This window comes from Oncorhynchus keta, chromosome 33, assembly GCF_023373465.1.
Source record: "Oncorhynchus keta strain PuntledgeMale-10-30-2019 chromosome 33, Oket_V2, whole genome shotgun sequence".
NCBI classification, from domain to species: domain Eukaryota; kingdom Metazoa; phylum Chordata; class Actinopteri; order Salmoniformes; family Salmonidae; genus Oncorhynchus; species Oncorhynchus keta.
Window position 1 is genome coordinate 14,862,258 of NC_068453.1, and position 65,000 is coordinate 14,927,257.

General features: G+C 44.6%; 1 long non-coding RNA gene across 18 annotated transcripts; it reads left to right on the forward strand.

The window, feature by feature from the left end:
* The first annotated feature begins 19,266 nt into the window (after window positions 1-19,266).
* Window positions 19,267-28,079, forward strand: LOC127914610 (uncharacterized). Of its 18 annotated transcripts, none has more exons than XR_008089042.1 (7): window positions 21,076-21,737; window positions 23,482-23,771; window positions 23,829-24,611; window positions 24,899-25,130; window positions 25,411-25,526; window positions 25,698-25,739; window positions 27,160-28,079. It is a non-coding gene; the product is annotated as an uncharacterized LOC127914610 (long non-coding RNA). The 18 variants fall into 18 exon arrangements; XR_008089041.1 differs by lacking the exon at window positions 27,160-28,079 and adding an exon at window positions 25,882-26,355; XR_008089029.1 differs by lacking the exon at window positions 27,160-28,079 and adding an exon at window positions 19,267-19,439 and having other exon boundaries at window positions 21,264-21,737; window positions 25,411-26,355.
* Window positions 28,080-65,000: the final 36,921 nt, after the last annotated feature.

Sequence of the window (65,000 nt, forward strand, 5' to 3'; positions counted from 1 at the left end):
TATGTCAGGGGTGAGGGAGTTGTCATCATGGTATGTGTATGTCAGGGGTGAGGAGTTGTCATCATGGTATGTGTATGTCAGGGGTGAGGGAGTTGTCATCATGGTATGTGTATGTCAGGGGTGAGGGAGTTGTCATCATGGTATGTGTATGTCAGGGGTGAGGGAGTGTCATCATGGTATGTGTATGTCAGGGGTGAGGGAGTTGTCATCATGGTATGTGTATGTCAGGGGTGAGGGAGTTGTCATCATGGTATGTGTATGTCAGGGGTGAGGGAGTTGTCATCATGGTATGTGTATGTCAGGGGTGAGGGAGTTGTCATCATGGTATGTGTATGTCAGGGGTGAGGGAGTGTCATCATGGTATGTGTATGTCAGGGGTGAGGGAGTCATCATGGTATGTGTATGTCAGGGGTGAGGGAGTGTCATCATGGTATGTGTATGTCAGGGGAGGGAGTGTCATCATGGTATGTGTATGTCATGTGTAGTTTGTCATCATGGTATGTGTATGTCAGGGGTGAGGGAGTGTCATCATGGTATGTGTATGTCAGGGGTGAGGGAGTTGTCATCATGGTATGTGTATGTCAGGGGTGAGGGAGTTGTCATCATGGTATGTGTATGTCAGGGGTGAGGGAGTTGTCATCATGGTATGTGTATGTCAGGGGTGAGGGAGTGTCATCATGGTATGTGTATGTCAGGGTGAGGGAGTTGTCATCATGGTATGTGTATGTCAGGGGTGAGGGAGTGTCATCATGGTATGTGTATGTCAGGGGTGAGGGAGTTGTCATCATGGTATGTGTATGTCAGGGGTGAGGGAGGTATGAGTCAGGGGTGAGGGAGTCATCATGGTATGTGTATGTCAGGGGTGAGGGAGTTGTCATCATGGTATGTGTATGTCAGGGGTGAGGGAGTGTCATCATGGTATGTGTATGTCAGGGGTGAGGGAGTTGTCATCATGGTATGTGTATGTCAGGGTGAGGGAGTGTCATCATGGTATGTGTATGTCAGGGGTGAGGGAGTTGTCATCATGGTATGTGTATGTCAGGGGTGAGGGAGTGTCATCATGGTATGTGTATGTCAGGGGTGAGGGAGTCATGTCATCATGGTATGTGTATGTAAGGGGTGAGGGAGTTGTCATCATGGTATGTGTATGTCAGGGGTGAGGGAGTGTCATCATGGTATGTGTATGTCAGGGGTGAGGGAGTTGTCATCATGGTATGTGTATGTCAGGGGAGTGAGGTGTAGTTGTCATCATGGTATGTGTATGTAAGGGGTGAGGGAGTTGTCATCATGGTATGTGTATGTAAGGGGTGAGGGAGTGTCATCATGGTATGTGTATGTCAGGGGAGGGAGTGAGGTAGTTGTCATCATGGTATGTGTATGTCAGGGGTGAGGGAGTGTCATCATGGTATGTGTATGTCAGGGGTGAGGGAGTTGTCATCATGGTATGTGTATGTCAGGGGTGAGGGAGTGTCATCATGGTATGTGTATGTCAGGGGTGAGGGAGTTGTCATCATGGTATGTGTATGTCAGGGGTGAGGGAGTTGTCATCATGGTATGTGTATGTCAGGGGTGAGGGAGTTGTCATCATGGTATGTGTATGTCAGGGGTGAGGGAGTTGTCATCATGGTATGTGTATGTCAGGGGTGAGGGAGTTGTCATCATGGTATGTGTATGTCAGGGGTGAGGGAGTGTCATCATGGTATGTGTATGTAAGGGGTGAGGGAGTTGTCATCATGGTATGTGTATGTCAGGGGTGAGGGAGTTGTCATCATGGTATGTGTATGTCAGGGGTGAGGGAGTTGTCATCATGGTATGTGTATGTCAGGGGTGAGGGAGTTGTCATCATGGTATGTGTATGTCAGGGGTGAGGGAGTTGTCATCATGGTATGTGTATGTAAGGGGTGAGGGAGTTGTCATCATGGTATGTGTATGTCAGGGGTGAGGGAGTTGTCATCATGGTATGTGTATGTCAGGGGTGAGGGAGTGTCATCATGGTATGTGTATGTCAGGGGTGAGGGAGTTGTCATCATGGTATGTGTATGTCAGGGGTGAGGGAGTGTCATCATGGTATGTGTATGTCAGGGGTGAGGGAGTTGTCATCATGGTATGTGTATGTCAGGGGTGAGGGAGTGTCATCATGGTATGTGTATGTCAGGGGTGAGGAGTGTCATCATGGTATGTGTATGTCAGGGGTGAGGGAGTTGTCATCATGGTATGTGTATGTCAGGGGTGAGGGAGTTGTCATCATGGTATGTGTATGTCAGGGGTGAGGGAGTTGTCATCATGGTATGTGTATGTCAGGGGTGAGGGAGTTGTCATCATGGTATGTGTATGTCAGGGGTGAGGGAGTTGTCATCATGGTATGTGTATGTATGTGTATGTCAGGGGTGAGGGGTGAGGGAGTTGTCATCATGGTATGTGTATGTCAGGGTGAGGGAGTTGTCATCATGGTATGTGTATGTCAGGGGTGAGGGAGTTGTCATCATGTGTATGTCAGGGGTATGTCATCATGGTATGTGTATGTCAGGGGTGAGGGAGTTGTCATCATGGTATGTGTATGTCAGGGGTGAGGGAGTGTCATCATGGTATGTGTATGTCAGGGGTGAGGGAGTTGTCATCATGGTATGTGTATGTAAGGGGTGAGGGAGTTGTCATCATGGTATGTGTATGTAAGGGTGAGGGAGTTGTCATCATGGTATGTGTATGTCAGGGGTGAGGGAGTTGTCATCATGGTATGTGTATGTCAGGGGTGAGGGAGTTGTCATCATGGTATGTGTATGTAAGGGGTGAGGGAGTTGTCATCATGGTATGTGTATGTAAGGGGTGAGGGAGTTGTCATCATGGTATGTGTATGTCAGGGGTGAGGGAGTTGTCATCATGGTATGTGTATGTAAGGGGTGAGGGAGTTGTCATCATGGTATGTGTATGTAAGGGGTGAGGGAGTTGTCATCATGGTATGTGTATGTCAGGGGTGAGGGAGTGTCATCATGGTATGTGTATGTCAGGGGTGAGGGAGTTGTCATCATGGTATGTGTATGTCAGGGGTGAGGGAGTTGTCATCATGGTATGTGTATGTAAGGGGTGAGGGAGTTGTCATCATGGTATGTGTCAGGGTGAGGGAGAAGTGTCATCATAGTATGGAGTTGTCATCATGGTATGTGTATGTAAGGGGGGGTGAGGGAGTTGTCATCATGGTATGTGTATGTCAGGGGTGAGGGAGTGTCATCATGGTATGTGTATGTCAGGGGTGAGGGAGTTGTCATCATTGTATGTGTATGTCAGGGGTGAGGGAGTGTCATCATGGTATGTGTATGTCAGGGGTGAGGGAGTTGTCATCATGGTATGTGTATGTCAGGGGTGAGGGAGTGTCATCATGGTATGTGTATGTCAGGGGTGAGGGAGTTGTCATCATGGTATGTGTATGTCAGGGGTGAGGGAGTTGTCATCATGGTATGTGTATGTCAGGGGTGAGGGAGTTGTCATCATGGTATGTGTATGTCAGGGGTGAGGGAGTTGTCATCATGGTATGTGTATGTAAGGGGTGAGGGAGTTGTCATCATGGTATGTGTATGTCAGGGGTGAGGGAGTTGTCATCATGGTATGTGTATGTAAGGGGTGAGGGAGTTGTCATCATGGTATGTGTATGTCAGGGGTGAGGGAGTGTCATCATGGTATGTGTATGTCAGGGGTGAGGGAGTTGTCATCATGGTATGTGTATGTCAGGGGTGAGGGAGTGTCATCATGGTATGTGTATGTCAGGGGTGAGGGAGTTGTCATCATGGTATGTGTATGTCAGGGGTGAGGGAGTTGTCATCATGGTATGTGTATGTCAGGGGTGAGGGAGTTGTCATCATGGTATGTGTATGTCAGGGGTGAGGGAGTTGTCATCATGGTATGTGTATGTCAGGGGTGAGGGAGTTGTCATCATGGTATGTGTATGTCAGGGGTGAGGGAGTTGTCATCATGGTATGTGTATGTCAGGGTGAGGGAGTTGTCATCATGGTATGTGTATGTCAGGGGTGAGGGAGTTGTCATCATGGTATGTGTATGTCAGGGGTGAGGGAGTTGTCATCATGGTATGTGTATGTCAGGGGTGAGGGAGTTGTCATCATGGTATGTGTATGTCAGGGGTGAGGGAGTTGTCATCATGGTATGTGGGTATGTCATGGGTGAGGGAGTTGTCATCATGGTATGTGTATGTCTCATGGGGTGAGGGAGTTGTCATCATGGTATGTGTATGTCAGGGGTGAGGGAGTTGTCATCATGGTATGTGTATGTCAGGGGTGAGGGAGTTGTCATCATGGTATGTGTATGTCAGGGGTGAGGGAGTTGTCATCATGGTATGTGTATGTAAGGGGTGAGGGAGTTGTCATCATGGTATGTGTATGTCAGGGGTGAGGGAGTTGTCATCATGGTATGTGTATGTCAGGGGTGAGGGAGTTGTCATCATGGTATGTGTATGTCAGGGGTGAGGGAGTGTCATCATGGTATGTGTATGTCAGGGGTGAGGGAGTTGTCATCATGGTATGTGTATGTCAGGGGTGAGGGAGTTGTCATCATGGTATGTGTATGTCAGGGGTGAGGGAGTTGTCATCATGGTATGTGTATGTAAGGGGTGAGGGAGTTGTCATCATGGTATGTGTATGTCAGGGGTGAGGGAGTGTCATCATGGTATGTGTATGTCAGGGGTGAGGGAGTTGTCATCATGGTATGTGTATGTCAGGGGTGAGGAGAGTGAGGGTCAGGGGTGAGGGAGTTGTCATCATGGTATGTGTATGTCAGGGGTGAGGGAGTTGTCATCATGGTATGTGTATGTCAGGGGTGAGGGAGTGTCATCATGGTATGTGTATGTCAGGGGTGAGGGAGTTGTCATCATGGTATGTGTATGTCAGGGGTGAGGGAGTGTCATCATGGTATGTGTATGTCAGGGGTGAGGGAGTTGTCATCATGGTATGTGTATGTCAGGGGTGAGGGAGTGTCATCATGGTATGTGTATGTCAGGGGTGAGGGAGTTGTCATCATGGTATGTGTATGTCAGGGGTGAGGGAGTGTCATCATGGTATGTGTATGTCAGGGGTGAGGGAGTTGTCATCATGGTATGTGTATGTCAGGGGTGAGGGAGTGTCATCATGGTATGTGTATGTCAGGGGTGAGGGAGTGTCATCATGGTATGTGTATGTCAGGGGTGAGGGAGTGTCATCATGGTATGTGTATGTCAGGGGTGAGGGAGTGTCATCATGGTATGTGTATGTAAGGTATGTGTATGTCAGGGGTGAGGGAGTGTCATCATGGTATGTGTATGTCAGGGGTGAGGGAGTGTCATCATGGTATGTGTATGTAAGGGGTGAGGGAGTGTCATCATGGTATGTGTATGTAAGGGGTGAGGGAGTGTCATCATGGTATGTGTATGTAAGGGGTGAGGGAGTTGTCATCATGGTATGTGTATGTAAGGGGTGAGGGAGTGTCATCATGGGGTATGTGTATGTATGTGTAGGGGGTGAGGGAGTTGTCATCATGGTATGTGTATGTCAGGGGTGAGGGAGTGTCATCATGGTATGTGTATGTCAGGGGTGAGGGAGTGTCATCATGGTATGTGTATGTCAGGGGTGAGGGAGTTGTCATCATGGTATGTGTATGTAAGGGGTGAGGGAGTTGTCATCATGGTATGTGTATGTCAGGGGTGAGGGAGTGTCATCATGGTATGTGTATGTCAGGGGTGAGGGAGTGTCATCATGGTATGTGTATGTCAGGGGTGAGGGAGTTGTCATCATGGTATGTGTATGTCAGGGGTGAGGGAGTGTCATCATGGTATGTGTATGTCAGGGGTGAGGGAGTTGTCATCATGGTATGTGTATGTCAGGGGTGAGGGAGTGTCATCATGGTATGTGTATGTCAGGGGTGAGGGAGTTGTCATCATGGTATGTGTATGTCAGGGGTGAGGGAGTGTCATCATGGTATGTGTATGTCAGGGGTGAGGGAGTGTCATCATGGTATGTGTATGTCAGGGGTGAGGGAGTTGTCATCATGGTATGTGTATGTCAGGGGTGAGGGAGTGTCATCATGGTATGTGTATGTCAGGGGTGAGGGAGTTGTCATCATGGTATGTGTATGTCAGGGGTGAGGGAGTGTCATCATGGTATGTGTATGTCAGGGGTGAGGGAGTTGTCATCATGGTATGTGTATGTCAGGGGTGAGGGAGTGTCATCATGGTATGTGTATGTCAGGGGTGAGGGAGTTGTCATCATGGTATGTGTATGTCAGGGGTGAGGGAGTGTCATCATGGTATGTGTATGTCAGGGGTGAGGGAGTTGTCATCATGGTATGTGTATGTCAGGGGTGAGGGAGTGTCATCATGGTATGTGTATGTCAGGGGTGAGGGAGTTGTCATCATGGTATGTGTATGTCAGGGGTGAGGGAGTGTCATCATGGTATGTGTATGTCAGGGGTGAGGGAGTGTCATCATGGTATGTGTATGTCAGGGGTGAGGGAGTTGTCATCATGGTATGTGTATGTCAGGGGTGAGGGAGTGTCATCATGGTATGTGTATGTCAGGGGTGAGGGAGTTGTCATCATGGTATGTGTATGTCAGGGGTGAGGGAGTGTCATCATGGTATGTGTATGTCAGGGGTGAGGGAGTTGTCATCATGGTATGTGTATGTCAGGGGTGAGGGAGTTGTCATCATGGTATGTGTATGTCAGGGGTGAGGGAGTTGTCATCATGGTATGTGTATGTCAGGGTGAGGGAGTTGTCATCATGGTATGTGTATGTCAGGGGTGAGGGAGTTGTCATCATGGTATGTGTATGTCAGGGGTGAGGGAGTGTCATCATGGTATGTGTATGTCAGGGGTGAGGGAGTTGTCATCATGGTATGTGTATGTCAGGGGTGAGGGAGTGTCATCATGGTATGTGTATGTCAGGGGTGAGGGAGTGTCATCATGGTATGTGTATGTCAGGGGTGAGGGAGTTCCTGTGGAAGTATGTCAAGTAAGGGTTAGTTATAATGGGGTGTGTGAGGGGTGAGTTTACTATCACGAAATGTGTGTGTGTGATGTGTGTGTGCTTAAGATAGCAATCACTCCCCCTCTCCTCGGATTCAGGAGTCAGAAGCTGTACATCAGAAAGACTGCTCATCTCCTCCTTTCATTCCTCTACACAGATGTAGGATCTTTATTTGGCCAGTATTGTCATAGGAAAGGATTTGAACATTTAGTCCATAATGTTGCTTAATCAGTGGTTATGCTAATAACCTTTTCACACGGGAACATGTGAGTTCCAAATATCTCTAACGGTCGCCCCGCAGCGTGAGTTGTTTAATGCACGTGATGTCAGAATGCACTCACTGTTCCACCATGGGATTGTTACACAACAGGACAGTTAACACATGCTGCATGTTTCAACTTGTCAATTTAAAATTATTTGTTTGAATTGAGGAATGTTCCGCCTCCTCATTAATTCACATTCAGCGCTGCGGACAATTTATGTTTGAGGATTTGCTGAGCCAGATAAACTTCTCTCTTCGAGGAGAGCCCGCAACACTTCACTCATGTTTGGGCAAGAATTGGAACATTTTCTTGCTGGTGCTCGCTTTGCATTCCTTGTTGTTTTCCTTACAAATAATAACTCTGGACATGTGTGCGTTCCTATCAAAGTAAGTTCCTTATTTTCTGTATGTCGTTTCTATTGTAGGCGCATACTGTATGTATGTATGTATGTATGTATGTATGTATGTATGTATGTATGTATGTATGTATGTATGTATGTATGTATGTATGTATGTAGCATGATGTATTTACAGTTTTATTCACATGCACTGGTGGAAAATAATGCATTTCTATTATTGCATATATTGTAATGGACACTTATGATGTGTGTAAAATACTTTTTTGAAGATTATACTGATTATAATGAGCTAAGCTATTTGCCAGCTACGTATGGCGCCATGTTTGTTGACTTTATACAATGCATTCAGACAAAAGAGTTTATAAAGAGGTGAAGGAATGGTTCACTCATCTTTCGGGTAAACTTCCAGAAGTGAATGAAGGGAAGCGGATGGTCGTAGATGACACACCCCCTTCAACATGCATACTGTAAACAGACCAAACTCATCTTGTCTCCTCTTATTATCTTTGGTTGATGCGGAAGATCCGGCACGCACAAACTACCCATTGTCAGATTACTTTCAATTTCTAGAAAGTGTTTTACTCAATTATTTCGATCAATGGTGAGCTCACCCATGATGTGATTAATTATAAATACTAATTGCTGTTAGCTAATTCATATTGTAGTTCCTGTCAGCTGAGAGTTATAAGCATATGACCGCTTGTGTTACATCAATCTTTCCTCAGTTAGCGCCAGGACAAATGTAGCCTACATTTTCCGGTTTGGATGATTGTGTTATGCTGTAGCTACTTCTGTGAATGTCTGAACATTGCATCCAAAAATAAACTGGTCACATTCAGGACATGACTTTGGAAGGACTGTGTTTGTGCAAAATGTTTCTGTGAAAAAAAATGTGACCAGCTCAAATGCTGATTGTTGCGTCAATCGAAAATGGGCGTTCTAAATAAGCGTTCTAACCACTATAAAATGATCACTCCTGTTTGTTGGTACTGTGAAAAGGTTAACCGGACAAAAGTTGGCCGTATGAAAAGTGCAATACTGTTAATATAACCATGTGTGTGTACAGGTTTTAAGTGAATTTATGTAAATCAGGAAGCTCATCTGCATTTCCTGCAGTGTGGGGAAATTCTCATCAACAAAAGAGTGATCAAATTAAGATCCTACACCTGTAGCTATCTTTTATTTTCTCTGAGAAGAATGAGAGATGAAAGAGATTCACACCTTTTCCTCCCTTGCCATACAATCCTACACCTGCAATGCCCTGATTGACACTTCTCTCTGTCTTCTATGTCGTTCCCTCTCTTTTTTGGTATCTCTCTTCGAGACTCATCCTGTGCTGATAGCAGGAAAATGATGACACAGATTTATTTCCAAAGATTGGTTCAGCTCTCTCCCTCTCTCTCTCTCCCTACCTCCCTACCTCTCTACCTAGCTGGCTTTTTAGTCTTCTTGACTACATTTTCCTCCTGGCTGTAGTATTTTGTGTCATCAAGGTTTAATGTTCTGTTAAAGAGAGCTTAAGTTTCTAAAGAGCCCTCCAAGCCACAGATGCTTTTTCCTCAGTGAGTATTTCATGGTAATGGGGGAGTGTGTGTGTGTGTGTGTGTGTGTGTGTGTGTGTGTGTGTGTGTGTGTGTGTGTGTGTGTGTGTGTGTGTGTGTGTGTGTGTGTGTGTGTGTGTGTGTGTGTGTGTGTGTGTGTGTGTGTGTGTGTGTGTGTGTGTGTGTGTGTGTGTTGACTGCAGTGATATGTGGAGCTTTGTCTAGGGAGTAGAATATCCTAAGGGGGGGTGAGGCTGTTCATTAAACACAGGGGAGATACAGGGTGCTGGAGTGAGCTGACAGACAGACAGACAGACAGACAGACAGACAGACAGACAGACAGACAGGCAGACAGACAGACACATTGGATTTTCATGCAAAGGACTGCACAGATGTGCATTGTTATTGTTTAAAGTTATTAATGGAAGTGAAAAGAAATACACGTTGGTGTGTAGAGAAACAACAAAAGGTTGTTGTATGATTATAATTAACAGGTGTGATTTGTCTAAGTATGATTTTATCTCTGCATGCTGTATAATTAGGGCTGTGAATGGTCGGAAACGTTCCAGGTAAAATTCCGGAATTTTCCATGGGAAGTTAAGCCCTGGAATTTGGGGAATTTTGATTAAATTCATAAAAAAATGTAGCTTAGAACAGTGAACTTTTTTTTGTGGGATACACATAAGGCAATTCTAGGTCTTGTGGCGTATTTTGATTAAACTATCCTCAATTCAATGGAATTGCAAACCTCTGCATGCACTGTGCATTCTTCCATCACATATGCTATGCACACTTTCAATCACATGCTATTGAGCCCACACTTCTACATTGTCTGAGCCAAGGACGACATGCTTTCGGGTAAGTTTTGATTACAGTACTGGGGTTTTGTTAACTAGTAAATTGTAGCCTACAGGAAAGTGTGTTCAAATAACTTCTAACTTGCTAACAATTTCTGCTAGTTAGTGTTTGCTACCATGTGGGTTTTAACTTGCTTGAGCCTGCTAACTGAGGAGTGTTAATTCCCCTGTTTCCCATACAGGTTTCATTTTAAAGGTGTTGTCTAATCTAACTGCTTAACTATTTATCTGTACATGGAATTGTATTTGATTAATACAAAAACATATATTCTAATCTTTACAGGAAAATGCCACGGGCACTATCTGATGTGTGGAGACATTTCACTTCCATTCAATGTGAAAATGATGAATCAGACACTTTATCGATAGCAACAGCTCATGGTCCTCCTGGAATCAGAAGTTTTTTTTGACTCAATGGAGGAACGTAGTCAGAGAAATTAAGATTAACGTCTTGCTCGAGCTGTGTATGCAACTGGTTCACCTTTGATGGACACAGGCAATGAGTATTGGAAGAGATTTCTGAATGTTCTTCGCCCAGCATACACCCCCCCAACCAGACATACTTTATCTACTCATTTGCTGGATGCAGAGTTCCACAGAAGGTATTTGCACTGGTAACAGACAATGCTGCGAACATGAAGGCTACTTGGTCTAAAGTGGAGGAGTCCTACCCTCACATCACACGCATTGGCTGTGCTGCTCATGCATTGAATCTGCTCCTCAAGGAAATCATGGCACTTAAAACAATGGATATACTCTACAAGAGAGCCAAGGAAATGGTTAGGTATGTGAAGGGTCATTAAATTATGGCAGCAATCTACCGCACCAAGCAAAGTGAGAAGAATAAGAGCACCACATTGAAGCTGCCCAGCAACATCCGTTGGGGTGGTGTTGTCATCATGTTTGACAGTCTCCTAGAGGGGACTGAGTCTCTCCAAGAAATGGCCATATCACAGTCTGCCGATATGGAAAGCCCCATCAAGAGGATCCTTCTGGATGATGTATTTTGGGAGAGAGTGGTAATCAGACTGAAACCTATAGCAGTAGCCATTGCACGGTTTGAGCGAGACAATGCCATCCTGTCTAATGTTCAGACTCTGCTTGCTGATGTAAGAGAAGAAATCCGTCCTGCCCTGCACACTTCAGTATTGCTCCATGCAGAGGAAGCTGCAGTTCTGAAATATATCAAAAAGCGTGAAAACTTCTGCCTGAAGCCCATACACGCCAGAGCATACATGTTGGACCCCAAGTACGCTGGCAAGAGCATCCTGCCTGGTGCAGAGATCAACAAGGTTTATGGTGTCATCACTACTGTGTCTCACCACCTTGGCCTAGATGAGGACAAGGTTCTGCCACCTTGGCCTGGATGAGGGCAAGGTTCTTGGCAGCCTGGCGAAGTACAAGCACGGGTTTTGGGATGGAAATGCAATATGGCAGTTGTGTGTATCTCATCAGCCACCTGGTGGAAGGGACTTTTTGGATCTGGGGCTTTTCCCCCTGTTGCCTCCATCATCCTCCAAATCCCAACCAACATCAGATGCCTCAGAGCGCAACTTATCCTTGTTTGGACCAATACAATGGTTGAAAAATAGGTGGCCATCCGGGCAATTTTTGGGCTTTTTGAGCCTGACAACGAGCCATCCTCAACAAGGTTGGAAAGTGACAGTGAAGATGAAGCCTCAGAGTCTGATGTTCAGGAGGTGGACATTGAGGAGGTCATTGAGGAGGTCCGGGGAGAAGACATGGAAGCCTGAGGGGAAGACAACTAAAGCTTTAGTTTCTAGACTATCATTTTTTTAAATGTTGAAAATGATTTTGGGAGATGCGATGGATCATTGGGGATCATTCAATATTCCCTTTCTTAGTTTTTCAGTGAAATCATCATGTGAAGAGTCAACTCATTTAATTGAAGTTCAATTCTTAACCATTTTTTTCTTATTTTTTTTTCTATTGGATAGATTTAATAATTTGCAATTATATCTACTTATGATAAGGTAAACATGTTTATGTTTTTGTCTCCATATGATATGGTAAATATATACAATGCAAAAATCATCTACATTTAAAGGGTATTAATCTTATTTTGCATATATTTACATTAATTTCCATATATTCCTGTTAATTCCCATATTTTCCTGTTAATTCCCACGGAAAGTTTCCACCTCTGAATATCCCCCTAAATGTGCAACCCTACGTATAATACAGTAACTGGAAGACAATAGAGCTACTTTGGTGCAATTTTGAATAAACAGCTGTGACTAGAGCACGCGCACACCAACACATACACACAGGCACACAAACAAATACCCACCTCCTCTCCTCTCCAAAGAGATTTTAATCTGCAGAAGAAATGTTAATCTTTTCTCGACGTCTCTTAGATTGAGCACTCTATCTTTATCCCGGAGAGCTTAGGCGAGACGCTCTCCCACAAATCAACACAACACAATCAAGTGAAAAGAATGCACATTTAGACAAACTGCTATTTCAGAGGAGAAAATTGCCTGTAATTGGGTGTGCAGTAAGTAGCAGTGCACCTCGACAGTGATTCTCTACATAGCTGGGAGATGTTTTCCTTTTGTGGTAGTGAAAAGCTTCTTTGTCCCAAATGTACAATGTTTAAGACTGATCCAATGAACCATTTCATGTCTGCTCAAAATATTGTATCAAGACTGCCGAATGTGTCTAACTGGTTTATTAATGCATTTTCAAATTCATAATTCTGCACTCTCCTCAAGCAATAGCATGGTATTACTTCACTGTAATAGCTACAGTAAATTGGACAGTGCAGTTAGATTAACAAAATGTAAGCTTTCTGCCCATAACAGATATGTCTATGTCCTGGGAAATGTTCTTGTTACATACAATCTCGTGCTAATAACACTAGCCTACGTTAGTTCAACTGTCCCGTGAGGGGGGACACTGATCTGTAGAGGTTTCAACAGCCTGAGTCTAGAGAGGACAAGACAGCAGAGGAGGAGTCAGTGTCAAGGCGGCTATGCAGAGTTTTCATTGTGTGAGTAAGAATCTGATTGTATGTGTGTGTGTGCTCTCTAACTTCCACAACAGAGCTTATAGCTTGATTAGAAAACTCCTCATTGTTCTGGGACACACAGATAAAATAGATCTGACTGTGGGGCATGGAGGTAGAGGGAAGAGAAATGAGCTCTCTCTCCATCTCTCTTTTAAATCTGCCATTCGTCCGGCGCTCGGACGCTCAGACACTTCGTTAGTCCGATTCTCCCTTGGGATGGACAGGGTGATGTCACTACGCTCCCTCGTTCTTTCTCTCCTCTCAAATCAAATCAAATGTTATTGGTCACATACACATGGTTAGCAGATGTTAATGCGAGTGTAGCGAAATGCTTGTGCTTCTAGTTCCGACAGTGCAGTAACATCTAACAAGTAATCTAACAAATTCACTATGAGTACTTTATACACGCAAATGTAAAGGAATGAATAAGAATATGTACATAAAAATATATGGATGAGCGATGGCCGTGCGGCATAAGGCAAGATGCAGTAATGTAGGATATGTAAACATTATTAAAGTGGCATTATTTAAAGTGACTAGTGATCCCTTTATTAAATCCATTTATTAAAGTGGCCAGAGATTTGAGTCTGTATGTTCACAGCAGCCTCTCTATGTTAGTTTAACAGTCTGATGGCCTTGAGATAGAAGCTGTTTTTCAGACTCTTGGTCCCAGCTTTGATGCACCTGTACTGACCTCGCCTTCTGGATGTTACCAGGGTGAACAGGCAGTGGTTTTTGTCCTTAATAATCATTTTGGCCTTCCTGTGACATCGGGTGCTGTAGGTGTCCTTGAGGGCAGGTAATTTGCCCCTGGTGATGCGTTGTGCAGACCGCACTACCCTCTGGAGAGTCATGCGGTTGTGGGCAGAGCAGTTGCTGTACCAGGTGGTGATACAGCCTTACAGGATGCTCTCGATTGTTCATCTGTAAAAGTTTGTGAGTGTATTAGGTGACAAGCCAAATTACTTCAGCCTCCTGAGGTTGAAGAGGCGCTGTTGCTCCTTTTTCACCATGCTGTCTGTGTGGGTGGACCATTTCAGTTTGTCCGTGATGTGTACGACGAGGAACTTAAAATTTTACACCTTCTCCACTGCTGTCCAGTCGATGTGGATAGGGGGGTGCTCCCTCTGCTGTTTCCTGAAGTCCACAATCATCTCCTTTGTTTTGATGACGTTGAGTGTGAGGTTATTTTCCTGACACCACACTCTGAGGGCTCTCACCTCCTCCCTGTAGGCCGTCTCGTCGTTGTTGCTTACCACTGTAGTGTCGTCTGCAAACTTGATGATTAAGTTGGAGGAGTGCATGGGAACACAGTCATGGGTGAACAGGGAGCACAGGAGAGGGCTGAGAACGCACCCTTGTGGGCCCCCAGTGTTGGGGATCAGCGGGGTGGAGATGTTGTTTCCTACCTTTCCCACCTGGGGACAGCCTCGGGGTCGAGACACAGGGTCTTGAGCTTAATGACGAGTTTGGAGGGTACAGTGGTGTTAAATGCTGACCTGTGGTCAATGAACAGCATTCTTACATAGGTATTCCTTTTGTCCAGATGTGATAGGGCAGTGTGCAGTGTGATGGAGATTGCGTTGTCTGTGGACCTATTGGGGCGGTAAACAAATTGGAGTGGGTCTAGGGTATCAGGTAGGGTGGAGGTGATATGATCCTTGACTTGTCTCTCAAAGCACTTCATGATAACAGAATTGAGTGCTACGGGGCGATAGTCCTTTAGCTCAGTTACCTTAGCTTTCTTGGGAACAGGAACAATGTTGGCCATCTTGAAGCATGTGGAAACAGCAGACTGGGATAGGGATTGATTGAATATGTCCGTAAACACACCAGCCAGCTGGTCTGCACATGCTCTGAGGACGCGGCTAGGGATGCCGTCTGGCAGCCTTGCGAGGGTTAACACGTTTGAATGTTTTACACGTTGGCCACGGAGATGGAGAGCCCTTAGGCTTTGGTAGCGGGCCGTGTCAGTGGTACTGTATTGTCCTCAAAGCGAGCAAAGAATTTGTTTAATTTGTCTGGGAGCAAGACATCTCACTGTCAATTCAATTCAATTCAAGGGCTTTATTGGCATGGGAAACATGTGTTAACATTGCCAAAGCAAGCACTGTCTCTATCTGCCAAGACAAAGGAATAATCCAATTCATTCCACTTGTGACCATCGCAGTCTCATCGAGACAGCTTCATACACGTGTGTTATAGACCGTGTCACATGACAGAAATCTTTTGACTGTCTTCATTTGACTCTCTTTCCTCTCATCATCATCATTTCTGAGTTCTCTCATTGTCACGATGGCTTAACTGCCTATTTTATTATGGTACTTGGGTGAACCATTGTAATGTCTCTCAGGAGGAACTGTGTGTGTATGTGTGTATGTATGTGTGTGTGTGTGTGTGTGTGTGTGTGTGTGTGTGTGTGTGTGTGTGTGTGTGTGTGTGTGTGTGTGTGTGTGTGTGTGTGTGTGTGTGTGTGTGTGTGTGTGTGTGTGTGTGTGTGTGTGTGTGTGTGTGTGTGGTACTCCACCCAAGGGGTTAGCGAGATTAGAAGAGAAAGCATAGATAAAATGAAAATAGCAGACACTTGAACGATTCTCTTAATCTCTCATGTATATGGATCCCAGGTTAATAGCCAGAGTGTATGATGTGTTTAACTGTCTGTGAACGATACGACCTGACTCAACCAGACAGAACCAGAGAGAGACCAGAGACAGAGAGGTAGAGTACTGACAGAGTAGAAAACAGAGGAGGGGATGCTATGGGGACACACTGAGAGTCGTATTAAATACAGGGTAGAAACAGAGGAGAGGGGGGGATGCTATGGGGATAACCTGAGAGAGTCCTATGAAACACAGGGTAGAAACAGAGGAGAGGAGGCTATGGGGATAAACTGAGAGAGTCCTATTAAACACAGGGTAGAAACAGAGGAGATGAGTGGATGCTATGGAGATACCCTGAGAGTCTTATTAAACACAGGGTAGAAACAGATGAGAGAAGGGGATGCTATGGAGATACCCTGACAGTCTTATTAAACACAGGGTAGAAACAGAGGAGAGAAGGGGATGCTATGGGGATACCCTGAGAGAGTCCTATTAAACACAGGGTAGAAACAGAGGAGAGGAGGGGATGCTATGGGGATAACCTGAGATAGTCCTGTTAAACACAGGGTAGAAACAGAGGAGAGGAGGGGTTGCTATGGAGATACCCTGAGAGTCTTATTAAACACAGGGTAGAAACAGAGGAGATGAGTGGATGCTATGGAGATACCCTGAGAGTCTTATTAAACACAGGGTAGAAACAGATGAGAGAAGGGGATGCTATGGAGATACCCTGACAGTCTTATTAAACACAGGGTAGAAACAGAGGAGAGAAGGGGGATGCTTATGGGTAGAAACAGATGAGAGAAGGGGATGCTATGGAGATACCCTGACAGTCTTATTAAACACAGGGTAGAAACGGAGGAGAGAAGGGGGATGCTATTAAACATAAACACAGGGTAGAAACAGATGAGAGAAGGGGATGCTATGGAGATACCCTGACAGTCTTATTAAACACAGGGTAGAAACAGAGGAGAGAAGGGGATGCTATGGAGATACCCTGGGAGTCTTATTAAACATAGGGTAGAAACAGAGGAGAGAAGGGGATGCTATGGAGATACCCTGACAGTCTTATTAAACACAGGGTAGAAACAGAGGAGAGAAGGGGATGCTATGGAGATACCCTGAGAGTCTTATTAGACACAGGGTAGAAACAGAGAAGATAAAGGGTTGCTATGGAGATACCCTGACAGTCTTATTAAACACAGGGTAGAAACAGAGGAGAGAAGGGGATGCTATGGGGATACCATGAGAGTCTTAATAAACACACACATTCCCCAATAAAACCTCTTGCCCTAACCCTGTCACCCTTTTGTGGAAATTAGCCCTCAAGCATCGGAAGAGAGGGATTTAAAGACGACCCACATCCACCAGCTCCGGATTAACGTCTGTCTGCTTAACTGAACCCCTCCTTGCTCTCTACAACGGCCTGATGCGATTCGTCGGCACCCATGAAAGATCCTCCAATCAAACACTATAAGCGGGCTGGAGAGGTTAGCTTTGATGGGTGGTAGGGTCTGTTTTAAATGACGTGCTGGTATCAGAGCATCTTCAGTTCCTGGTCCTGGATTATCTCTCTGTATGCCCACACATTCATGGCAGAGAGCGAGGGAGAGGGGGAGATATATATATAGAGAGTCACATGGGCAAGATAGAATTTACTTTACCTAGTGTAGTACCTTTGCAATGGCTTCGGAATAATGTCATTCACCAATGTGTTGAGCTCAGTCAGACAGGTTGACTCCAGTCACGCAGTCAGCCAGACACTCAGTTTGTGCTGTCAATTGTAGGATAGACATTGCATACAGTACAAAGCAGGTGTGAATGTGCAGTAGGTAGGAAACCAGTCTCTTGATGATAGTCCACATGCTGGATGTACTGTATACCTCTATCAAAGCATCTTCTCTTCCTCTCCTGCTGAGCACGCAGTGATATGAGTGAACACTAAAGGAGAATTTCACACACCTCATTTTCTACAGTCAATAATATAATATAGTCTAATGACTAGAAGTGGAACGCCACATGGTTAAGCTGATCATTTTCAATGTCCGCTCCAATGATATATTGCATAGCTGCAGTGATTGTGTGTGATAGTGTGCTCCACATATTTCTAAGATTTACACACAAGATCTCCTGCCTGGTGCTAGCGTATCATAGTGTTGCGGTGCTACAGTACAGTAAGGTGTGGTGGGCGGCGTGAACTAACTGAGATTTACTCTCCCAGGGGCAAGCTCTGAATCTTCCTATTTATGCCATCATAAGGACCACTCCTAGCTCTCCTTGCACTCCCTGGGAACCCAATTTAACACACACACACACACACACACACACACACACACACACACACACACACACACACACACACACACACACACACACACACACACACACACACACACACACACACACACACACACACACACACACACACACACACATTAAGGAGAAGAGAAGGATAATGGGAGAGGAAGAGATCAAAGTAATAGCAGGAGCAATGGAAAGAGGACAGAGACTGACAATGCTGAGTCAGAGAGGAAGAGGAGAAAGAGCTAAATAACAAGAGGGAAAATACAAGTCAGTGAGGTTAAAGAGGGGAAGAACAAGTCAGTGAGGTTAAAGAGGGAAAGAACAAGTCAGTGAGGTTAAAGAGGGAAAGAACAAGTCAGTGAGATTAAAGAGGGAAAGAACAAGTTAGTGAGGTTAAAGGGAAAGAACAAGTCAGTGAGGTTAAAGAGGGAAGAACAAGTCAGTGAGGTTAAAGAGGGAAGAACAAGTCAGTGAGGTTAAAGAGGGGAAGAACAAGTCAGTGAGGTTAAAGAGGAAAGAACAAGTCAGTGAGGTTAAAGAGGGGAAGAACAAGTTAGTGAGGTTAAAGAGGGGAAGAACAAGTCAGTGAGGTTAAAGAGGGGAACGACAAGTCAGTGAGGTTAAAGAGGGAACAAACAAGTCAGTGAGATTAAAGAGGGGAAGAACAAGTTAGTGAGGTTAAAGAGGGGAACGACAAGTCAGTGAGGTTAAAGAGGGAAAGAACAAGTCAGTGAGATTAAAGAGGGGAAGAACAAGTTAGTGAGGTTAAAGAGGGGAAGAACAAGTCAGTGAGGTTAAAGAGGGAAGAACAAGTCAGTGAGATTAAAGAGGGGAAGAACAAGTTAGTGAGGTTAAAGAGGGGAAGAACAAGTCAGTGAGGTTAAAGAGGGAAGAACAAGTCAGTGAGGTTAAAGAGGGGAAGAACAAGTTAGTGAGGTTAAAGAGGGGAAGAACAAGTCAGTGAGGTTAAAGAGGGAAAGAACAAGTCAGTGAGGTTAAAGAGGGGAAGAACAAGTCAGTGAGGTTAAAGAGGGGAAGAACAAGTCAGTGAGGTTAAAGAGGGGAAGAACAAGTTAGTGAGGTTAAAGAGGGAAGAACAAGTTAGTGAGGTTAAAGAGGGGAAGAACAAGTTAGTGAGGTTAAAGAGGGGAAGAACAAGTCAGTGAGGTTAAAGAGGGAAAGAACAAGTCAGTGAGGTTAAAGAGGGGAAGAACAAGTTAGTGAGGTTAAAGAGGGGAACGACAAGTCAGTGAGGTTAAAGAGGGGAACAACAAGTTAGTGAGGTTAAAGAGGGAAGAACAAGTCAGTGAGGTTAAAGAGGGAAAGAACAAGTCAGTGAGGTTAAAGAGGGAAAGAACAAGTCAGTGAGGTTAAAGAGGGGAAGAACAAGTTAGTGAGGTTAAAGAGGGGAAGAACAAGTCAGTGAGGTTAAAGAGGGGAAGAACAAGTCAGTGAGATTAAACAGGGGAAGAACAAGTCAGTGAGGTTAAAGAGGGAAAGAACAAGTCAGTGAGGTTAAAGAGGGGAAGAACAAGTTAGTAGAAAGAGGGGACAAAGTCAGTGAGAAAGGTTAAAGAAAGGGAAAGAACAAGTCAGTGAGGTTAAAGAGGAAAAGAACAAGTCAGTGAGATTAAAGAGGGAAAGAACAAGTTAGTGAGGTTAACAAGTCAGTGAGGTTAAAGAGGGAAAAACAAGTCAGATTAGAAAGAACAAGTCAGTGAGGTTAAAGAGGGAACGACAAGAACAAGTCAAAGTAGAACAAGTCAGTGAGGTTAAAGAGAGAAAGAACAAGTCAGTGAGGTTAAAGAGGAAAATAACAAGTAGTGAGGTTAAAGAGGGAAAGAACAAGTCAGTGAGGTTAAAGAGGGAAAGAACAAGTCAGTGAGGTTAAAGAGGGAAAGAACAAGTCAGTGAGGTTAAAGGAGGGAAGAACAAGTTAGTGAGGTTAAAGAGGGAAAGAACAAGTCAGTGAGGTTAAAGAGGGAAAGAACAAGTCAGTGAGATTAAACAGGGGAAGAACAAGTCAGTGAGGTTAAAGAGGGAATGAACAAGTTAGTGAGGTTAAGAGGGAAGAACAAGTGAGAGGTTAAAGAGGGAACAAACAAGTCAGTGAGGTTAAAGAGGGAAAGAACAAGTCAGTGAGGTTAAAGAGGGAATGAACAAGTTAGTGAGATTAAAGAGGGAAAGAACAAGTCAGTAGAACAAGTCAGTGAGGTTAAAGAGGGAAATAACAAGAAACAAGTCAGTGAGATTAAAGAGGGAAAGAACAAGTCAGTGAGGTTAGTGAGGGAGGGGAACAAACAAGTCAGTGAGGTTAAGGAGGAAAAAAGAACAAGTCAGTAGAAAAATAACAAGTTAGTGAGGTTAGAGGAACAAACAAGTTAGTGAGGTTAAAGGAGGAATGAACAAGTCAGTGAGGTTAAGGAGGGAATGAACAAGTCAGTAGAACAAGTCAGTGAGGTTAAAGAGGGAAAGAACAAGTCAGTGACGTTAAAGAGGAAAAGAACAAGTCAGTGAGGTTAAAGAGGGAAAGAACAAGTCAGTAGAACAAGTCAGTGAGGTTAAAGAGGGAAAGAACAAGTCAGTAGAACAAGTCAGTGAGGTTAAAGAGGGAACGAACAAGTCAGTGAGATTAAAGAGGGGAAGAACAAGTTAGTGAGGTTAAAGAGGGGAAGAACAAGTCAGTGAGGTTAAAGAGGGAAAGAACAAGTCAGTAGAACAAGTCAGTGAGGTTAAAGAGGGAACGAACAAGTCAGTGAGATTAAAGAGGGGAAGAACAAGTTAGTGAGGTTAAAGAGGGGAAGAACAAGTTAGTGAGGTTAAAGAGGGAAAGAACAAGTCAGTGAGGTTAAAGAGGGGAAGAACAAGTCAGTGAGGTTAAAGAGGGGAACGACAAGTCAGTGAGGTTAAAGAGGGGAACAACAAGTTAGTGAGGTTAAAGAGGGAAAGAACAAGTCAGTGAGGTTAAAGAGGAAAGAACAAGTCAGTGAGGTTAAAGAGGGGAAAGAACAAGTCAGTGAGGTTAAAGAGGGAAGAACAAGTCAGTGAGGTTAAAGAGGGAAAGAACAAGTCAGTGAGGTTAAAGAGGGAAAGAACAAGTCAGTGAGGTTAAAGAGGGAAGAACAAGTTAGTGAGGTTAAAGAGGGGAAGAACAAGTCAGTGAGGTTAAAGAGGGGAAGAACAAGTCAGTGAGATTAAACAGGGGAAGAACAAGTCAGTGAGATTAAAGAGGGAAAGAACAAGTCAGTGAGGTTAAAGAGGGGAAGAACAAGTCAGTGAGGTTAAACAGGGGAAGAACAAGTCAGTGAGGTTAAAGAGGAAAAGAACAAGTCAGTGAGGTTAAAGAGGGAAAGAACAAGTCAGTAGAACAAGTCAGTGAGGTTAAAGAGGGAAAGAACAAGTCAGTGAGGTTAAAGAGGAAAATAACAAGTCAGTGAGATTAAAGAGGGAAAGAACAAGTCAGTAGAACAAGTCAGTGAGGTTAAAGAGGGAAATAACAAGTCAGTAGAACAAGTCAGTGAGGTTAAAGAGGGAAAGAACAAGTCAGTGAGGTTAAAGAGGAAAATAACAATTTAGTGAGGTTAAAGAGGGAAAGAACAAGTCAGTGAGATTAAAGAGGGAAAGAACAAGTCAGTGAGGTTAAAGAGGAAAATAACAAGTTAGTGAGGTTAAAGAGGGAAAGAACAAGTCAGTGAGGTTAAAGAGGAAAATAACAATTTAGTGAGGTTAAAGAGGGAAAGAACAAGTCAGTGAGATTAAAGAGGGAAAGAACAAGTCAGTGAGGTTAAAGAGGGAAAATAACAAGTCAGTGAGGTTAAAGAGGGAAAGAACAAGTCAGTGAGGTTAAAGAGGAAAGTAACAAGTTAGTGAGGTTAAAGAGGGAAAGAACAAGTCAGTGAGATTAAAGAGGGAAAGAACAAGTCAGTGAGGTTAAAGAGGGAAAGAACAAGTCAGTGAGGTTAAAGAGGGAAAGAACAAGTGAGTGAGATTAAAGAGGGAAAGAACAAGTCAGTGAGGTTAAAGAGGGAACAAGTGAACAAGTTAGTGAGGTTAAAGAGGGAAAGAACAAGTTAGTGAGGTTAAAGAGGGAAAGAACAAGTTAGTGAGGTTAAAGAGGGAAAGAACAAGTCAGTGAGGTTAAAGAGGGAAAGAACAAGTCAGTGAGGTTAAAGAGGGAATGAACAAGTTAGTGAGGTTAAGGAGGGAATGAACAAGTTAGTGAGGTTAAAGAGGGAAAGAACAAGTCAGTGAGATTAAAGAGGGAAAGAACAAGTCAGTGAGGTTAAAGAGGGAAAGAACAAGTCAGTGAGATTAAAGAGGGAAAGAACAAGTTAGTGAGGTTAAAGAGGGAAAGAACAAGTCAGTGAGATTAAAGAGGGAAAGAACAAGTCAGTGAGGTTAAAGAGGGAAAGAACAAGTCAGTGAGATTAAAGAGGGAAAGAACAAGTCAGTGAGGTTAAAGAGGGAAAGAACAAGTCAGTAGAACAAGTCAGTGTGGTTAAAGAGGAAAGAACAAGTCAGTGAGGTTAAAGAGGAAAGAACAAGTCAGTGAGGTTAAAGAGGGAAAGAACAAGTCAAGTGAGGTTAAAGAGGAAAAGAACAAGTCAGTAGAACAAGAACAAGTCAGTGAGGTTAAAGAGGGTCAAGGTTAAAGAACAAGTCAGTGAGATTAAAGAGGGAAGAACAAGTTAGTGAGGTTAAAGAGGGAAGAACAAGTTAGTGAGGTTAAAGAGGGAAAGAACAAGTCAGTGAGGTTAAAGAGGGAAGAACAAGTCAGTGAGGTTAAAGAGGGAACGAACAAGTCAGTGAGGTTAAAGAGGGGAACAACAAGTTAGTGAGGTTAAAGAGGGAAGAACAAGTCAGTGAGGTTAAAGAGGGAAAGAACAAGTCAGTGAGGTTAAAGAGGGAAAGAACAAGTCAGTGAGGTTAAAGAGGGAAAGAACAAGTCAGTGAGGTTAAAGAGGGGAAGAACAAGTCAGTGAGGTTAAAGAGGGGAAGAACAAGTCAGTGAGATTAAACAGGGGAAGAACAAGTCAGTGAGATTAAAGAGGGAAAGAACAAGTCAGTGAGGTTAAAGAGGGGAAGAACAAGTCAGTGAGGTTAAACAGGGAAGAACAAGTCAGTGAGGTTAAAGAGGAAAAGAACAAGTCAGTGAGGTTAAAGAGGGAAAGAACAAGTCAGTAGAACAAGTCAGTGAGGTTAAAGAGGGAAAGAACAAGTCAGTGAGGTTAAAGAGGAAAATAACAAGTCAGTGAGATTAAAGAGGGAAAGAACAAGTCAGTAGAACAAGTCAGTGAGGTTAAAGAGGGAAATAACAAGTCAGTAGAACAAGTCAGTGAGGTTAAAGAGGGAACGAACAAGTCAGTAGAACAAGTCAGTGACGTTAAAGAGGGAACGAATGAGTCAGTGAGGTTAAGGAGGGAAAGAACAAGTCAGTGAGGTTAAAGAGGAAAATAACAATTTAGTGAGGTTAAAGAGGGAAAGAACAAGTCAGTGAGGTTAAAGAGGGAAAGAACAAGTCAGTGAGGTTAAAGAGGAAAATAACAAGTTAGTGAGGTTAAAGAGGGAAAGAACAAGTCAGTGAGGTTAAAGAGGAAAATAACAATTTAGTGAGGTTAAAGAGGGAAAGAACAAGTCAGTGAGATTAAAGAGGAAAAGAACAAGTCAGTGAGGTTAAAGAGGGAACGAACAAGTCAGTGAGGTTAAAGAGGGAAAGAACAAGTCAGTGAGGTTAAGGAGGGAATGAACAAGTTAGTGAGATTAAAGAGGGAAAGAACAAGTCAGTGAGATTAAAGAGGGAAAGAACAAGTCAGTGAGGTTAAAGAGGAAAGAACAAGTCAGTGAGGTTAAAGAGGGAAAGAACAAGTTAGTGAGATTAAAGAGGGAAAGAACAAGTTAGTGAGATTAAAGAGGGAAAGAACAAGTCAGTGAGGTTAAGGAGGGAATGAACAAGTTAGTGAGATTAAAGAGGGAAAGAACAAGTTAGTGAGATTAAAGAGGGAAAGAACAAGTTAGTGAGATTAAAGAGGGAAAGAACAAGTCAGTGAGGTTAAAGAGGGAATGAACAAGTTAGTGAGGTTAAGGAGGGAATGAACAAGTTAGTGAGGTTAAAGAGGGAACGAACAAGTCAGTGAGGTTAAAGAGGGAAAGAACAAGTCAGTGAGGTTAAAGAGGGAATGAACAAGTTAGTGAGGTTAAGGAGGGAATGAACAAGTTAGTGAGGTTAAAAAGGGAAAGAACAAGTCAGTGAGATTAAAGAGGGAAAGAACAAGTCAGTGAGGTTAAAAAGGGAAAGAACAAGTCAGTGAGATTAAAGAGGGAAAGAACAAGTTAGTGAGGTTAAAGAGGGAAAGAACAAGTCAGTGAGATTAAAGAGGGAAAGAACAAGTCAGTGAGGTTAAAAAGGGAAAGAACAAGTCAGTGAGATTAAAGAGGGAAAGAACAAGTCAGTGAGGTTAAAGAGGGAAAGAACAAGTCAGTGAGGTTAAAGAGGGAATGAACAAGTTAGTGAGGTTAAGGAGGGAATGAACAAGTTAGTGAGGTTAAAAAGGGAAAGAACAAGTCAGTGAGATTAAAGAGGGAAAGAACAAGTCAGTGAGGTTAAAAAGGGAAAGAACAAGTCAGTGAGATTAAAGAGGGAAAGAACAAGTCAGTGAGGTTAAAGAGGGAAAGAACAAGTCAGTGACGTTAAAGAGGGAACGAACACGTCAGTGAGGTTAAAGAGGGGAAAAACAAGTCAGTAGAACAAGTCAGTGAGGTTAAAGAGGGAAAGAACAAGTCAGTAGAACAAGTCAGTGAGGTTAAAGAGGGAAAGAACAAGTCAGTGAGGTTAAGGAGGGAATGAACAAGTTAGTGAGATTAAAGAGGGAAAGAACAAGTTAGTGAGATTAAAGAGGGAAAGAACAAGTTAGTGAGATTAAAGAGGGAAAGAACAAGTCAGTGAGGTTAAAGAGGGAATGAACAAGTTAGTGAGGTTAAGGAGGGAATGAACAAGTTAGTGAGGTTAAAGAGGGAACGAACAAGTCAGTGAGGTTAAAGAGGGAAAGAACAAGTCAGTGAGGTTAAAGAGGGAATGAACAAGTTAGTGAGGTTAAGGAGGGAATGAACAAGTTAGTGAGGTTAAAAAGGGAAAGAACAAGTCAGTGAGATTAAAGAGGGAAAGAACAAGTCAGTGAGGTTAAAAAGGGAAAGAACAAGTTTAAAGAGAACAAGTCAGTGAGGTTAAAGAGGAAAAACAAGTTAGTGAGGTTAAAGAGGGAAAGAACAAGTCAGTGAGAAAAGAGGGAAAAGAGGGAATGAACAAGTCAGTGAGGTTAAAGAGGAAAGAACAAGTCAGTGAGGTTAAAGAGGGAAAGAACAAGTCAGTGAGGTTAAAGAGGGAAAGAACAAGTCAGTGAGGTTAAAGAGGGAATGAACAAGTTAGTGAGGTTAAGGAGGGAATGAACAAGTTAGTGAGGTTAAAAAGGGAAAGAACAAGTCAGTGAGATTAAAGAGGGAAAGAACAAGTCAGTGAGGTTAAAAAGGGAAAGAACAAGTCAGTGAGATTAAAGAGGGAAAGAACAAGTCAGTGAGGTTAAAGAGGGAAAGAACAAGTCAGTGACGTTAAAGAGGGAACGAACACGTCAGTGAGGTTAAAGAGGGGAAGAACAAGTCAGTAGAACAAGTCAGTGAGGTTAAAGAGGGAAAGAACAAGTCAGTAGAACAAGTCAGTGAGGTTAAAGAGGGAAAGAACAAGTCAGTGAGGTTAAAGAGGGAAAGAACAAGTCAGTAGAACAAGTCAGTGAGGTTAAAGAGGGAACGAACAAGTCAGTGACGTTAAAGAGGGGAAGAACACGTCAGTGAGGTTAAAGAGGGGAAGAACAAGTCAGTAGAACAAGTCAGTGAGGTTAAAGAGGGAAAGAACAAGTCATTAGAACAAGTCAGTGAGGTTAAAGAGGGAACGAACAAGTCAGTGAGATTAAAGAGGGGAAGAACAAGTTAGTGAGGTTAAAGAGGGGAAGAACACGTCAGTGAGGTTAAAGAGGGGAAGAACAAGTCAGTGAGGTTAAAGAGGGAAAGAACAAGTCAGTAGAACAAGTCAGTGAGGTTAAAGAGGGAACGAACAAGTCAGTGAGATTAAAGAGGGGAAGAACAAGTTAGTGAGGTTAAAGAGGGGAAGAACACGTCAGTGAGGTTAAAGAGGGGAAGAACAAGTCAGTAGAACAAGTCAGTGAGGTTAAAGAGGGAACGAACAAGTCAGTAGAACAAGTCAGTGAGGTTAAAGAGGGAAAGAACAAGTCAGTGAGGTTAAAGAGGGAATGAACAAGTTAGTGAGGTTAAGGAGGGAATGAACAAGTTAGTGAGGTTAAAAAGGGAAAGAACAAGTCAGTGAGGTTAAAGAGGAAAATAACAAGTCAGTGAGGTTAAAGGGAAGGGTCAAAAAGAGGAGAACGAACAAGTCAGTGAGATTAAAGAGGGAAAGAACAAGTCAGTGAGGTTAAAGAGGAAAAGAACAAGTCAAGTGACGTTAAAGAGGGAACGAACAAGTCAGTGAGGTTAAAGAGGGAAAATAACAAGTCAGTAGAACAAGTCAGTGAGGTTAAAGAGGGAAAGAACAAGTCAGTGAGGTTAAAACAACAAGTCAGTGAGGTTAAAGAGGGAAAGAACAAGTCAGTGAGGTTAAAGAGGGAAAGAACAAGTCAGTGAGAACAAGGAAAATCAAGTCAGTGAGGTTAAAGAGGGAAAAAGAACAAGTCAGTGACGTTAAAGAGGGAAGAACAAGTCAGTGAGGTTAAAGAGGGGAAGAACAAGTTAGTAGAACAAACAAGTCAGTGAGGTTAAAGAGGGAAAGAACAAGTCAGTAGAACAAGTCAGTGAGGTTAAAGAGGGGAAGAACAAGTCAGTGAGATTAAAGAGGGGAAGAACAAGTTAGTGAGGTTAAAGAGGGGAAGAACAAGTCAGTGAGGTTAAAGAGGGGAAGAACAAGTCAGTGAGGTTAAAGAGGGGAAGAACAAGTCAGTGAGGTTAAAGAGGGGAAGAACAAGTCAGTGAGGTTAAAGAGGGGAAGACCAAGTCAGTGAGATTAAAGAGGGGAAGAACAAGTTAGTGAGGTTAAAGAGGGGAAGAACAAGTCAGTGAGGTTAAAGAGGGGAAGAACAAGTCAGTGAGGTTAAAGAGGGAAAGAACAAGTCAGTGAGATTAAAGAGGGGAAGAACAAGTCAGTGAGGTTAAAGAGGGAACGAACAAGTCAGTGAGATTAAAGAGGGGAAGAACAAGTTAGTGAGGTTAAAGAGGGGAAGAACACGTCAGTGAGGTTAAAGAGGGGAAGAACAAGTCAGTAGAACAAGTCAGTGAGGTTAAAGAGGGAACGAACAAGTCAGTAGAACAAGTCAGTGAGGTTAAAGAGGGAAAGAACAAGTCAGTGAGGTTAAAGAGGAAAAGAAAGAGAAAGAAGGAGATGAGAGTCTAGATGGAGAACAGTAATAACAATTTTATTAAGGTCAGTAGCCACAAAATCAGCTAAACAATCTGCATATAAAATGGGCCTCTCTTCAGTTGGTGATCAAGCTGTCTCGCATCTCCTGCTGCTCTTCCTCTCCTGCTCCTCCTGCACTACAAATGAGCCAGGGAGCCCGGGACGGCATACTATACAGGAGAACCCCATGGGAGAAACCTCCTCCTTAACCCCCACGTCCACGAACCTCATATATAAAACGGTACACAGCCCCCCTAACCCTGCAGCAACGCTCCACTATACTAAACCCACTGGAGAGGCCTGGATACCGTAATGAATAATAATAACAACATGGCCGAACGTGAGCTGGAGCGGCGACAATTGAGTTGTAACACGAGGATATGGACTCTAGCTTCATGCATACATTTGCGGGTGAAACGTATTGGAAAGTAGTTGTATTCTGCTGCAATGCCTCAGGAAAGACCAAAACCCCAGTGACCCCACTATATTAGCGGGCTAGTGCCTTGGGGTATACAGTGTTACAAGATGAATCATGAATATGATTAGATGACATCAGAGTTCTAAGCGAGTTGTAAAGAAGTGATCTAAGCATAGTTGTCATGGTGCTGAATAATGCACTCATGGCGGTCGTCATGGTGCTAGTCATCCCTGTTTACGCAGTGCCTGTGTGTGTGTGTGTGTGTGTGTGTGTGTGTGTGTGTGTGTGTGTGTGTGTGTGTGTGTGTGTGTGTGTGTCGCCCTATCCTCCGAGCTCTTCTCTTCCTCTAGGCTATAAACTGATTTCCCTCTCCCCCAGCGACTCTGACACTTCAGCATCTCTGAGCATCAAACCCAGACATGCTCTTCATGAATGTAGCTCCCATCACCACGCAACGCTCCTGAGACAGAGAATAGTGAATGCACCCCCTTCGCTAACAACCCCAAATGCAGCCGCAAGCCTCTGCGAGGGAAACACACTATAACCGGTTTCTGAAGCTGTCAAAATGTCAGAGAAGAGAAAGACAGAGAGTGAGGGGAGGGAGGGAGATGGAGAGAAAGAGAGAGTGAGGGAAAGAAAGCAGGAGATGGAGAGAAAGACAGAGAGTGAGGGAAAGAAAGCAGGAGATGGAGATAAAGACAGAGAGTGAGGGAAAGAAAGCAGGAGATGGAGATAAAGACAGAGAGTGAGGGAAAGAAAGCAGGAGATGGAGAGAAAGACAGAGAGTGAGGGAAAGAAAGCAGGAGATGGAGATAAAGACAGAGAGTGAGAGAAAGAAAGCAGGAGATGGAGATAAAGACAGAGAGTGAGGGAAAGAAAGCAGGAGATGGAGAGAAAGACAGAGAGTGGGGGAAAGAAAGCAGGAGATGGAGAGAAAGACATTTGACAAAAATCCTACAGTATTCCCTTCCGAGAGTCAACCGCCTGAGGAGAGGACAGGAAGAGAAACGGGGAGAGGACAGGAAGAGGACAGAGGAGAGGACAGGAAGAGAAGAGAGGAGAGGACAGGAAGAGGACGGAGGAGAGGACAGGAAGAGAAACGGGGAGAGGACAGGAAGAGGACGGAGGAGAGGACAGGAAGAGAAGAGAGGAGAGGACAGGAAGAGGACGGAGGAGAGGACAGGAAGAGAAGAGAGGAGAGGACAGGAAGAGGACAGAGGAGAGGACAGGAAGAGAAGAGAGGAGAGGACAGGAAGAGGACAGAGGAGAGGACAGGAAGAGAAGAGAGGAGGACAGGAAGAAGACAGAGGAGTTGGCAGGAAGAGGACAGAGGAGAGGACAGAGGAGAGGACAGGAAGAGAAGAAAGGAGGACAGGAAGAGGACAGAGGAGAGGACAGGAAGAGGACAAAGGAGAGGACAGGAAGAGAACAAAGGAGAGGACAGGAAGAGGAGCAAGCAGATAGCAACAAAGTACAGTCTGTTCTCTGCAAAGTACAGTTCTAGCAGGGTTAAGATTCGAGTGAAGTAGGTCTACTCTGTAACACTTAACATTTGTTACAGTGAACTGTCAACGTTTGTGTGTGTGCGTGTGTTAGTGTGTATTTAATCCCAGTCTCACAGTGTTCCTTTCAGCGAGAGCTGTTCGTTAATACAGGCTCTCACAACCGCATCTGAGTGAAGTATTGTGGTAACGCGCTGACTAACGAGGCGCTAGAGCTTTACAAACACAACCTGACAGGGATGAGGGTGATGATAGTTAGATGATTATAGAGGAGGTACATCGATGATGATGGCAATATTCCTGGAATGGAAGGATGAACGATGAATAACTGTCAATCGCAGGCCACATCCTCTCTGAGAAGACAAGAAAAGAAGATAAAAAATGAGCCTGCTGCAGAAGAGCCTGCTGTGTGTGTGTGTGTGTGTGTGTGTGTGTGTGTGTGTGTGTGTGTGTGTGTGTGTGTGTGTGTGTGTGTGTGTGTGTGTGTGTGTGTGTGTGTGTGTGTGTGTGTGTGTGTGTGTGTGTGTGTGTGTGTGTGTGTGTGTGTGTGCACATGTGCACATGTGCACATGTGCATGAGTGTGTGAATGTGTGCCCACTACCCAGTAGGCCTGCGACGGGAGCGAGAGAGACAGGATTTGGATGGGAACCAACCCGCCACCGGCACTTTCCTCCCTCTCTCCCCTCTCCAGCAGCTGTTAAACAGTGCACCAATAACATTTCCCCCTCCCTTTCTGTGTGTGCAGGGGCAGAATTCACCGTTGCACCACTGCACGTTTACAGGGAATCTCTTTGGTAAAAATAGTCAGAGAATGCAACGTCGCCTCCAGGGCACACACCCAGTCAGTGGGAGATAAACACTGCTTTTGTTTCACATGTAAAACAGGAAAGAGCATTAAAAGTAATTAGAGAGAGAGAGAGATAGAGAGAGAGGTGGGGGTCAGCAGTTTGACAGTCCCTTGATGCTACAGAGTTAATACTGCATACTGTACACTGTGTCTGTCTGTCTGTCTGTCTGTCCACCCGTCTGTCTGTCCATATGTCCGTCCGTCCGTCTGTCGCTCTCACTGTCAGTCTATCTGGTGTCTGTGTCTTCCATCCTGAATGTCTGTATGTCTGTCAGGTCATCTATCTGACTCTTTGCATGGGTCCGTGTACGTCTCTCTGCACAGTGTGTGTCAGTTTCTCTGAGCTGGAGAACAGTACCTGTCCCTCTGCTTCACTCTCTTTGTAAGTCTGTCTCTCTACTGTAGCTGTCTGCACAACTGCCTAGTGCTGACAGGTCTGTCTGTCTGTCTGTCTGTCTGTCTGTCTGTCTGTCTGTCTGTCTGTCTGTCTGTCTGTCTGTCTCTCTACTGTAGCTGTCTGCACAACTGCCTAGTGCTGACAGGTCTGTCTGTCTGTCTGTCTGTCTGTCTGTCTGTCTGTCTGTCTGTCTGTCTGTCTGTCTGTCTGTCTGTCTGTCTGTCTGTCTGTCTGTCTCTCTGTCTGTATGCTATTTGTCATTCTGTTTTGTGTTTCTGCATGTTGTTCTGCATGTACTGTATATATTTGTCAGAATACATATCTGCGTGTGACACTGAGTCCCTTCAGTGTAGCTAGAGAGGAGAGGTCACCATGGGTCGTCAGTTCCACTCACACACCAGAGGAACGGCTCCAGGCCTCACACACACACCAGCACAATACACCATTGTACTCTAGTCACCAAAGCCCAGAGCTCCGCAAAGCCAAAGTCACTTCACGCTTTCTTTTTGTCATTCTCTCATGCTATCTACTCACACACTCTATAGAGAAACTCAGTAACAGCTGCACAACGAGCTCCCTGGGACCTGTGTTCTATGATTTGTTAATGGAAAAACACAGTGTGTATACCATGCGTGTGTGTGTGTCTATTGTACCATCCCCCCCTCCTTTCATTTGTCCTTTTCTCCATTCTCCCTCAACCCAGAGAGCTCAATGGGGAGGAGCCTAGGACTCTGTACACCTCAGAACAGGAAGTTCATTCATATTCATGAGATACTGAGCTGACTGGCATCAAAGTCACAACAGGGAGGGTTGGAGAATATATCTGCTCTCTCTCTGTGTGTGTGTGTGTGTGTGTGTGTGTGTGTGTGTGTGTGTGTGTGTGTGTGTGTGTGTGTGTGTGTGTGTGTGTGTGTGTGTGTGTGTGTGTGTGTGTGTGTGTGTGTGTGTGTGTGTGTGTGTGTGTGTGTGTGTGTGTGTGTGTGTGTGTGTGTGTGTGTGTGTGTGTGTGTGTGTGTGTGTGTGAGTGTGTGTTTGCGTGCACGGACTGTATGTGTGTGTGTGTGTGTGTGTATGTACATATGTATTATCTTAATTTGACCAGTTAATCACAGCAGGAAGATAACCCTGCAGCAAAATACTTTTTTTGTTATTGATTCGAATTAATGGACATTTTTTTGTAGGAGTTGATACATTTTTCACTAGGGAAATCAAATCAAGTCTGACAAATCAAGTCTGACATTGTAAAGTGGAAATTACATTTCTGTGGTGTGTGTGTGTGTGTTTGTGTGTGTGTGTGTGTGTGTGTGTGTGTGTGTGTGTGTGTGTGTGTGTGTGTGTGTGTGTGTGTGTGTGTGTGTGTGTGTGTGTGTGTGTGTGTGTGTGTGTGTGTGTGTGTGTGTGTGTGTGTGTGTAAGTGTGTGTGTGTGTGTGTGTGTGTGTGTGTGTGTGTGTGTGTGTGCTTGTCTGCCTGTCTGTTATGTATATTGCATACCAATGTGATGTATGATTGAGGTAAGAAGTGTAAAATGACTCCACTCTGCAGAGCACTGGGGCCAGATAGATGTAGATGCATTATGCTTTACATTCTAGATGAAAGCGCTCGGTCGGTGAATGACGGCGCTGCAGATGCCATAGCAGACCCATCGGGCCCCTGTTTTGTGCCTTACAAGGTTTTACATGTTTCAATGCTCAAAGCTTCAAACGCTGATACAAATAGCCCTCCTCATCTAACATTCAGTCTACCATTCAGCTGGAAAAGGCTGAGGTGCTTCTATAAAACAAAAGGGTGTTCATTTCCCCTAGACTACCACGTCGGGTGAAGGCGTGAGTCGGTTGCTATGGTAACTGAAGTGGGATGAAGCATGAGCAAACAATTAGGTCTCAGGTTTAACACTGTCTTTAAACATGAAAAGGGGAGAGAGGTTGATTTGACTTATTGTCGGTAGGGCTTAGCGAGAAAGACAGAGCGAGAGCAGAGAGAGAGAGAGAGAAAGAAGGTAGAGTAGAGAGAGAGAGAGAGAGAGAGAGAGAGAGAGAGAGAGAGAGAGAGAGAGATTGCTTTGGCTTTGGCAATGTAAACATATGTTTCCCATGCCAATAAAGCCCCTTAAATTGAAATTGAATTGAAAGAGAGAAAGAGAGACAATGTGGATAGAGAGAGAGAGAGAGAGAGAGAGAGAGAGAGAGAGAGAGAGAGAGAGAGAGAGAGAGAGAGAGAGAGAGAGAGAGAAGAGAGGAAGTGAGGGCTAGGGAGAGAAAGCATGTTTTATGTCTTCTGATTCATTAGCTTGGGGGGGTGAGTGCAAGATGCTGACTATTATTGATACTGCTGAAATAACAATGGAGCCCATGGCCATCCATCCATCCCCTGACCTGCTGCTATGCCCGTGGCGGCCATCTTGGAATGCTAAATCATTCTAATTAGCCCGGTTGGCATGGCAATGGGAGGGAGGTGGGGTTTGGAAGCCCCAGTTCTGATAGGTTAGGGAGAGAAAAAAAGTGTGGGCGTGAGCGTGAGTCATTCGCTAGATGATGTCACCCGCTGTAATGTGAGAAAGAACATGTTGCATTATGATGTTGCAATACCACTGTGTGATATTACAGGACTAATTTTAGGACTAATGTTAATGTTGCTTCACCTCACATCACCTATAAACAGGAAGTCCTGGGTCCCTGAGAGCACAGCTCTAAGGGTAGATTTGTAGTGAACAAAAAAAAAGTTAAATGTTGTTTCCAAATGTTCCATATGCACAAAAAGCTTATTTCTCTCAAATGTTGTTCACAAATTTGTTTACATCCCTGTTAGTGAACATTTTTCCTTTGCCAAGATAATCCATCCACCTGACAGGTGTGGCACATGAAGAAGCTGATTCAACAGCATGATCATCATATGGGTGCACCTTGTGCTGGGGGAAAATAAAAGGCGACTCTAAAATATGCAGTTTTGTCACACAACAAACACAATGCCATATATGTCTCAAGTTTTGAGGGAGCGTGCAATTGGCATGCTGACTGCAGGAATGTTCAACAGAGTTGTTGCCAGAGAATTGAATGCTAATTTCTCTACCATAAGCCGCATCCAACGTAATTTTAGAGAATTTGGAAGTATGTCAAACCGGCCTCACAACCTCAGACCACATGTAACCATGCCAGCCCAGGACCTTCACATCTGGCTTCTTCACCTGCAGGATCATCTGAGACCAGCCACCCGGACAGCTGATGAAACTGAGGAGTATTTCTGTCTGTAATAAAGTGCTTTTTGGGGGGGGGGGGGATCATTATGATTGGCTGGGCCTGGCTCCCCAGTGTTCAATTGAACGATTTCCTTACATGAACTGTAACTCAGTAAAATCGTTGAAATTGTTGTGTGTTGCGTTTCTATTTTAGTTCAGTGTAATTCTAGCTGACTCGGAAGAGTTCCGTACCGTCGCTTATGTCAATTGAACACAGAGCATGTCGGGAGCATGTTGAGATTGCGTTGACTGAAATTCTCCCAGAGAATCTGATCGTCTGGTTGACCTCCTTTGACACTAGCAAAACACGAGCCAATCATCATAGAGAACCGGGCGTTCCCAATGGTGCCCATGTTGACAGTAACCACATGCAGTACTGAATTTCATCAAATGCAGGTTATATCATTATTTCATTTCTCAGAAAAATGTTGTAGGTAACAGCGCGTATCAGATTAGGGGAGACCGGAGCTGTGTGTGACACTTTTTTCTGGTGTGTATTTCACAACACCGGTAGGCCTACAGGCTATCTTATGAGAGTATTTTCAACATGATTAGAAAGAGTAAGGTCATGGGATGAAATTGGTTCCCTTTTATCCTCATAGTTTTTATTCCAAAATGGGAGTTATGTCCTATCTGTCTACTTGAAATGAAGACAAAATGGAGCCTACCGAGTCTTTGAAATAACCAAGCTAAGTAGGCAATTAGAGGCACTGCTGAGAGTGTTTGCGAGATGCCGGACATAAGGCAGTCCCATTATTCCTCTCTAGCCATTACCACATCCTCCCAAATTAAGTTGCCACCAACCTCCTGTGGTACAGTGGTTCCCTAACTTCGGGTTGGGGCCCCATGTGGGTTCCCCTGAGAAAATCTGTACTGATCTTATCAAACAAGTTAGGAACAAACAAAACAAATATATGTTTTAATATGAATATCTCAACATGGCCTATCTTCCCTATAGGCCTACATTAAAATGCAACCAAACTTCCATCAACACAGTCCTATTAATGTAATAACTTTTAGTTTATATCGGTGGTTGCTCATCTTATCTCGATCGCACACTGGACTTTGTAGTTTACTCATTACCCACCTTTTGTAGATGGACTGAGGGGCTCCCGAGTGGCGCAGCATTCAAAATCACTGCACCTCAGTACTTGAGGCGTCACTACAGACACCCTGGTTTGTTTCCATGCTGTATCCCAACCGGATGTAATTGGGAGTCCCATAAGGCGGCGCACAATTGGCCCAGCATCGTCTGGGTTTGGACGATGTAGGTCGTCATTGTAAATAAGAATTTGTTCTTAACTGATTTGCCTCGTTAAAAAAAAAAGTACAGCAGCCAACGTGATAATGGCTGGGGTCATTTTTGCTTGTTTCTGCCGTTGTCCAAGTAGCATTTTAAAGGCCATCTGCTGATTGCCTTGTTAGTATAATTCACGTGTGTGTCTGTCACTCTTCATGACTTGTACATACAGAACTGTTCATTCCCTCACACACACGCACGCACGCACGCACGCACACACACACACACACACACACACACACACACACACACACATACTTGCACCCTTGTCATCTGAATGAAGCACACTACAGAGAGTGAATACACTCAATAGGTCTATTTACAGCGGTATTGTTGGAACGTCAAAGCTGCATTTTTTCAAATCCACTATCATTATGTGTTTTCATGTGTAATGTCACTGTGTAGTCAGATGAAACATGCTGTTTTCTATGCTAACTTTACAAAGAGGTGACCTCAGTGGAGGTTCATACATGTATGTTGTGGTAGCAGAATCAGAATTAGTTAGGGAACATTGATAAATAAGATGTTTTATTTAGATAATAATGCTTATGTGAGATATTTGTCATTAGGATGTTTTCTTTTGGATAATACTGTTGGCAGTTTGCAGTTATCCCTTCTCTGCTAGGGATTAGTCACTAGGGGCCCAGAGAGGGGAGAGGTCAGGCTTGTCTTCATATGTCAATGTATCTGTTAAACCATGTGATGCTATGAAGCATATTAGAAGGGGAGGAGGACAGAATGGAGGCTTGTCTTCTTATGGGAATGTGTCTGTAACTATTGTATGTCCCCTCTGAGGTTGCCCTTATCTTGACCTAGTATATGATCTAGAGGCTAACTGTCTTTTCTGATCTTGTCCAGGAGGGGGTGTATTTGAGATGGGAGTATCTAGAACTGACAATTGATATATGCCATTGGATGAGGTAATGGTTTGGTAATATGTTATACCAAGAACGAGATAAGAACATCGTTTAGGAGACCAAACTGAACGATAATTTATAGCTAATGTTATCTGCCTATGGGGTACTCCTCTTTCAAGTAAAAGGCACTTTGTGAAGTTCCTATTATCTGTGGTTTGTCATGTCGACTAGGGGGTGGATCTTTGCTATACAAGATCTCAGTTGCCATTTTGTAAACACTCTCAGAGAATTCATTTATAGACAATGAATTGATCTGAGAGTCACAGGGCTATGGTGAAGCTCATATGATTAAAGATGGACTTTATAAAATAACTCTGACTTGTGTGTGTGGTTTGCTCTCTCAATGTTTAGTAATACAGGAAATTAACACGACAATGTACAGTGTACACAAAAGCTTATATGTGTAAATAGCTTTCAGATGATACCAGCTGTTTTGATAGAGGTGACATCAGTGTGAATTAATATAATACAATAATATATAATTAAGTATAAGGTCTGAGTGGGTGTGGCATATGGCCAATATACCATACGCACGATGCAACACGGAGTGCCTGGATACAGCCCTTAGCTGTGGTATATTGGCAAATAAATGTACAAATAAATGTTTTGTTATACCCGTGGTATACCATGGCTGTCAGCCCATCAGCATTCAGGGCTCAAACCTCCCAGTTTATAATATATAATATATGATATAACTCAAATATGAGTGCTTTCTAACGTTTTGAACTGAACATGACCCTATTCGACATACTGCACACAGCTACAGAAAGTAGGAACATTTTCCTTTGTTTGGGTCCTGATCGATTGCAATGAGTTCACAACAGAAAATATCCACCCCATCACTGGAGAAGCAAAGTTTGCATTTGAAATAACAACCTATTTCCTATATAGTGCACCACTTTTGACCAGGGCCCATACTACCTTTGACCAGGGCTCATACTACTTTTGACCAGGGCCCATACTACTTTTGACCAGGGCCCATACCACTTTTGACCAGGGCCCATACCACTTTTGACCAGGGCCCATACTTCCTTTGACCAGGGCCCATACTACTTTTGACCAGGGCACATACTACTTTTGACCAGGGCCCATACTACTTTTGAACAGGGCCCATACTACTTTTGACCAGGGCCCATACCACTTTTGACCAGGGCCCATACCACTTTTGACCAGGGCCCATACCACTTTTGACCAGGGCCCATACCACATTTGACCAGGGCCCATACTACTTTTGACCAGGGCCCATACTACTTTTGACCAGGGCCCATACTACTTTTGACCAGGGCCCATACTTCCTTTGACCAGGGCTCATACTACTTTTGACCAGGGCCCATACTACTTTTGACCAGGGTCCATACTACTTTTGACCAGGGCCCATACCACTTTTGACCAGGGCCAATACTACTTTTGACCAGGGCCATACTACTTTTGACCAGGGCCCATACTACTTTTGACCAGGGCCCATACTTCCTTTGACCAGGGTCCAGACTACTTTTGACCAGGGTCCATACTACTTTTGACCAGGGCCCATACTACCTTTGACCAGGGCCCATACTACTTTTGACCAGGGCCCATACTACTTTTGACCAGGGCCCATACTACTTTTGACCAGGGCCCATACTACTTTTGACCAGGGCCCATACTACTTTTGACCAGGCCCATACTACTTTTGACCAGGGCCCATACTACTTTTGACCAGGGCCCATACTACTTTTGACCAGGCCCATACTACTTTTGACCAGGGCCCATACTACTTTTGACCAGGGCCCATACTACTTTTGACCAGGGCCCATACTACTTTTGACCAGGGCCCATACTACTTTTGACCAGGCCAATACTACTTTTGACCAGGGCCCATACTACTTTTGACCAGGCCCATACTACTTTTGACCAGGGCCCATACTACTTTTGACCAGGGCCCATACTACTTTTGACCAGGGCCCATACTACTTTTGACCAGGGCCCATACTACTTTTGACCAGGGCCCATACTACTTTTGACCAGGCCCATACTACTTTTGACCAGGGCCCATACTACTTTTGACCAGGGCCCATACTACTTTTGACCAGGCCCATACTACTTTTGACCAGGGCCCATACTGCTTTTGACCAGGGCCCATACTACTTTTGACCAGGCCCATACTACTTTTGCCAGGGCCCATACCACTTTTGACCAGGGCCCATACCACTCTTGACCAGGGCCCATACTACCTTTGACCAGGGCTCATACCACTTTTGACCAGGGCCCATACTACTTTTGACCAGGGCCCATACTACTTTTGACCAGGGCCCATACTACTTTTGACCAGGGCCCATACTACCTTTGACCAGGGCCCATACTACTTTCGACCAGTGCCCATACTACTTTTGACCAGGGCCCATACTACTTCTGACCAGGGCCCATTCTACCTTTGACCAGGGTCCATATAATTCATATATTTACACTAAAGCTTTGGGCTATGATAGAATTATTCTGATCACAGCTGTACTCAACATTGTATGCTAAGAAAACAATCATTAAATCAATATATTAATAAAGATAATGTTACTGATAATCCAACACTGTTCATATCTGTGTGTCCTGCCATTACCCAACGCCTGTTACGACTACATCTGCATAACCAAGCATTTAACCTTTGAGTCCTGATCATCAAACACTCACAGGAACACACATTTACACTACACACACACACGCACGCACGCACACACGCACGCACGCACGCACACACGCACGCACACACACACACACACACACACACACACACACACACACACACACACACACACACACACACACACACACACACACACACACACACACACACACACACACACACACACACACACACACACACACGTACACACACACACACTATAAAGTTAGTAAAAGGTTTACGACATAATATGAAACATTACAAGCTCTAAACACTCAGCCCATATAGACCAGAGCTGTGGCCCTCTCGGGCAGGCAGCCTGCATAACATCCTCATGTAATGGACTGAGAGAGATCTGTCAAGTCAGACAGTAGAGTACTGTGTCACATCACAGTGGATGACATCTAGTTTGCATGACACACATTTTAACTCCAGGGTGACCTCAGGACAAACTGGCTATTGTTGTGATCTAAACTGAGATGTTGTACACACATGCATGCATGCATACACAGTTACACAAGCCCAGCCCAGCCACAGACACGCACGTACGCACACACGCACGCATGCACGCACGCACGCACGCACGCACGCACGCACGCGCGCGCACGCGCACACACACACACACACACACACACACACACACACACACACACACACACACACACACACACACACACACACACACACACACACACACACACACACACACACACACACACAGGTCAGATGAGGCCAGACCATAAGACTAGCACTTGCAATAGGGATTATTATTACAATTCTGTTGACCTTTTACCTCACTCCTGATTGGTTTATTCTCCCTCTCTCTTTCACCCCGTCACCGGCTGGTTTGTTTGCGTTTGTTTAATTGTTTGGGCTGTCCAGGGATTAAGTGAAATGAGACGAGGCAGGAGGGAGATGGGAGAGGAAAGGGGGTGAGGAGGGAGGGATGTTACGTAAAAGATGAAACAGATTTGATCACGGTGATCACTAAAAGCCGTTAATCAGCAGTGGAAATAATAACAAAGCCCTCCCCGCCCCTGGTTGGGTAAAAAGCTGAGGGGTACAGAAATGGAACCACTCTCAAATTCATAGACAGCAATGGATGCAAGGACTGACTATCCATGATATCAAAATTATAGTTTTAACCATTTTTTAAGGCTATATCAAATCAAATCAAATTTTATTTGTCACATACACATGGTTAGCAGATGTTAGTGCGAGTGTAGCGAAATGCTTGTGCTTCTAGTTCCGACAATGCAGTAATAACCAACAAGTAATCTAACTAACAATTCCAAAACTACTGTCTTATACACACAAGTGTAAGGGGATAAAGAATATGTACATAAAGATATATGAATGAGTGATGGTACAGAGCGGCATGGGCAAGATACAGTAGATGGTATTGAGTGCAGTATATACATATGAGATGAGTATGTAAACAAAGTGGCATAGTTAAAGTGGCTAGTGATACATGTATTACATAAAGATGCAGTAGATGATATAGAGTACAGCATATATGTATACATATGAGATGAATAATGTAGGGTATGTAATCATTATATTAGGTAGCATTGTTTAAAGTGGCTAGTTATATATTGTACATCATTTCCCATCAATTCCCATTATTAAAGTGGCTGGAGTTGAGTCAGTGTGTTGGCAGCAGCCACTCAATGTTAGTGGTGGCTGTTTAACAGTCTAATGGCCTTGAGATAGAAGCTGTTTTTCAGTCTCTCGGTCCCAGCTTTGATGCACCTGTACTGACCTCGCCTTCTGGATGATAGCGGGGTGAACAGGCAGTGGCTCGGGTGGTTGTTGTCCTTGATGATCTTTATGGCCTTCCTGTGACATCGGGTGGTGTAGGTGTCCTGGAGGGCAGGTAGTTTGCCCCCGGTGATGCGTTGTGCAGACCTCACTACCCTCTGGAGAGCCTTACGGTTGTGGGCGGAGCAGTTGGTGGTGGTTATACAGCCCGACAGGATGCTCTCGATTGTGCATCTGTAGAAGTTTGTGAGTGCTTTTGGTGACAAGCCGAATTTCTTCAGCCTCCTGAGGTTGAAGAGGCACTGCTGCGCCTTCTTCACGATGCTGTCTGTGTGGGTGGACCAATTCAGTTTGTCTGTGATGTGTATGCCGAGGAACTTAAAACTTGCTACCCTCTCCACTACTGTTCCATCGATGTGGATAGGGGGGTGTTCCCTCTGCTGTTTCCTGAAGTCCACAATCATCTCCTTAGTTTTGTTGACGTTGAGTATTTTCCTGACACCACACTCCGAGGGCCCTCACCTCCTCCCTGTAGGCCGTCTCGTCGTTGTTGGTAATCAAGCCTACCACTGTTGTGTCGTCCGCAAACTTGATGATTGAGTTGGAGGCGTGCGTGGCCACGCAGTCGTGGGTGAACAGGGAGTACAGGAGAGGGCTCAGAACGCACCCTTGTGGGGCCCCAGTGTTGAGGATCAGCGGGGTGGAGATGTTGTTGCCTACCCTCACCACCTAGGGGCGGCCCGTCAGGAAGTCCAGTACCCAGTTGCACAGGGCGGAGTCGAGACCCAGGGTCTCGAGCTTGATGATGTTCGTTTACATTTTCTTGGTTTACAAACATTAGAGTAAAACAAGTCTATATTTTGCTCTGATGTGGTACGACAGATGAACTAAACTCATGAAGCATTTATAAGTTATATTCTTCAAGAATCAATGGGTACATCCAAAAATGGATGTAGCAGCTGCTGATTGCCCCTTTAAGCTGTGATGATATAAACATAAAATGAATGACAGAAGGAAGACAAAGTTTGCATCTCAAATCATACCCTATTCCCTGTATAGTACACTACTTTTGACAGAAAGTCTACCCACGTTGGAGAGGTCTCAATGGAACCTCTAATCCTACATGTCTCTCTCTCAAACACACACGCACACAGCAAAGATCAGAGACTTAGAGGACCTTTTACAGATGGTTCTAGTCTCTCTCTCTCTCTCTCTCTCTCTCTCTCTCTCTCTCTCTCTCTCTCTCTCTCTCTCTCTCTCTCTCTCTCTCTCTCTCTCTCTCTCTCTCTCTCTCTCTCTCTCTCTCTCTCTCTCTCTCGTCATGGCCATGCCTTACAGTTTGAAAGTTTCCAGTTTGCAAGTGTAACACTCAATCTCTAGGTGTGATGTTGAATAAATGATGAGATGTCAACGCTGAGTCTACAGTTTAAATTGAGAATGTCGTTTCTTGTCCAGCTCCACACCTTTATGTAATGAATGGTTCCAGAGGATTAGTATGTTCTCAATAAACATGGTATACTGTATATGCTATACTTAAGCAATAAGGCACAAGGGGGGGTGTGGTACTGTATTTGGCCAATATACCACGGCTACGGGCTGTTGTTAGGCATGTCGCATCGCAGAGTGCCTGGGTACACCCCTTAGACGTTGTATACTGGCCATATACCACAAACCACAGAGGTGCCTTATTGCTATTATAAACTGGTGACCAACGTAACTAGAGCAGTAAAAATACCTATGGTATACCCGTGGTATACGGTCTGATATACCACAGCTGTCAACCAATCAGCATTCAGGGCTCTAACCACCCAGTTTACAATGTTGGATAGGCCGAAATAACTTATCAAAACCACAATGGATCCAATGTCATCTAGGTTGGATGTTCAAGGCAATGAAAACAGACATCCCAGGATGTTGACTTCACCACAAACATCTTGAGCAGAAACAAGGATGTACAACAAACCTGTAGGACATTCTATAGTGTTCTTCCTCCTGAGGAACTGTAAACTTTTTCACTTTTTATATGGACTGTTGGCCTTCTGCATGTATTCTTTAGCTGAAGGACATGCCACAGTGTCCTTGTAGGAGTTCACAAACAAAACACTTCAAAACTGTGTGTCTGTGCGCAGGGAGAGTGAGTGTGTGTGCCTGTGTGTCTGTAAATGTGTGCATGTGTCTGTGTGTGTGTGTGTGTGTGTGTGTGTGGGTTATTGATTTGTGATTGTACCCCATCCCCAGTCTCTTGCAGTCGTCCTGTGAATTGTGCTAACATTTGTGCTCACACGTGTGTAAGGTGTCCCCATTAGAAAGGAGCAGAGGGCATATCGACTTCCCTCTCTTATCTCTTCTCATCACTATTTTCTCCCCTCCTCCACTTCCCTATCTTACATTGCCTCCCCATCCCCCTCTTCCAACCTCCACTCCTCTCTTCTCTTCTGCGCCTCCCTATGTCCCTCTCTTACTCTCCTCATCCCCCTCTGTTCTCCTCTCTTATCCCCATCCCTCTCTCCTATCCCCCCTCACCTCTGTCCTGTGCTGTGCAGACAGAGTATGTTCCTTGGTGAGGTAATGGGTTTCTTTATGGTTAGTCATAGGCTCTTATTGCTAATCTATAAGTCATCACTCACATGATGATTTATATCAGTGACTCAGAACGTAATGTATAAGTTAACCCAGTTAACTGGTCTTGGTTTCCATGTATAATGCTTCTGATGGGCTATAGATAATGTTCCTTTGTTCTGTTTTTGTACATCTTAGGAGTTTTCTATGTGAAAACCAGTGGCGTCAGTTAGCCTAGCGGGTTAAGAGCCAGTAACTGAAAGGTCGCTAGTTTGACTCCCCGAGCTGACTAGGTGAAAAATCTGTTGGTATGCCCTTGAGCAAAACCCTAATTGCTCCTGTAAGTCACTCTGGATAAGAGCATCTGCTTGCTAAATGAGCAAAATGTAAAATGTTTTCCCTATAAGAAGAGAGCTGGAGAGTGAAAACATTGACTTGGAAGGTATGTGCATTTACTCATTTATTCCACAGCCTCCCGTAAGGACCCTCTACGACTCTCTCTGTAACAATATCTCTATTCTACTCAGGGAAGACCAGCCCTGGATAGACCCTCCAGAAATAAAATGTAAGAGCACATGCTAATTAGATTCAGTGTTTGTGGCGGCATCCCTCCTCCTTCCTCCTCTCCTCATACCCCTTTCCTCTCCTCTTCCTGCTCTCCTCCCTCTCTCATCTCCTCATACCCCTTTCCTCTCCTCTTCCTCCTCTCCTCCCTCTCTGATCTCCTCATACCCCTTTCCACTCCTCTCCTCTTCCTCCTCTCCTCCTTCCTCATCTCCTCATACCCCTTTCCTCTCCTCTTCCTCCTCTCCTCCCTCTCTCATCTCCTCATACCCCTTTCCTCTCCTCCCTCTCTGATCTCCTCATACCCCTTTCCACTCCTCTCCTCTTCCTCCTCTCCTCCTTCCTCATCTCCTCATACCCCTTTCCTCTCCTCTTCCTCCTCTCCTCCCTCTCTCATCTCCTCATACCCCTTTCCTCTCCTCTTCCTCCTCTCCTCCCTTTCTCATCTCCTCATACCCCTTTCCTCTCCTCTTCCTCCTCTCCTCCCTCTCTCATCTCCTCATACCCCTTTCCTCTCCTCTTCCTCCTCTCCTCCCTTTCTCATCTCCTCATACCCCTTTCCTCTCCTCTTCCTCCTCTCCTCCCTTTCTCATCTCCTCATACCCCTTTCCTCTCCTCTTTCCTCTCCTCTTCCTCCTTTCCTCATACCCCTTTCCTCTCCTCTTTCCTCTCCTCTTCCTCCTTTCCTCATACCCATTTCCTCTCCTCTTTCCTCTCCTCTTCCTCCTTTCCTCATACCCATTTACTCTCCTCTTCCTCTTCTCCTCCCTCTCTCATCTCCTCATACCCCTTTCCTCTCCTCTTCCTCCTCTCCTCCCTTTCTCATCTCCTCATACCCCTTTCCTCTCCTCTTCCTCCTCTCCTCCCTTTCTCATCTCCTCATACCCCTTTCCTCTCCTCTTCCTCTTCTCCTCCCTCTCTCATCTCCTCATACCCCTTTCCTCTCCTCTTCCTCCTCTCCTCCCTTTCTCATCTCCTCATACCCCTTTCCTCTCCTCTTCCTCCTCTCCTCCCTTTCTCATCTCCTCATACCCCTTTCCTCTCCTCTTTCCTCTCCTCTTCCTCCTCTCCTCATACCCCTTTCCTCTCCTCTTTCCTCTTTCCTCTCCTCTTCCTCCTCTCCTCATACCCCTTTCCTCTCCTCTTTCCTCTCCTCTTCCTCCTCTCCTCATACCCCTTTCCTCTCCTCTTTCCTCTTTCCTCTCCTCTGCCTCCTCTCCTCATACCCCTTTCCTCTCCTCTTCCTCCTCTCCTCCCTTTCTCATCTCCTCATACCCCTTTCCTCTCCTCTTTCCTCTCCTCTTCCTCCTTTCCTCATACCCATTTCCTCTCCTCTTCCTCTTCTCCTCCCTCTCTCATCTCCTCATACCCCTTTCATCACCTCTTCCTCCTCTCCTCCCTTTCTCATCTCCTCATACCAATTTCCTCTCCTCTTCCTCTTCTCCTCCCTCTCTCATCTCCTCATACCCCTTTCATCACCTCTTCCTCTCCTCCCTTTCTCATCTCCTCATACCCCTTTCCTCTCCTCTTTCCTCTCCTCTTCCTCCTCTCCTCATACCCCATTCCTCTCCTCTTTCCTCTTTCCTCTCCTCTTCCTCCTCTCCTCATACCCCTTTCCTCTCCTCTTTCCTCTCCTCTTTCCTCTCCTCTTCGTCCTCTCCTCATACCCCTTTCCTCTCCTCTTTCCTCTTTCCTCTCCTCTTCCTCCTCTCCTCATACCCCTTTCCTCTCCTCTTTCCTCTCCTCCTTCCTCTCCTCTTCCTCCTCTCCTCATACCCCTTTCCTCTCCTCTTTCCTCTCCTCTTCCTCCTCTCCTCATACCCCTTTCCTCTCCTCTTTCCTCTTTCCTCTCCTCTTTCCTCTTTCCTCTCCTCTTCCTCCTCTCCTCATACCCATTTCCTCTCCTCTTCCTCCTCTCCTCCCTCTCTCATCTCCTCATACCCATTTCCTCTCCTCTTTCCTCTCCTCTTCCTCCTTTCCTCATACCCATTTCCTCTCCTCTTCCTCCTCTCCTCCCTCTCTCATCTCCTCATACCCCTTTCCTCTCACTCTTTCCTCTCCTCTTTCCTCTCCTCTTCCTCCTCTCCTCTTCCTCCTCTCCTCCCTCTCTCATCTCCTCATACCCATTCCCTCTCCCCTTCCTCCTCTCCCCCCTGTCTCATCTCCTCATACCCCTTTCCTCTCCTCTTTCCTCTCCTCTTCCTCCTTTCCTCATACCCATTTCCTCTCCTCTTCCTCCTCTCCTCCCTCTCTCATCTCCTCATACCCCTTTCCTCTCCTCTTTCCTCTCCTCTTCCTCCTCTCCTCATACCCATTTCCTCTCCTCTTCCTCCTCTCCTCCCTCTCTCATCTCCTCATACCCCTTTCCTCTCCTCTTTCCTCTCCTCTTCCTCCTCTCCTCATACCCCTTTCCTCTCCTCTTTCCTCTCCTCTTCCTCCTCTCCTCATACCCATTTCCTCTCCTCTTCCTCCTCTCCTCCCTCTCTCATCTCCTCATACCCCTTTCCTCTCCTCTTTCCTCTCCTCTTCCTCCTTTCCTCATACCCATTTCCTCTCCTCTTCCTCCTCTCCTCCCTCTCTCATCTCCTCATACCCCTTTCCTCTCACTCTTTCCTCTCCTCTTTCCTCTCCTCTTCCTCCTCTCCTCCCTCTCTCATCTCCTCATACCCATTCCCTCTCCCCTTCCTCCTCTCCCCCCTCTCTCATCTCCTCATACCCCTTTCCTCTCCTCTTTCCTCTCCTCTTCCTCCTTTCCTCATACCCATTCCCTCTCCTCTTCCTCTTCTCCTCCCTCTCTCATCTCCTCATACCCATTTCCTCTCCTGTTCCTCCTCTCCTCCCTCTCTCATCTCCTCATACTACTTTCCTCTCCTCTTTCCTCTCACTCTTTCCTCTCCTCTTCCCTCTCCTCTTCCTCCTTTCCTCTTCCTCCTCTCCCCCTCTCTCATCTCCTCATACCCATTCCCTCTCCTCTTCCTCCTCTCCCCCCTCTCTCATCTTCTCATACCCATTTCCTCTCCTCTTCCTCCTCTCCCCCTCTCTCATCTCCTCATACCCCTTTCCTCTCCTCTTTCCTCTCCTCCCTCTCTCATCTCCTCATACCCCTTTCCTCTCCTCCCTCTCTCATCTCCTCATACCCCTTTCCTCTCCTCTTCCTCCTCTCCTCCCTCTTTCATTTCCTCATACCCCTTTCCACTCCTCTCCTCTTCCTCCTCTCCTCCCTCTCTCATCTCCTCATACCCCTTTCCACTCCTCTCCTCTTCCTCCTCTCCTCCCTCTCTCATCTCCTCATACCCCTTTCCTCTCCTCCCTCTTTCATTTCCTCATACCCCTTTCCACTCCTCTCCTCTTCCTCCTCTCCTCCCTCTCTCATCTCCTCATACCCCTTTCCTCTCCTGCTGTACATGGTAATTGAATTTGCCAGGGAAAGTGAGGGCTGATTGTATTGCCTGGGTTATCGCCATGGTGAGCCTGAGGGACGCCCTGCGTCGCCGTGGAAACCCCCCATACTCTCCTCGGGTGCATCTCTCTCTGAAATATGGAGGCAGACACATATTTAGAGTTGGAAAGTTCAGGCATGCAATGCTCGTCTATGAGAGTGATTGGTAGCAAGCTTGCATGGCAGCACCAGTGGTGAGGAGGTTATCTGAAGGAGTCGAAACATTCACGATCAACTATGATACTGTAGCAAATTCGAGCGTTAGTTCCAACCGGGGATTGAACCCTGAACCTTGCCACAGTTTACCCAACACCTTAAATGTTACACCAAGAGATTCCAGGTTGTTTAGTGTTGGGATAAGTTGGCTTTTATAACTACAAAACAATCAGGCCGAAGCGAGATGGATAAATTCCAACCAAATCACTGGACAACCAATGTGATGGCTGTATTGCGATGCTAACGAATCATGGTTGTACACTAAGATCTATTACGAAACCAAAGAGAAACATCACAACCCAAAAAAGTCACCAAATCCCCAATGGAACAGCTTTCCGTTTGCACTAAATCCAATGGACCAATGGGTTTATGTTAATCAAGTCTGGTCACGAAAGCGCAGTAATACAAAGATTTAGGAGATTTATAATAGTCTTGTATTTGAAGCACACTGTGTGCTATATATGCAGGATTATATGGAAGCCATAGCTCCCCATCAAACATGCCATGGAGCAGCTTAGGAGAGGGGAATCAAAATCTCTTATGCTCAAATCTGCCTTCCCTGCTGCTTCTGAGAGTCACACACAGTCACGATAGAGAGGGCAGGAGACGGGGAGAGAGAGAGAGAAAAAGATAGAGGCAGACAGACAAAGACCGAAACCATTTCAAATACTCAACAGATCTGTCCCTATGTCTTTGGCCTTATCTCTTAGGCCTGTGTACAGTGGAGAGGTATAAGAGGAGCACTAGGATACACAGCAGACCTGTCTCTGTGGTCTGACTCCTGGGCCGTTGACCCGCCCATCCCCCAGACAGGCAGATCATGAGCAATCTGCCATGTGATTCAATTTGCAATGTCTGTCTTTGCCACCCCAAACATCTCTAACCCTCTCTAACCCTCCAATCCCCCCTTGCCCCCATAGGCTGTCCATCTCAGCACGCCACAGCAAGGAACCAAGCCCTGAATCTGGGCTTTGCTCCAATCACAATCCCCCTGTACTTCTCTTTCTATCCTCCCTCTCCCTCTCCCTCTCCCTCTCCCTCTCCCTCTCTCTCCTCCATGCTCCATCCATCTCCACAGGCTGTGAATCCATCCACCACCTCCTACTACCTCTCTTTTCCTCTCCTCTGCTATCCCCCTCTTCCTCCCTCTTTCCTCTCCTCCATATCGCCTCTCTTCCATGCTCCAGCCAGCTCTACAGGCTGTGGCTAGCTGATACACAGGCCCATTCATCTCCTCTCTCTGATTCAGAAAGCCCACCAGCCTAGCCTGTGCGTGTGTGCGTGTGTGTGTGTGTGTTTAACTCAGCTCACTGACTGTCTACATATTCATAGTGTATAAAGGCTTACTCCACAAAAAGCCTGGCGCAGACTGTCTGTGTGTGTTTCTGTTTGGTCACACAGTTGAATAGAGGTCATTTTAGAAGTTGGGTGCTTTGGAGGGATTGTACAACGTACACAGGGATAGCTAAAGTCTTTAGGCCCAGGAGACTGGTGCGGAAAAGGGCTGAACTGGCAGGAGGGACAGGGCCTTTGGAGAGAGAAGCGCTGGAGCTTTTAAGATGCAAATGTTCTTTTCAAGATTCTCTTCTCATCTGGGAGGGGAGGGGAGGGGAGCGGAACACCGGCAGCTGGAGTGGTGTGTCACAACGAAGAAATAGCTTTTCGAAAAGAGCCGTGAGACAAAATGCAACTTTAACAATTCAAAATGGATATTAATGTCAGCTAATATGGCATACTATGGGGGGTTGAAGACAGTACATAAATGTACAGTATGTGTGTGTGTGTGTGTGTGTGTGTGTGTGTGTGTGTGTGTGTGTGTGTGTGTGTGTGTGTGTGTGTGTGTGTGTGTGTGTGTGTGTGTGTGTGTGTGTGTGTGTGTGTGTGTGTGTGTGTGTATGCGTGTGTGTGTGTGTGTGTGTGTGTGTGCGTGCGTGCATGCATGAATGCGTGGTTGTGTGTGTGTCTGTCTGAGAAAGATATTCCACATCTTACTCAGTTATGACCAGTGTACTGCACTGAGCAGTGTTGCTTGTGTGTGTGTCAAAGAGAGATACTATGTGCATCGTTCCAGTGTTTGAGCCTGAACACACACTGTAACCACCTCTGCTTCCCACACAGTTAGAGCCAGAGCGCCAGCCAGTCTGTGTGTGAGAGATAATGGGTACATTTTGACTTGGTACTAGGTAGAGACTTAAGGAAACATCGCCTGGCACTAACCCAGCAAGCAAGGGAAGAGAGCTCCCTATTCCCTTTGGAAGGACCTGTTTCAATGCACTAGAGAGAGTCTCCTCTCCTTGTCTCCTAAATCCTTAGTGGAAGTGGTTATACTAGTGTGGAGGGCACATGGTGGAGGGTTTCTGTCAGTGATATCCCTCTTGGCTGCCCCAAACAAAAAAATACTACACTTTACTATAGAATACTACAGTACTTACTAAAGAATTCTGTAGTAAACTGTATTATACTGTAGAATGCTATACTACACACTGTATTGTCCCTCGAACATGTGTAGTACTTATTATAGCATTTTGGAGTATACTAAATACTATAGTAAATACTAAAGTTATTATCCACACACTTTTTACTATTTACAAACACTGTAGTAAATACTACAGAAATGTCATCAAAACACAGTATTTCATTAGCATTTTGAGAGTGAGATGGAAAGAGTTTGAGAGGTATGAGGGAGCGGTGAGAGAAGAATGTACCACCTGTAAATAAGAAACCTACATGCCAAGTATAGACCATATATTGTGTTCCCTACAGGTTATAGAAAAGAGCGTAAGCTCAGAACTCTCCGTTCAGAACCCAGTCCTACAGACCTACAGGTTATGGGACATTTTATTTTAGTGTTTCTCCAATAGGTTTCCTCAAGGAGAAAGCCTCCACTTCTATGTCAAAGATAGTAAAACAAAAACAGTAGTAAATACTACAGTAATGTCCCCAAAAACACTACAGTAAAAGTCTACAGTATACTACAGTCCGCAAAAACAGTACAGTAATTACTATAGTATTCCTACACAGTGGAGGCTGCTGAGGGGAGGACGGCTCATAATAATGGCTGGAATGGAGTCAATGGAATGGTACCTAACACATAAAAGATGTGCTTTCCATGTGTTTGATACCATTCCATTGACCCCATGCCAGACATTATTATGAGCCGTCCTCTCCTCAGCAGCCTCCACGGTTCCGACTATAGTATACACTATAGTATATGTTCACGTGGGTGATCCACGTCTGTCATCCTGACACAGGTAAGTAAAAACAAGGAAGGGAACAGAAACATCCTCTCTCTCTCTCTCTCTCTCTCTCCTTCTCTCCTTCATTTCAACTGAGCGCAGAGACAGATGATATTGCCAAACAGAAGCCCTCCTCTCCAGGGCTGTATTAATATTTAACCAAAGTTCAGGTGCTAGAACAAGGAGAGAGAGAGAGAGAGAGAGAGAGAGAGAGAGAGAGAGAGAGAGAGAGAGAGAGAGAGAGAGAGAATATCAACCCCCCCTCCCCAAAAGTTCAATTACTGTAGGCAGCCTACGGGGCCGAACCTGGCACTTTGTACCAAAGACTAACACAGAGGAAGAACTTGACGACACCCTGAGCCAAGTGACGAAGAGTAAACAGACTGCACTGCCACAGATGAAAATATTTGCTTAACTTCACCGACAGCGTAGTGTGTATGTGTGTGTGTGTTTCACTCATTCTTGTTCCTTGGTGTCTATGTTAAATGACGCAGTGCGGGTGTGGGGCATCAGCCGGGTCTATTTGACTGATATGGACTCTGGGAAAGATCGGAGAGTGTTATGGCCCAGCCCATCCCACCCAGGCCTGGCCCAGAGCTCAGACATCAACAACAAATGAATGAGGCTGATTTAAATCCCATATACTGTATTCTCCCCAGGCGAAGAGCTCACTGCTAGCCGTTAGCAAAGAGAGGAGACACATAATAAAAGGAGAAATCTATTAAGCAGATCCCACAAGAACAACAACAACCAGACTAAACTAGACAAGCTGAGATCAGACCATACTAGAATGCCAGATAAATAAGATGATTTACTAAGAGCAGGGCACAGACTGAGAGAATGGGCTACATGCCCAACCTCAGCACCATAGTAGACCCATCATGTACAGACACTGGTCAGAGAGACACACTGGGGAAATTAGACTTTTCTCTTGTCCCAATCAGGGAACAGATTACCTGAAATAGATACAGAGAGAGGAGGATGAGAAAAAGAGAAAGCGAGCGTGGTTTGATGCTGGAGTAAGAAATCAACAACTATTGACTTCTCTGTGATCGACAGGCCAGGGCTGGTTTGCTGATTCAGGAATTAACTGGTGGCTAACAGGATGGAAACGGCTGATTGGTTCTTAGATGTGAGATGGTTCTATCACCAGACCTCGCGGGAACACTTGTCCCTCTAGTAGCTTAATTAATATCACAGATCCTACATGCCCTCCATTGATTACTTATACGAGTACCGCTCCAATGAATAAATTGCCAAAGACTCCAGCCACCCAAGCCATAGACTGTTTACTCTCTTACTGCCCGGCAAACGGTAGTGGAGCTTCGGCTCCCGGATCAACAGGCTCCGAGACAGCTTCTTCCCCCAAGCCATAAGACTGCTAAATAGTCAGACTGCTAAAACGTCAATTGATGGTACCCAAACTATCTGCACTGACTCTGTCTTGACCTGACCCTCCCTACGCACACTCACTAGACTTTATGTACACACCATATACACACTCACTCAAACACACTAGATCAAAACTCTCCCACACAAAATCCACATAAACTACCGTACACACACACACACAACACGAACACGCACACACACACACACGCACGCACGCACGCACGCACGCACGCACGCACACACACACACACACACACACACACACTATTACAGGCTAAATGCAATCTCGGTTTTACATCATAATTTGCTGCTGCTACTCTGTTCTTTATTTTACTCTTATTATTATCTATCCTGATGCCTAGTCACTTTACCCTGCCTTCATGTACATATCTACCTCAAATACCTTATTATTATCTATCCTGATGCCTAGTCACTTTACCCTGCCTTCATGTACATACCTACCTCAAATACCTTATTATTATCTATCCTGATGCCTAGTCACTTTACCCTGCCTTCATGTACATACCTACCTCAAATACCTTATTATTATCTATCCTGATGCCTAGTCACTTTACCCTGCCTTCATGTACATATCTACCTCAAATACCTTATTATGATCTATCCTGATGCCTAGTCACTTTACCCTGCCTTCATGTACATACCTACCTCAAATACCTTATTATTATCTATCCTGATGCCTAGTCACTTTACCCTGCCTTCATGTACATATCTACCTCAAATACCTTATTATTATCTATCCTGATGCCTAGTCACTTTACCCTGCCTTCATGTACATATCTACCTCAAATACCTTATTATTATCTATCCTGATGCCTAGTCACTTTACCCTGCCTTCATGTACATATCTACCTCAAATACCTTATTATTATCTATCCTGATGCCTAGTCACTTTACCCTGCCTTCATGTACATACCTACCTCAAATACCTTATTATTATCTATCCTGATGCCTAGTCACTATACCCTGCCTTCATGTACATATCTACCTCAAATACCTTATTATTATCTATCCTGATGCCTAGTCACTTTACTCTGCCTTCATGTACATATCTACCTCAAATACCTTATTATTATCTATCCTGATGCCTAGTCACTTTACTCTGCCTTCATGTACATATCTACCTCAAATACCTTATTATTATCTATCCTGATGCCTAGTCACTTTACCCTGCCTTCATGTACATATCTACCTCTAATACCTTATTATTATCTATCCTGGTGCCTAGTTACTTTACCCTGCCTTCATGTACATACCTACCTCAAATACCTTATTATTATCTATCCTGATGCCTAGTCACTTTACCCTGCCTTCATGTACATACCTACCTCAAATACCTTATTATTATCTATCCTGATGCCTAGTCACTTTACCCTGCCTTCATGTACATATCTACCTCTAATACCTTATTATTATCCTGGTGCCTAGTTACTTTACCCTGCCTTCATGTACATACCTACCTCAAATACCTTATTATTATCTATCCTGATGCCTAGTCACTTTACCCTGCCTTCATGTACATACCTACCTCAAATACCTTATTATTATCTATCCTGATGCCTAGTCACTTTACCCTGCCTTCATGTACATATCTACCTCAAATACCTTATTATTATCTATCCTGATGCCTAGTCACTTTACCCTGCCTTCATGTACATACCTACCTCAAATACCTTATTATTATCTATCCTGATGCCTAGTCACTTTACCCTGCCTTCATGTACATATCTACCTCAAATACCTTATTATTATCTATCCTGATGCCTAGTCACTTTACCCTGCCTTCATGTACATATCTACCTCAAATACCTTATTATTATCTATCCTGATGCCTAGTCACTTTACCCTGCCTTCATGTACATATCTACCTCAAATACCTTATTATTATCTATCCTGATGCCTAGTCACTTTACCCTGCCTTCATGTACATACCTACCTCAAATACCTTATTATTATCTATCCTGATGCCTAGTCACTATACCCTGCCTTCATGTACATATCTACCTCAAATACCTTATTATTATCTATCCTGATGCCTAGTCACTTTACTCTGCCTTCATGTACATATCTACCTCAAATACCTTATTATTATCTATCCTGATGCCTAGTCACTTTACTCTGCCTTCATGTACATATCTACCTCAAATACCTTATTATTATCTATCCTGATGCCTAGTCACTTTACCCTGCCTTCATGTACATATCTACCTCAAATACCTTATTATTATCTATCCTGATGCCTAGTCACTTTACCCTGCCTTCATGTACATATCTACCTCAAATACCTTATTATTATCTATCCTGATGCCTAGTCACTTTACCCTGCCTTCATGTACATATCTACCTCAAATACCTTATTATTATCTATCCTGATGCCTAGTCACTTTACCCTGCCTTCATGTACATATCTACCTCAAATACCTTATTATTATCTATTCTGATGCCTAGTCACTTTACCCTGCCTTCATGTACATATCTACCTCAAATACCTTATTATTATCTATCCTGATGCCTAGTCACTTTACCCTGCCTTCATGTACATATCTACCTCAAATACCTTATTATTATCTATCCTGATGCCTAGTCACTTTACCCTGCCTTCATGTACATATCTACCTCAAATACCTTATTATTATCTATTCTGATGCCTAGTCACTTTACTCTGCCTTCATATACATATCTACCTCAAATACCTTATTATTATCTATCCTGATGCCTAGTCACTTTACCCTGCCTTCATGTACATATCTACCTCAAATACCTTATTATTATCTATCCTGATGCCTAGTCACTTTACTCTGCCTTCATGTACATATCTACCTCAAATACCTTATTATTATCTATCCTGATGCCTAGTCACTTTACCCTGCCTTCATGTACATATCTACCTCAAATACCTTATTATTATGTATCCTGATGCCTAGTCACTTTACTCTGCCTTCATGTACATATCTACCTCAAATACCTTATTATTATGTATCCTGATGCCTAGTCACTTTACCCTGCCTTCATGTACATATCTACCTCAAATACCTTATTATTATGTATCCTGATGCCTAGTCACTTTACCCTGCCTTCTTGTACATATCTACCTCAAATACCTTATTATTATCTATCCTGATGCCTAGTCACTTTACTCTGCCTTCATGTACATATCTACCTCAAATACCTTATTATTATCTATCCTGATGCCTAGTCACTTTACCTTGCCTTCATGTATATATCTACCTCAAATACCTTATTATTATCTATCCTGATGCCTAGTCACTTTACCCTGCCTTCATGTACATATCTACCTCAAATACCTTATTATTATCTATCCTGATGCCTAGTCACTTTACCTTGCCTTCATGTACATATCTACCTCAAATACCTTATTATTATCTATCCTGATGCCTAGTCACTTTACCCTGTCTTCATGTACATATCTACCTCAAATACCTTATTATTATCTATCCTGATGCCTAGTCACTTTACCCTGCCTTCATGTACATATCTACCTCAAATACCTTATTATTATCTATCCTGATGCCTAGTCACTTTACCCTGCCTTCATGTACATATCTACCTCAAATACCTTATTATTATCTATCCTGATGCCTAGTCACTTTACCCTGCCTTCATGTACATATCTACCTCAAATACCTTATTATTATCTATCTTGATGCCTAGTCACTTTACCCTGCCTTCATGTACATATCTACCTCAAATACCTTATTATTATCTATCTTGATGCCTAGTCACTTTACCCTGCCTTCATGTACATATCTACCTCAAATACCTTATTATTATCTATCCTGATGCCTAGTCACTTTACCCTGCCTTCATGTACATATCTACCTCAAATACCTTATTATTATCTATCCTGATGCCTAGTCACTTTACCCTGCCTTCATGTACATATCTACCTCAAATACCTTATTATTATCTATCCTGATGCCTAGTCACTTTACTCTGCCTTCATGTACATATCTACCTCAAATACCTTATTATTATCTATCCTGGTGCCTAGTCACATTACCCTGCCTTCATGTACATATCTACCTCAAATACCTTATTATTATCTATCCTGGTGCCTAGTTACTTTACCCTGCCTTCATGTACATATCTACCTCAAATACCTTATTATTATCTATCCTGGTGCCTAGTTACTTTACCCTGCCTTCATGTACATATCTACCTCAAATACCTTATTATTATCTATCCTGATGCCTCGTCACTTTACCCTGCCTTCATGTACATATCTACCTCAAATACCTCGTACCTCTGCACATTGATCTGGTACTGGTGCTTCCTGTATATATCTCCATTCTTGTGTATTTTATCGTATTCCTCTTGTGTTACTATTTTATTTGTGTTCATATTTTTGAACTCTGCCAATGTTGGGAAGGGCTTGTAAGTAAGCATTTCATAGTAAAGTCTACACCAGTTGTATTCGGTGCATGTGACGAATACAATTAGATTTGATTTGCTAATCAATGGATATATCATCGCCATTTTTTTGTACATTGATTAACATCTATGCATCTCAGTCCCTTTGGGAAAATCCCATTCTATTACAGTGTATGATTTTGATGCATAGTGTGGATTATGGTCGTTGCTGTAAAGACTGCCATGTGCATAGAAGGAGGGCATGTCGGCGTGCATAATGGACCGCAGAGAGATTACCAGTCCTTCTCACGTCCCTCCCATGACAGGTACAAGCATTTCACTGCGCCTGCGGTAACATCTGCAAACCTGTGTACGTGACCGATAGATATTTGATTTGAGCAATCTATCTGCGTTAAGTCTCTTTTGTAATGGATATGATATGGATACCTGTAATCGTATTCCCATTGGTGTGAGCCAGGCCCCAGACTAATGGGAGGAACATAGAGACAGGCAAATGACAACAGCCAGAAACACCAGGACCCACAGTAAAAGTATGTGTGAGCGAGTGTGTGTATGATATGTGTGCCAATGGAAGTAATGTGTGTTGATGGGGGTTGATGGAAGTCAGGATTTAAGTGGAGAAAAGGAAACCAGTGAAGCAGAAAAATAGAGTGTTTCTGGTTCAACAGCTGAGTCACAGAAATACAATTTCACAGCAAGGAGACAGTGGGAATGGTTCTAAATGGGTGACAGAAGTCACCGCTACACATGGCAGATAATGACAATGACAGAGAATAAGAGGGGGGGGGGGTAGAGGGCGAGGAAGGCAACAAACAAACGAGAAAACAAACAATCAAATGAGAAAGAGAGATAGAGAGAGAATATGTTCTACCTATCTTCCATCCACAGATCTATGCTCTAAGGGACACAGGGCTTTAAGGTCAGGAGGGGAGTGACCTCGAAGCCTCATTAGTGGAGCAGCTAGCAACAATGCCAGATACAAAAGGGAGAGAGAGAGTGAGAGAGAGAGAGAGAGAGAGAGAGAGAGAGAGAGAGAGAGAGAGAGAGAGAGAGAGAGAGAGAGAGAGAGAGAGAGAGAGAGAGAGAGAGAGAGAGAGAGAGAGAGAGAGAAAGAGCTGATTAGGTGAATGTTCCACACCCTTTGATCACTCCTACTTCCTGCCGCATCGTCCTCATTGCAAAGTCCTGTCAGGAACGATAAGGAACTCATCCTGAGCTTGTGTCAGAAACCTGGGCAGAATATCATCTGGGCTCAGTCTGCTGGGAGTTGTCTCTCTCTCTCGCTGTCTTCCTGAGAGCTCTGGCGACATGATTCAGCCTGTTATCCAGCCTTCAACAAGGCCTAACAACTCATCAAACTCACCCGTAACATCAACCTTGACGTTAACACAAGATCGTCAAAACTTTGGTTTTTGGTAATGCATATTGATCTGTAAGCAATGTAGCAGTGAGTCTTGGAGCAATTCCCTCCCCTTAGTTTCACTGTTGCTTCATTTGGCCTGGTGTATTACATAGCCTCTCCTCACATAACTCAGACTAGCCTCATGTAACGCCGCATCAATGCCAGGGATCAAAGAGAACCCAAACTAAGATTCCCAGAAATGTGTTGCATCACCACACAATGAGGGGCAGAAACTCAACCGCAACAACACATGCCAACCTTGTGAGAGGGGTGATTAAACCATAGATCGTCGGATTAAGCTAGGGGGAATTTCAGGTATTTAAATGAGGAAAACCCCCTCCCTCCCTCCCCTTCTCATCCCTCTCTCTAGACCAGATAGTCGGGGGAGATCAGGGTTGCCGACATGGCAGTTCGTCGGAACCGGTGAAGTATCAGACAAGTTATGTAAAAGATAAGATCTTGGCTTAAGAGAGGTCTTACTCTAAGCAGCTATGAGATGAAACACACAGCCAGAGCCTTGAGGCCAGACACAAGGACATGAGACCCAAGAAACACAGTTGCAGTTCTCTCTGTTTGTTTAGAATGGCCCTGTTTGTCACAGGACCTGCATTACGTGTCTGCAGAGACAACAGTTTCCCCCAGGCCCCTTGTTCCACTACAGATAGATCCATTACGTTTAAAGTAGCTACCCTTGTGGTCTGATTTAAATGGGCAAAGTGTGTATGTGTGTGCGTGTGTGTGTGTCAATATGCAATATGTATGTATTAGCCTGCCCTGAAGAAGTCCAGGCAGATAGCGAGGGTACTTTAAAGCGAACAGCGATAAACACCTAGAACTGCAGCGTCTCATTGGCCGACAGAGACTTGGAGAGCTGCAATATCATTTGTCATTACTGTGTGACACTAAGGATGTGGCCCTTCTGCCCGGGGGATGCCTACATTTGAATAATGTGGAGCTATTTGTGTTTTCGATTTATGTGCGCCAATAGAGTCCTCGACACACACACACACTCACACACGCATGTACACGCATACAACATACAACAGCGCATGGGTGTACTAAAGGCCTCATCAGCATCGAACCTGCCATATATCTCCAGCCGTACAGATAAAGGCCAGGTATGGGGGAAACTAATTCTATTTTAGCTCAGGAAGAGCCGAGGTAAGATAAGAGATAGGCCATTACACCGTGGTTTGTCCCCTTCACTTCTTTCCATCTGAAACCGCAGAAAAAGGAGGCTGGTGAGCATCCCAAATGGCACCCTATTCCCTATATAGTGCACTACTTTTGACCAGAGCCCTTGGGGATCTGGGAAATAAGAACCCATAAGCAGACATTATTCCAACATTTATGGGCCGGCTTATGAGAAGCAAACTTCAGCTCTGCCTCTCCCCACAACTTGACGACAGTATGTTATGTCAACTGCGGCGCTTTAATGTCATTTCCAAGCTATAAATCTGTAAGCGATCCACCTCGAAAAAAATAGGAAAATCCATAAAACCCATCAGTGTGTTGTGCATCTACATCCTCACTCCATACTCTGTATCATCCCTCGCTCTGTTTCTCTGTTCACCTCCTCTCCTCTCTCTGCCCCCTTAGTCCTTTTTCATCTCTCTGTTTCCTTCCTTCATCTCTTTTCCCTCTCACTCTGTCTCCTTATCTCTCACTCTCATCTTCTCTCTCATTATAACCCATTTTCTCCATTTCACCCTCTCTCCCTATCGCCCCCCCACCCCGCTCTCATCCCCCCTCTGTTTCTCCCCACCCCTCTCTCTCTCAGTCTCAGTGGGGTGTAAAAGGATGATGAGAGAGCAGTAACGTAGGGGCTTGGTTTGATGAATGAACGATCTAAACATGGCAGATACAATCACCTTGGATACCACCACTATATATAGCAATACACATGATGCCCAACATATCTATAATAAGTCACTTATCTGTCCCTCTGTCTCCCCTTCTGTCTGCCTCCTGTGTCTACTCACATATACCCACTGATCTAGAGAGAGAGGTGACAGATGGGTGGCTGAGACCTTGTGTGTGTGTGTGTGTGTGTGTGTGTGTGTGTGTGTGTGTGTGTGTGTGTGTGTGTGTGTGTGTGTGTGTGTGTGTGTGTGTGTGTGTGTGTGTGTGTGTGTGTGTGTGTGTGTGAGAGACTGAGCGATAAGTGTGTGCCGTTCGGTGTGAGCAGGCTCCTGCAGTTTGATGAGCGTAACATCACATGGGTCAGTGCCCCCGGCACAACGGTCACCTTGGAAACGGTCTCCAGACTACACCATTTGGTCTCCATGGTGATTCTGTAGAGAAGGCAACACACTGGGGCTCATACAACCTGTATAGCTCTACTATAGACCCCTACTATAGAGCCCTACATATACTGCAGGCCACTGCATACCATATCCTCAGATTACCACACACAAGAACACTAGGATCTGACTGAGCCAGTCACTGGTCACAGATGACACAGTTAGATACTAGCTAAGCGGACAGAGACAGACAAGGCTCAAAGAGGAGGAGACAGGACACACAGGGCAGAGAGACAGCAGTGGGATCTCTCTCTTTCTCATACACCATTCACAGATCACCAAAGGCCAGGATACACAGAGATTAGATCAGAATGTTCTGTGTCTGTGTGTGTGTCTTCTTCTCAGTCTCTTGTCAGTCTGTGAGTGTGTGTCTTCTTCTCTGTCTCTTGTCAGTCTGTGAGTGTGTGTCTTCTTCTCTGTCTCTTGCCAGTCTGGGAGTGTGTGTCTTCTTCTCTGTCTCTTGTCAGTCTGGGAGTGTGTGTCTTCTTCTCTGTCTCTTGTCAGTCTGGGAGTGTGTGTCTTCTTCTCTGTCTCTTGTCAGTCTGTGAGTGTGTCTTCTTCTCTGTCTCTTGCCAGTCTGGGAGTGTGTGTCTTCTTCTCTGTCTCTTGTCAGTCTGAGTGTGTGTCTTTTTCTCTGTCTCTTGTCAGTCTGTGAGTGTGTGTCTTCTTCTCTGTCTCTTGTCAGTCTGTGAGTGTGTGTCTTCTTCTCTGTCTCTTGTCTGTCTGAGTGTGTATCAGGCCAAGGGATGCAAAGGGAGGGTACGTTCCTGGAAACCTTCGAAGTTTACCAGTAAACTACCAGAATGAGCGTGCCTGCCGTCCTGTACCGTTGCCCCACCTATCTGGATTACTGACCCCTGCCTATCCTGACCCTGAGCCTTCCTACCATCCTGTACCTTTGCCCCACCTATCTAGATTACGGACCCCTGCCTGCCCTGACCTTGAGCCTTCCTACCATCCTGTACCTTTGCCCCACATATCTGGATTACTGACCTATGCCTACCCTGAGCCTGCCTGCCTGCCGTGCTGTACCTTTGCCCCACCTATCTAGATTATGGACCCCTGCCTGCCCTGACCCTGAGCCTTCCTACCATCGTGTACCTTTGCCCCACATATCTGGATTACTGACCTATGCCTACCCTGAGCCTGCCTGCCGTGCTGTACCTTTGCCCCACCTATCTAGATTACGGACCCCTGCCTGACCCTGAACCTTCCTACCATCCTGTACCTTTGCCCCACCTATCTAGATTACTGACCCCTGCCTACCCTGACCCTGATCCTTCCTACCATCCGGTACCTTTGCCCCACCTATCTGGATTACTGACCCCTGCCTGTCCTGACCCTGAGCCTGCCTGCCGTCCTGTACCTTTGCCCCACCTATCTAGATTACGGACCCCTGCCTGCCCTGACCCTGAGCCTTCCTACAATCCTGTACCTTTGCCCCACCTATCTAGATTACGGACCCCTGCCTGCCCTGACCCTGAGCCTACCTGCCGTCCTGTACCTTTGCCCCACCTATCTAGATTACGGACCCCTGCCTGCCCTGACCCTGAGCCTTCCTACCATCCGGTACCTTTGCCCCACCTATCTGGATTACTGACCCCTGCCTGCCCTGACCCTGAGCCTTCCTACCATCTGGTACCTTTGCCCCACCTATCTAGATTACGGACCCCTGCCTGCCCTGACCCTGAGCCTTCCTACCATCCGGTACCTTTGCCCCACCTATCTGGATTACTGACCCCTGCCTGCTCTTGACCTGTCTTTTGCCTGCCCCTGTTGGATTAATAAACTGTTATTAATTAGATGTTGTCTGCATATGTGTCATACCTTGAAACGTGAGTTGTATATATTTTTTTACACACTTTTATGTTTTTTACTATGTCAATATGTATTTGGTGTTCATGTTTTTTCACCAAACCGGTGGCAGTTCTGAAAAAAATCCAAAGTTGGAAGAGTTGCAGAGTTAATTGAAAATAACGCCATTGTTGATTAGATGCTTTTATTATTAATTAGGACATTTCTCTTGAACCATATGGTCTATCTACTAGAAAGTCATGGATAATATAGACACAAATATAATACATGAATATTGCGGTATATATGAATACATTTTTTAAGTATAAATTACCAAAGTTATAATAGATTGCCATAGATTTTCTGTTAATTACCAAAATGATTTAAGATTACGTTAACTTTAGTAAATTACCAGTATCTTTGCAACCATTTTCGGGTCAGACATGTGAATTGGGCTACAGCAGTCCAATAGCAAGCCCTCTGGTTGATGACATACCATTAGTCTAATCCCCTCTACACCTCTCCTTTCTATTGACCAACAACACTGTAGGACCTCAGGCTCACAAACGAGCTCATTTAGATGGAGACAACATCCAGCACTCTGCAAGACTTCTGCATGTTAAACTAACAGGTCGTGTAGGGCATACTGATGTGGCTCTAATGGCCAGGCTTTGGCAGGTGCACAGACAAAGAGAGGTGTGAGCGAGGGTTCTTGGAGAGTGTCTAGTCAGGTCTGTGTGTCGGTGCGGATGAGGATAGGTGGTGCGGTGATTGATTCGCTATGACATCTTCCAGCTCAGCGGATGGGCAAAGGCCCTGTTTTCTGCCAACTACCTCAGTGTGAATGTCAACAGCTAAATGACAAGGTGAGGACAAAGGAGAGAGAGAGGGAGAGAAAGTGGGAGAGAGAGAGAGAGAGAGAGAGAGAGAGAGAGAGAGAGAGAGAGAGAGAGAGAGAGAGAGAGAGAGAGAGACAATGGAGAGAGAGAGCGACAAGGGAGAGAGAGAGACAAGGGAGAGAGAGAGAGAGAGGGGAGAGAAAGTGGGAGAGAGAGAGAGAGAGAGAGAGAGAGAGAGAGAGAGAGAGAGAGAGAGAGAGAGAGAGAGAGAGAGAGAGAATGGAGAGAGAGAGAGAATGGAGAGAGAGAGAGAGAGAGAGAGAGAGAGAGAGAGAGAGAGAGAGAGAGAGAGAGAGAGACAATGGAGAGAGAGAGCGACAAGGGAGAGAGAGAGACAAGGGAGAAGTGAGAAACTTTTTTGTTCTAGAATAATTTTGTAGGACATAAATTGTAAAATTATTGAAAGTCCAAGTCATCATTCCAGATATTTCCCTACCTACTAATGATGCTGCTGGTAGATCTCTAATCATAGTGGTTAATGTGATTATAATGTAACCCACAGACTGTGATTGATGAGGGGGCATGGGACTGAAGGAGAGGAAAGTAAAAACCTTTAGATCTAGTAGCCTGTTGAATAATCATTTTTGTTCAGAGAAGATGGGGGGAGGAGAGAGAGAGAGAGAAAGAGAGAGAGAGAAGGGTAGAAGAACACGGAGAGAGCGAGAGAGAGAAATACTCATAGAAACAGAAAGAGAGCGGCTCCTCAACTCTTCCTCCCATCCCTCCAGTGACATTTTAATATTCGTTGACATGGCCCTTTGTGAGCAGGGTGGCAGGCCTTTTAAATTCCACTCCTCTCCAAGTGATGTCTCTCCCACAGAATAAATAGAGAAAAAATCAACAGAGCACAGGCATCATGCCAACTCTACCACAGTGATAGCTCTCTTTTTCCCCTCACCCCCCACCACTCACAATCCCTCAACAGCAGTCCATACACATGCACAAACACACACACTTACACTGTTTTTTTAAAATTGAGTTTACTGGGTGTATATTTGACGATCTTCCATAAATAGGACCAGGGTATAATGGCAGCCTCTGGACAATGATGAATGGTGTGCTGCTGTTATGTCTGCAGAAAGGAGCTCACTGATGAACAGCACAAAAGTGCTGAATCATGGATCTGACCCCTTTCCCCTCAGGCTGTTGGGAGCCGTCTCTCTACCAGGGGCCACTGGGGCTGAATGTACAGTCAGCTGTGCTACAGTAGACGGTCTAAAATAAAAACATCACAGTTTATGGACAAAGAGACGATACCTGGCTGATAGCTAGAGGCAGAGTCTAGACACAGCAATTAAAATACTTACATAACCACCTGAGAGAGAGAGAGAGAGAGAGAGAGAGAGAGAGATAGATAGATAGATAGATAGATAGATAGATAGATAGATAGATAGATAGATAGATAGATAGATAGATAGATAGATGAGATACTGTTTGGGACTGTTTCAAATCAGATTATAATGTTTTATTTAAAAAAGACAGAACAATTTACTTTTGGGGGGGGGGGGTGGTGCTTCAAGTATATTGTTTGTTAATTGATTTTGTGATACCTGATTCAACTTGAATAGATAGATTAATAGTGCTTTGGTTTTCTGGCCCACGTGCGATATCTTACCTGTGAAGTGAGCTAATATAAAGGCAGGATATATACTGAAGGACGCATCCCAAATGGCACCATCATCTGATATAGTGTACTAATTTAGACCCCTACAGGCCATGGTCAAAAGTAGTGCACTATATAGGGAATAGCATGCCATTTGGACATAACCTTACAATAACTTTGATCCCTGCTACTTCAAAGGCCTGGTGGGTTATTTGACTGGATACGGAGAAGAAAGGAAAAGCTTTCCACTCCTTTTACCTCCACAATCCCTCTATCCCTTGACCCTCTTTTTTTCACATTCACTTCATCCCTACTATTTCATCTGTCTCTCTCTCTCTTTTTTCTCCTTCTCTAACACACTCCATTGTTTTTCTTATCTCACGTCCTCCTATTCCCAACTCTCCCTTCGTCACAATGCCTCTATCCTCTTTTTGTCCTCTCATCTCTTACCTCCTCCTCTCCTTCATTTAAATCTCCCCATTCTTTTCTCCTCTTTACTATCACCTTCCCTCCCTCCATGCCTCTCTCCTCCTCCTCTTCCTCCTCCTTCTCTCCTCTTTGCTGTGGTACATACCAAATGGGAGGATATGCTCAGGACAGGCTCTGTCTGGCCAGTGCAGGCCCCCACTGATGCTATCTTCCTAATTAAGACTTAATTAAGGACAGGACAGGAGGGGTACTGCTGGGGAGAGAGGGACTGCTCTGTTGCACGGGGACACGGTGGAGGACACTCTAGAGGACACTGT